The sequence below is a fragment of the Anoplopoma fimbria genome, chromosome 1 (genome assembly GCF_027596085.1).
Source record: "Anoplopoma fimbria isolate UVic2021 breed Golden Eagle Sablefish chromosome 1, Afim_UVic_2022, whole genome shotgun sequence".
NCBI lineage: Eukaryota > Metazoa > Chordata > Actinopteri > Perciformes > Anoplopomatidae > Anoplopoma > Anoplopoma fimbria.
Genome location: NC_072449.1, coordinates 15,771,051 through 15,832,400, shown reverse-complemented (window position 1 = coordinate 15,832,400; position 61,350 = coordinate 15,771,051). Strand labels below are relative to the sequence as shown.

The following is a 61,350-nucleotide window of genomic DNA, read 5'->3' as shown; positions in this document are numbered from 1 at the left end:
GCAAAACACGAACTCAGTCCTCAGCAAGAGGATTTTGTCTGTGTTTGACACCTGCACCACTGTCTATTCAAAATAAACGCAAAGAAATGTATCCTTATCCATTTGGGGATAAACCAGTTTAGAAACCAAACCATGTCTTCTCTGTACCATTGCACCCCTAGCTGTGTGTGTGTTCATGTTTGGTTTGATATCTGTTATGTGTGTTAAGGCAAACAGCCACTCCCTACACTCCTTGTGTACACTTCATTTTAACAGTTTTATGAAACAGTATACACTGTACACATCAGACAGACAGACAGACAGACAGACAGACAGACAGACAGACAGACAGACAGACAGACAGACAGACACACACACAGGGGATCTGACATTTACAATAGTAAGTACAAAGGTTATCTAGTTAACATATACAATCGCACCGATGGAAAACCTGATTTTAACACCTACTTTAAATATTTGGACTGGTCCATCTTGTGGTTTTATGTTTCTACACTAGAGTATTTCTCTCTACCAGACACACACATACACTGTGTGAGTGTTTTCAGTGATTAAGTCATAGGACACCATGTAGGCTGCCAGCTCGTGCTACTGGGCTCTGCAGGCTAGTCTGGGCTGGCAAAACCTGAACCCTAACCTGGTTAATATTTAATGCATTACACTAATTACTTTTGTATAACTCCATTTCATATTTTATCATAATCACGTTCTTCCCCCCATATTATCATGAAATTCAACTTTTTAGATAAAAAATATACTCATCATGCCGTGGTTGGTTCAGGAGTTTCTTTGTACAGAACGTTTTCATTGTTTGCCAAGTCTTTTGCAGAGAACATTACCTAAAAAAGTAGACGCTTCGTCACTTAAATGACATCTGAATGAGGTGCAAAATGATTTATTGAGAATAGTTTAAGTGCAAACTTGGACTCCCCAGCACTTATGGTCCAAGGCTGGGGCAGATCTTGGCAGTGTGCACTGCTGAAGGGCGTCTCAGCCTGCCGTCAGCATACAAACAAACATTTATTAAACCAGCTGTTTCAGGACGATTCTGTGATGGCCTTGTCCTTGTCATTGCCCAGAGACATCGCATGGTCCGTTCTAAGTTACATTGGCACCTGTATAACTGCTTGCTATCTTTTTTTTCTTGGTTTTACGGTACGACCCATCTTAATGATAATACCACTAAACCACTAAAGCTGAAATACATCAAGTAATTCCAAAAATGTAATTTTGTAATATCAGCTGCTCAGATAAACTCGAGGTGAAGGTGAGTGAAAAAGTATTTTAAGAGCTTTTTCTTAACCTTATGCAACGCAAGATTTATCACATGGGGCATGAGCATACTTTATGCTGATTTAATCAGTTTATTTCACAAAAATGGAATTATGAGAAGCAGTGCTCATAGAATTGCGCAGGATAGCTAAATATCAACCACTGTAAAAGTCTGGTATTATGCAAAACGTTAGCTACCGATAGGACACAAACTTGCCCTCTGTGTGATCATAAAAAAACTAGTATATTACTATAGAGATAACCTTGTGTGTGTGTGTGCGTGCGTGCGTGCGTGCGTGCGTGTGTGTGAGTGTGTGCGTGTTTGTCAGTAATCCCACGGCAGAGCCAGTGTTTACTTTTCCTCTGGAGACATGAGTTCTATTTCAGGGAGCGGAGCAACAAGACGGGGAAGAGACAGGTGCCAAGGAAGTCAGCCCAGAGGTCTATGAATAACAAACTGAAGGAGAACGGATGAGTGAGTGTTTGCAGTAGAAAGCAGCTCGCTAGCAGAGAACACAACAAGGAAAACAATGATTCACTTTTGACTTTTTGTAGGTTTCAGTTACTCTTTCCATCAAATCACATAAAGGAGATTTGATGAACATCTTCTTTGCTTTCTCCTGTAATCTCTCCGTGAGCACACAGTCCCATCTCTTTCTAACTTTACATCCTTTAAGCGTCCGCTCCCTCTTTCCTCTCTACATACCTCTCACTGTGTCGGAAAAAACAGAGCGCCCACCTCCCTTCTCTATGTGCAGTAAATCATTCTCTCTTTCTATCTCTCTTAAAGCACAGCTGCATGTTGGATGCCGGCGCCTCAATTTTTTCAACGCAGCAGTTGATAGAACATTTCCACTTCATTGACAGAAAACGCACACATATATTCATTACACGTTCTTATCTCTTCAATACATTTTGCCAGGACTCAAAAACTTCAATTTTCCAGCCAAAAACACATGTATAATGTATGTATAATGTATGTATAATGTATGTGCGAGCTCTACATTCTCATCCGATGGTGTCACGGTGGTCCTGCAGAGTCCATGGTTGAATTATTGTCCAAGGACACGCATGCACGCAAACACACACACTCATGCTAGTGTGGTTCCCAGAAGTTGTCTGTCAAGTGGTAATCCTACACGTCAATATACATGCTTTTGATGAAAAGGTTCAGTGTCTTTGCTTTGTGCAATGCACAGTGAAAAACATGGATCATGGAAACACACTCAGTTAAATCTGAACACTGTAACGGCCTCTCAAACTTGCCAGAAAATCCCATACTATGAAAAATGATCACATTATTTCCAGGCACAGATGAAATTCTAGCAATAGCAAATATACGTTTGCATTGCTACCACTCAAAGAGCAGGTTGTAAGTGCAGGTTTGGTATCTCGAAATTTTATGTCCACTCATTTCTTTGTCAAAAATTTTTTTGGTTGTTGAGGTATGTCACTAATCCCTCTCAGGCAACACTGAAGGCTCCACAATAATTCTTTGCAGAAACAAATCCTCACTGCATCAGTGTATGAAAAATGCATGTATTCATATATGAAATACAGTTCAGACATATAGTGAATGCATGCATAGTACACCCACCCACACGCAAACGCTGCGAGCAAGGAGATAAATCAGTCTGTGAGCAAGGCTACAGAGATCCATATTATCTGGTTACTTAGTTTCAGCACATTAATAAAACTCATCCCAGTCACCAGTCAGAGGAGAGGAGAAACAGCTGTGTCTGCAGAAGGTCAGGAGGAGGAGGAGAACTACTCCCTAATGCTCTGTGAGTATGAATATGTGTGCATGTATGTGAACGTTATCGTAATTGAGATTGTACGTGATATATTTCCATTCTGGGTAATTCTGAATATTTACTACAACAGGACACAGTCACGGCACAAAGAACACATTCAACAGCTACCTAATTATTTTGTCCAGTCTTCTTGGTTGACCTCTGTGCAGATATTCTATTCTAAGATACATTTTTTTCAACTGTTAAACCCTTCTGTCCTGACTGAATTCTATAATCACAGGAAGCTGCCTCCAGCTGGCGGTGCAGATGTTCGATGGATGGGAGATGACTTGATTTGGCTATTTCTTCTTCTGTGAGCCAAATTCTCACCCACACATTCATATATAGCAATTTGGACATTTTTTCGAGGCAAACAAGTCAGTCCTCTTCCCAACTGGACCGGCTACCACCTGCTCATCAGATTTCTGGGAACAGTTCATCAGCTGCCGTAGGCTTTGTGAGGGGAGACTGCCGTTATAGAAAAGCAGGGTTACAGGGGTTAACTGTCCAACAAGAGGCCGATTTACAGCCACGGATAGGAACCATCTATCAGCACTCTGTTGACTGTCACCAAACAGGCCAGAGCACGCTGCCTTGGGCCAAAGTCACCGCTCAAAGAAAAGTGCCTGTTAGAATACAAATTGAATAGAGGAGACACTTCCTGGTGCATCATTGTATCCTGCCAATGATGCTCAATGCTGTTATGCAGATATGAAAGACATTTTTATGTGGTTTATTATCTATGAAGACAAGCCATTTGGGAGATTTTTTTCAACAAGCCATTGGTTTAAGAAAAAAAAAAAATTGACAAAGACTGAACTTAAAGACATCAAGATATTCCTTAAAATAGGCTCCATCTGGGACCATTCATGAATATGCTTTTATAGTGTGTAAGTGGTGTACAACCACAAGCAAACGAGCAAATAAGACAAAAACAAGTAATCCAGATGATTTTTATTATCTACTTATCCAATATTTAGTGCACACGATGAACTACTATCCACTGTTTGTGGTTAAGCGAGAGAGAGAGACAAAAGCGAGAAACAGTCAGAGCCAGGAATAGATTTAACAGGAAGGCTTTTCTTGGTATTTTTCTGTGGCATTCCTAGATAGACAATAAGGCCTTAATGTGATGTTTCTACAAATTTAGCTTAAGGGACAAATCCAATGTAATCTGATGGTATAAAATATGTTACAACAGTATTTAAAACAAAGAGCCATACAGTTGCACTGGTTTACATATTACTTCATTTCAATGCGCAAAAGAAAATGTGACTACATTAAGGGTCTTTTTGTGGGTTTTGTTGAGAATTATATAATTATAAAATAATGCAGACTACATCAGCTATGGTATTTTATGTTAATAAATCTTATGCAATTACCTTGTTAGCCCTCTAACATTGACTTGTCAAGCATGCTCAGCATTGAGATTCTGGAGGATTGTCAAGGTGTAGATACTGTTAGGAAACTCCCCCTCCCACAGAGTAACACTACAGTGATCTTAAATTTCACATCAAACCCCATGACTGTAAGTGGAGCTTATTAGTGGAGCTTATTTATGGTAAATAGGGATAAGTAAAAGGTTCACTGATGACACGTAAGTCTACAATATGTGGTTGTGAGTGTAATTCAAAAAGCAGAAATAGTTGAAGTTGAAGAAAGTTGAAGAAATGTATAGAACAGGACATCAACATTCATGATAAAAAACAGATTTACTATCAAAGCAGAAATGAATACTTATTGTTCTCATTCGCTGTTTGTAGGTAAGGATATGTCACTAATAAGTATCTTTGTTGCTCTTTTAACCACGTCTTTATACTACTGACTTTCTTAGATGCAGCGTGGTGTCGTAGCATAAAGAGCGACAAAGTCTTTGTAAGGAGTGGGTCAACTAACACAGGACTTTCACCCAGAAGACTGCCGTTTGTTTCCTGTGGCTAAGCAATGTTGACTTATTTTACTTTACGCAGTTATTTCAAGTAAGTTTTGTTGCCTAAACAGGTTCTGCGCTGATTGTTCGTTTTGCTGGACATTTGTAGGAGAACGCACAAGGAATAACAAGGACATTTTTCGTAAGATTTCATACACATACCTAGTGATCCCATGAGAGCGTCTCACTAGCAAAACAGCAGGACTTACTTTGTAGAGAACAACATCAATTTCTAGGTCCTAACCTTTTTGGTTATTCCATTGTTTTTTTACATGTATAAAAAGGCGGGAAATTGTGGGAAAATGTTTCTTCCAGTAAGCTGCACAACAACAGTTGGAGACAGAAGAGGAGCAGATGACTGACTGCTTTAAATAGGCGGGGTGGGAGATGGCAGTGAGAGAGGTTAGAGATGTAGTGAGAGCGGGAGAGGGATGTTAAAAGAAAGAGTGTGTGCGTTTCCGTTTGGTACTCTCCAGCAGGGTAACGTGAGCCTGCGGTCCCAGAGGGGACGGGTCACCTGTAGAAACCCCCCACTCTTTCCTATCAAATTCCCCCAACCCCCATAATGGGGTAAGCACCTACTCCCACACATGCTGTCCCCACAACTCATCCAGTCACCTGCATTCTCATACACAGATGCTTAAAAGTACCAAATTCCTAGAAGTTAAAGTCACACATCTTCAGACACACACCCCTGCATGGAGAATATTAGCAGTTATCCACACTGACACCATTCCAAGGAGTTGGCAGTCCTATTAATACCACACTTCAAGGACTGAGGGATTGGGAATCGAGCCCTAAGATGCTATCTGGTGACTGAAACACACTTGTGTCTCTCTTTCTGTCCTCGGGGTACTGCCTTTCACTCTGCCTGCCAAGCTGAAAGGTTAGACTGGTTACATTCCCACAGTGAGACCGCGCTGGCCTTAACAGGGCTGTGGTCAACCGAACGTGTTTATGAATTAATTTATGGAGAAGGCGGCCACCATATTCCACACGGAAGAAAAATGTATACTCAGAATGAAGAGTTGCACTTTGACTTTACCCTTCAAAACCGCGTACTTCAACTGCAATTTTTGTGTGTAGCAAAAAGAGTTTATATGATACAGAACGGTAGATGTATCTCATCTTTAGACAAAATCTAAACTAGGGAATGTTTTTTTGTGATAAATTGAATATGTGATATTAAATAGTTATGTCAATGCCAAAAATAGAGGACGTTAGTAACAAAATATGAAATCATTTTTGAACAGCTGGTATTAAACCATTAAGGAGAGACGCAGTCCCTGTCCATTTCAGTACTGTTGCTGATTTTAGCATCACTGAGCATTACAGCTGTCGGCTCATGTGAGACTGCATTATTAATAATCATAAATTAATGTAGCAACATTCCAACAAGGTCCAATTTCAGGGCGTCTGTTGATATTTCAATCCCAAAACAAGATGTAAGTATTTCTTTAACTAGCAGCCCCTCAAATCTGTATCAAACAATAAAGTTGCTGTTCACTTATTGTATTTGCCCAGTCAGTCTACCTCATGTGGTACCTATAATTCTGCATGCATTTTTTGTTATTATGAAAGTAACAAAGGTGGCAGTGATGGAGAGCGTGGATTAGGGAGGTTAAGACTGTGGGGAGGTTTGATCCCGGGCCAGCCAGGGCACATGTCTTTCCAAAGGCAGGGCTCTTATAAGCATTAAACCATCAAAATGTTAGCAAGGGTGGGTTATTTGGGAAGGAAAACCACACCATTGAGTCCTTTCTGTTGGCACGGACAGATTGAAATCATCACATGAATGTTGTGTTGGAGGAAACTGTGTGGCGAAGATAATTAGAAAGCCCTGACTATTTTTTTGCTTGGCCTACAGCAGCTTTACTAGAATGCAACAGGAAAAAAGAAAGAATTTCTCACACAGACGTCATGCTGCATGTCCTGCGTTAAATATTACAATCTAGTTTAATAATCTCAAAGCGTTGGTTGTCTTTGCTCTAGATCTGTACAAATGTGTACAACTTTTTTGGAACACTGCACGTAAATTACATTTCATCATTGTATTTGGTCCAATCACTGCCGTCGCTGACATGCTCAAATAAAAATCCTAAACCCTCCTCAACCTCCCATTTCCAGCTATCCAAAACATGTGCTCAATACATGTTGATTGGATATTTACTGGGTCCAGGGCCCATCCTGCAGACACTGTTTTCCAAAACCGTCACCATCAATTAACTAGTCAGCATAAATGTTTATGTTATGCTTGCTGTAACCCGAATATTGGCAGCCTGATTTCCTCCTGCAGCTGATTGCTGGTTTGGTCGGAGAAGAGGTCGTGCTTAGAAGGATGGCCAATAAATAAAGTCCTTGTGGATCCACGTTAACCAGCACCAAAGTACTAAAATAGGTTATTAGAAACAGCCTGTTTCAGCTGTATTCATGTGTACATCTGTGACCTTAAATGTACCCCAATCGTACAAACTGATTGAAAACCTGCAGTTGCCTCTTCTTTGCTTACCAGGCAAATGCCCATTTTAATGGGAAAGCCTGTTTGACCGTTAACTCAGTGGTTTTATGGCTTAAAGGGTAACTGTGGTCATTATCCTCTCAGTGTGATGGTCATTAGTCTGTCAATTCCAACACGTTGTCTGCTCACCACTGCTATTCACACTCAACCGTGAAAGTAAACAAGAGGGGGCAGAGTGTGCTGGTGGCTCGAGCTGATAATGTGCTGATGCAGCTCCTTACCTCACCTTTATTTATCTCTCTGCTTTCCTAACTCTTCTTCTCTGTTTCTACTGTTAAATTGAATTGCGTTAATTAATTGACTTGATAAAGCGTGTAAATCCTGGATAAAGTATAACTGATAATTTAGCTTGATTTGGTTCTCCCTTTTCTCTATTTCTTGTTTCCATTGATTCACTGCTTTTTTTTGTGCGCCCACACACTCAAACACACACACACACACACACACACACCACACCACACCCCTGATAACCATCAGCTCAGGGGCACAATCTATTGTTTCAGCTCAGTGCTAATTACTTCAGGTCTTGACCCCCGTTCCACCCAAAGAGCAGCATAGGGGGGGATGGTGCATATGCGCATGTGTGTGTGAGCACAGAGAAGTGTGTGTGTGTGTGTGTGATGGGGGTTGGGGGTGGCGAGGTCATTGCTGCTGCCAATCAATTGTCACACCGGGTTCGCCTAAACATCACAGTATAATCCAGGAGGGAGAACGCAGCAGCACAATGAGAGCAGCCAACCAGACTGCTGCTGATGTTTTCATGTTTTAAGCATTGATGTGAGGTTCTAATCATTTTTCTTGTCTTGTCTGCTTCCAATTCCTTCTGTGTTTGTTCTTCGTGTTTATCTGTCTTGTGTCTTTGGCCAGAAGAAGATAGATGGGTTTTATCTATGAAAAGACACACATTTCAGGTCCAGTCGCACTTTCTCATTGTGTTAGTGTGCAAGAGTATGTCCGTGTGTTTGTGGACCACACGTGGAATTTCAAAACCAAATTATTTTGGCCAAAATTCAGTTGTTTAAAAAAAGGCTCAAAACTTCAGTAACTTATACTGATGTGCAGCTGTACTCAGGACATGCAGAAATAGCTAAATTTGAGATTACTCACTCAGTCTCTGGATGCATGTAAATTAAGATAAATATATTAAAGTAAATAAAATACAGCATCACTTTCTTTAAAGTCTGAAATTGAATCTAATTTGAATCTTCTATGAATTAATACTCTGGGCAAAATGACATTAGAATATGGTATTTGTGGTATTTGAAAAGGTCTGTGGAGCTCTGAAGTTGAGTTTGATAACACCTGACAGCCTCAGAATTGTAAATCCCTTACAAATCAAGTAGTCCTCTGGAAATATTTGCAACAAACCCAAGTCCACTTTTACAACACAGAAAAGCCAAAACAACACTCTTCACTGCTGGTTTCATGCTGTAAAAGAGAAGTCTTCTACCAGGGTGCCACGAGCAAACAAAACCTGTCCAGAATGTGCATTCATTGCAATGCAAAACAGATTTCCAATGCTTCAGCATCACTTAATGCCCTACTTTCAATTACAATGTCACGAGCATTTAGAGCTGACAGGCCCTTTAGAGAGGGAGAGTGGAACCTGTGGTGAAGTTCCAGACTGGCTTAAAAGACTATTAGGGACTTTAAATATAAAACAAAAACACACTCGCACTGAAAAATCTACTTTTCAGATGCTTATTTTCAACCAAAAAAAAAATACGGCCAATAAAAACATATGTAAGCCACATCTGCCAGTATAAATACAGGTTCTGGATATTGTCAGAATTAGTTGGGGGATGCTTGCTTGATTTTCTTTTTCAGGAGGAGAGGAGAAGAGGGAACACAGTGAGGAAAGGCCAGAAGAGGATGAAAGAAGAACAAGAAGACATGAGAAGAGAAAAGGCTGGAGGAGAGGAGAGGAGAGGAGAGGAGAGAAGGGGGAGAAGGGGATAGGGGATGACACGAGGCTCTTCTATTTTCCTCTTGGATCCCGCCCTCCTGGTCAGGGGTTGGACGGGGAAACCCAACTCCCGCGCACGGATTGGTCGGCTCTCCTCTGGACGGGCAAAACAGTCTCTCCTCACAGACACAATAAAGTTTAGAGCTGGGCGCTTGCAGGCAGTAGGCGCAAAAACCCCAGACCGCTGTATCTGTGCGCTGCGCTGCTCCACACGGAGTTATTGACGGGCAACGACGCAACAAGGACTACGGGATTTATCACAATTTGGGGGATTCTTTTTTTTTTTTTTTTTTTTTTTTTTTTTTTTTTTTTTTGGAAACTGCAGATGCGGACGTTATTTGAAAACTGAAAACACCTTTGATTTGCGCACAGATCCCACAATGATTCACTGCTGCTTTCGGGATGTTTTAGTCTACTGAATGGCTCGTACTTGGATACGATAGCCTCCATAACGCACGGACTACACGCGCTCCAGTCCGGCTGGACTACAGCCTGAACACGCGTTGCGGTCTCCTGGGCGACATATAACTTAAACTTAAGAGGGTTAGAGGAGGATATTAATAACTGTGGTGCCAACAATTCACAGAGGAGGAGCAGAGAGGAGCAGAGAGGAGCAGCCCGGTGACCATGCCCGGGATGATGGGGTCGTTCAGCGGCGCAGCACTGCTCGTCCTGTCCGGGCTGGTCGCTCCGCTCTGCCTGGTGCAGGGGTTCGGCGAGGAGGTGGAGGAAATGACCTGCGACCCGATCCGGATCAGCATGTGCCAGGGTCTCGGTTACAATGTTACCAAGATGCCCAATCTGGTCGGCAACGTGCTGCAGTCGGACGCGGAGCTGCAGCTGACCACGTTCACTCCGCTCATACAGTACGGCTGCTCCAGCCAACTCAAGGTACACTGATGGGAGGGATGCATGCTAGACTGTGTTAGACTAGAATAGACAGCACACACATTTAGGAACACTGATCCTGGACTGAAAAAAGGCATGGCTCTGTCGACATAGTCTGCTATATTTGTGTGTGTGTGTGTGTGTGTGTGTGTGTGTGTGTGGAGAGAGAGAGTAGAGAGAGGGAGGAACAGTGTGGTCCCAGAGCACATGACAGGGAGCTACCAGCAACAGTGAACTGTTCAGACTGATGGTGCCAGTGATAATGAGGAGCATAATAAAAGGTTGGACCCCAGTGAGTTAAAATAAGTGGAGGGGGTCCCGGCCCGCCTGCCTCCCTTCCTTCCCTCCTGTTGTGCCAGGCTGTCATGCTAATTTCAATGAAAATGCCCCCTTCTGTCTGTTGACATTCTGAGTTCATGCCCCACACAGCTGAGTCTTCGGTGCTATGGGCCCATACTGTACTGTCTTCTTGCTAACAATGGTGCCCTCAGTGCCTTTAGACAAATGCTGCTTGTTTGCCTGATGCACCATGCGAGGAAAAAAAATTTGATTGGTCGTCATCCTCGTCTGGAAGATTTCTTTTTTTTTTTTAAATCCTGTAATTTGCCAGACTAGACACACGGCAGAGATCAAATTGACGATGAATGGAGTCCCCTTTTTTTTAGGAATTAGGAATCTAGTCATTTGGAGTTGCGTCACACATGTACAGACACATTATCATTCCTAGACATCCGAATATGTAAACAAACATTTCCCCTGATGCTACTTTGTGTCACTACAATAAGTTGGTGGCAATTGTCCTGTCTGGAGATTTGTGTGTGATAGGGAATACTTCTTTAATTATTCTTTTACCATTTCTGTGATCTTTTGAGCGTAAAAGTGTTTGGGAATAGACGTGAAATTATATTTTTTCCATGCTTAATTGATACCGTGCTTAAGAGACACGTGTGTGTGTGTGTGTGACAGCCAGACAGAGCAAGGAGCAACTGCAGCATAAAACCAAACTGTCTTCCTCCAGCTGAAAATTGTAATGTAAGATTAGCCAACCCCAACCCCGACCCCCCTCACTCACACACTGAAGATTTGGGAAAGGGAAACCGTATCCCCTAACATTTGCTCTAATGGGAGGCTTCCTGACAAGTAACCGGAGCAGCTTTTAGCAGTGAAGTGACAACACTCAGGTTACCAACGGTCGGGGGAAACACCCAGAATGTGTTACATTACTGTCGCTGGTGTAATTTACTGTGAGAAATATCTCTTATGGTATTAATATCTACTGCTGTTATGAACTCTTTGTGAATTTGAATCATGTACAATCACACAAACACAAAACATCGACTCCCTCTCACACACGGGGGCAACTTTGTTAGTCTGTTTACTCGAACTGCAAATCGCTCAGGACAACTCCAATATGCGTGGTTCAGTTTGGGAACATAGAATCTCTATTTGTGTTGAGAAACTTAATACGTTGTTCAGATCGGCCAGTCTGCTCTATTTGCAGAGATAAAGCTGCTACAACCCAGATACTGATCGCAGAACAGTGTAACAAATTAAGTTTGAAGGAAGTTCCCTCTAACTCAGATAACTGAGTTTGACTTACAAACTTCCCTGCTGTCGGTTACACACCAAGGAGTTATTGTGTCATGGTTTAGACTCTTAATCAAAAGCAAGTATGTTTGTTTTTGCAAATCTGGAAGCACAAAAAGTAACTCACTGATTCTATATCTTTAATTGGTTCATTTACTTAGCAAATCAATTCTCACAGAATAAGAATTGCATAATGTTTCTGTGTGTATTTATTTCCCAACCTTGACACCATTCTTGGATTCAGGTTTCATTTGGGCTCTGTTCAAGGGCTGATTTCAAGCTGGGATTTCTCCATCACTGGATCTAGACCGCAAGTCCAAAACATTTTGTTCCCATTATAGCCGGTTAAAAATGTTGGTATTTCTGAAATGAAAATGGGAGCAAACCCCCCCTCCCCCCACCGAATCTAACACATTTTTAAATCAGCCTGTCCAAGATCCTGGAGCGTGTGTTTGTTTCCTTTACTTGAAGGAAGCAGAGTAAGATGAGCTTTCTGCTTCTGTGTATTCTCATATCGTGAGCCCAGCACAATTTTACACTCCGGCTTCAACCAAATCTACTGTAAAGGCATGAAATCACCTAAAATTGCAACCTTTTGTAACCCCAGAGTACTTGCTCCCTCACATCACTACCACCTCAAAGAGTCATACGTGACTTAAGACTGCTCACTATCTTTATAACTCGGACTTAGATATCTATTTCAAAACCATTGCCATGGGACAGAGAAAACTGAGCCTTGGATTAGGGGGGATTATGGAGCATTACATGGCACATGCCCTTAGTGTTGTCAAGTCCACAGATTGTTTTTAAAGATGTAGAGTTGTGTGTGTGTGTTTGTTTGTGCGTCACCTTGGAGCAGGTTGGAGTTGGCCTTGGTGTCTTGACTCAAGTTGAGGGGTTTCATATTAGAAGTGAAAATAGAAACCCACCACTAGAAGAGATGATGCAATGTGTTGAAAGCAAAGGCAGAGAGAATGCAACAGTGGTGTGTGGTTTATATGCAAATAGATGGAGGATCCACATGTGGGAATAGAAGGTGTAGCCATCTACCAGCTGTAATCCTGTTGTAATATATAGAAAGAGTGGCCCACAGGGTACTGACAGCAATGTTTCCACTTCTCAAACAATAAATTCACAACTGACATGATTTTCCTTCTGCTTCACAGTATGCTTTATCTTCACTGGAACAAAGCTTACAATGCAGTGCACTGAAATATGACATATTGGATAACTGTTGCACCCTTTACTGCACTTTCACTTTGTTTCTCTTTCTTCACTCATAGAAAACTAGCTCTTATTTGAAAATATGCACACATAACATATTTGCATTAGTCTAAACTAATTTAATGACATTTTTCTACAGTCGCTTTTTACTGTGTGCTGTGAAATGTCACTGAAGAATCCATGTTGCAGATTTTTGTAAAAAATTCAAACAAAGCTAAATGTTCAACTTGTGATCTTTTATCTCCGTTTTTCTACAGTTCTTCCTGTGCTCAGTCTATGTGCCAATGTGCACCGACAAGGTTCCCATCCCCATCGGTCCGTGTGGTAGCATGTGTCTGTCCGTCAAGAAGAAATGCCTCCCGGTGCTCCATGAGTTTGGCTTCATTTGGCCTGAGGTGAGTCACATAATCCGAAGAAACGCCCTGCACGTATTAAAAAGTACCAGGATGCGGATGATTGATGTGGGAAATCGGATGTATGAAACCAAATGCTCTCTTTAAAAAGGACAATTTTTTGTGTGTAAATGAGCACAACATGTATCACAGTCGTAATGTGAAACCAAAACGCCATTTCCCATCATGCTCCAGGTGCTCAACTGCAGCCTCTTCCCACCTCAAAACGACCACAACCACATGTGCATGGAAGGCCCCGGGGACGAGGAGCCGCCCTACCAGACCGTCCGCCATCCTCCCCACCAGGAGGACTGTCAGGCACTGGGATCTGCACCTGAGCAGTACACCTGGTTAAAACAGACTGAGAGCTGTACTCTACAGTGTGGCTATGACAGCGGACTCTACCGACGAGGGGCCAAAGTCTTCACGGACGCCTGGATGGCGGTGTGGGCTGTGCTGTGCTTCCTGTCGACCACTCTGACGGTCCTGACCTTTCTGTTGGATTCACAGCGCTTCTCCTATCCGGAAAGACCCATCATCTTCCTATCTATGTGCTGTAATCTGTACAGCGTGGCCTACCTGGTAAGTGGGAGTATGAGTATTACATTTACCTATTGAGGTAATTTGTTAGGAGAGAAGGAATAAAAAAAATAATCTAAAAAAAACAGTGACATGAAAACAATACATCACATGTTAGAGGATAGTAGTTAATAAAGGATATACTATTTTGTGAATATTTGTTATGATGAAAAAAGTTCCTTAATCATGTTGTTTTCTTTTATCCTTAAATACACAGGTTTAATCACTTACTATTTATCTAAATGATCAAAAAAAGTCAATATTTTTAGTCTGATTGTAATGAGAATGGCTGAATGAGAATTTGTTGACTTCTTTTTATGAAATAAATTTCTTTACGCTGACACTTTCCTTCCTGCAGGTACGCTTGACTCTGGGGAGGGAGCGTGTTTCCTGTGACCTAGATGCCACCGCAGTACCAATCCTAGTACAAGAAGGGTTAAAGAGCACCGGCTGTGCCATCGTCTTCCTCCTGCTCTACTTCTTCGGCATGGCTTCCTCCCTCTGGTTAGTACAACAAACACACACACACACACACACACACACACTAACACTCACACACACCTTTTATCGTATCAATCTTCCAGGTCTTTGTCCCATTGTCATCAGCTGTCGTGAATGGACTTCGGTGGAACAATTTGAACACCAGACTTGCATCCTGTTTTCTTTAAAGGCCAACTATCCTGTCTCATAACCTCTGTACTAGATGGATTCATTTCCACATACAATGGCAGCCTTTGTAAAAAAAAAAAAAAAAAAAAAAAAAAAAAAAACTTTTTGAGTGTGTGCTGCAATACAGATGCTGTCACAGCTCTTTTTCTTCCTTTTCACTTTGCCCTGGTTTTCCTGTTTGTCTTCACTCTTTCCTTTTGGAAGAGCAGCAGACGGCAAAGCCCAAGGACTACAACATGATAACAACCCTCTGTTATGTAACTAGTCATGATGATCTAATTCAATCAAGGGATTTTTTTTGTGGAAAAGTCATAAAGGGGGTTAAGTTGTTGAGCAATGCAGTAGAGTAGCCCAATTTTGCTTTAGTGTCCTGTTACAGCAAACATGATTGTTATCCACTACCAATATGAATGGCAGTTCAGAAAGACAAACTGTTTATTGTACATATGAGCAGTGTTTTTGGCTCTTCTCTCACTCTTCTCTTTCTCTCTTCGTCTTTCAGGTGGGTGATCCTGACCCTCACTTGGTTCTTGGCTGCTGGACTGAAGTGGGGCCATGAGGCTATAGAAATGCACAGCTCCTACTTCCACATAGCAGCCTGGGCCATCCCGGCCGTTAAAACCATCGTCATCCTCATAATGCGACTGGTGGATGCAGACGACTTAACTGGACTCTGCTACGTTGGCAACCAGCAGCAGGAGGCCCTTACAGGCTTTGTGGTGGCACCTCTGGCCACATACCTTCTAATAGGTAAAAATAACATCATCAATCAGTTTTGTGCGTGGGAATCGACCCATTCCTTGTAAAAAAAAAAAAGACTTAATCATTGGTTATTTTAATGCATAATGCAACTGTCATTGTGTTTTCTCTCTCTGGTGGTCCTTATATGACTGTTATTTCCCTTTTCTGAACTTCAGGCACTCTGTTCATCTGTGCTGGCCTAGTGGCTCTTTTCAAGATCCGCTCCAATCTGCAGAAGGACGGTGCCAAAACAGACAAGCTTGAGCGTTTAATGGTGAAGATCGGCGTGTTCTCCGTTCTCTACACTGTCCCAGCGTCCACCGTCATTGGCTGTTACCTCTACCAGCTCTCTCACTGGGGGGAGTTCAGGGCCAGCACGCGGGACTCATATGTGGCATCAGAGATGCTCCGAATCTTCATGTCACTGCTCGTAGGCATTACATCGGGCATGTGGATCTGGTCTGCAAAAACCCTACACACCTGGCAGCGCTGCACTGCCCGCCTGCTCAGGGATAGCAGGGCGAGCCGGGGGGGCAAGAGGGCACCGGGCGAGGGCTGGATCAAGCCGGGGAAAGGCAACGAGACGGTGGTGTGAGGAGGAGGAAGAGAGAGCGAGAGAGAGAACAGACAGGAATGGACTTCTACCTGCTTCACTTACAGAAACTCACTCTGCCAAACTAAAGACGGAGAGGACAAAAACGTGATGAGAGGGAGTAGCAGGAGATTCTCAAGGAAGCCGCTGGATGTAATGGCATCACAAAAACTCGCTGAGAGTCTGCAAGCATGCCTCACCCCCTCTAACTGCCTCTAACGGGGGTTAAGGAGGAGAGAAGTGGAGGATTGGGGTCGGACATAAGTAGCAACAGTAGCCTCTCTACCTCTGTTAGACTTTCTTTGCCCAGAGAGATAGAGAAAGCGACTAATGAAGGAGATAGAGAGATCGAAAGGGCAGAACAGAAGCATCAATATGCAGACCAGACACACCAATAAGCTGTGTAGCACCACGTCTACCTCTCTGCCTCTCTTTTCTCCAGAGCCTTGAGCAGAAGAGACTGAACCTGCTGGATACAGTAACCCTCATACCGTTGTGTCTTTTTAGGGTCATTTGAAATTTTTTAATTTACACTGGAGGGTCCTGGTGCAGATATTATACAGGTGAAGGTTGACATTTCCCAAAAGCATCTGACAACTTGAGCTCCTGTGTTTTTTTGTTTTTTTTATTTCCACACAGGAGAATTCAAATGAAATACCAGACCAAAAGTAATTCAAATCGGATGATAAAACATATTAAATATGGCCTTAAATCTGTGATGCGTTTACATTTGAACGACAATATTATACATTTTTGTAAATTATTACTTTTTGTACAATATATAAAAGAGCAGGTGATTTTATTGCTCAGAATTTTTTGGGGAAACCAGCTCTAAGCTGTAATAATGCACTATAATTGTATACAATATGTGAAGTGTCTGTATTTGTCACAAGTGCATTACCAGGGATGGCCGTGACGAGAGCCTTTAACAGTTCGGTCAGTTTTCATTATAAACGCTGCAGAAAAAATAACTAACGTGGTTAAATCCACAATATCTCTTCCAAAAAACATTGCGAGGGCAGGAGCAGACAAAGAAAAATAAGGTGAGATTATTTGTTTAGTGTGTGTTGTACATTTAGGTAAAGTCTGTGGTTGCTATAAAGTCATACCGCAATGGATCCTGGGAGAACCCCAGCTGTGCCTTTTATTGGCCCATAAATGTAGAAGCGGTAAGGCATCTGGGAAATGTAGGCCTGTGTGTTTAACTCCGCAGTCTATGAAAAGCTCAGCTAACTTCCAATCATGTGTGCAGTCTTTGTGGGAAACCCTGTACTGCATGTGTTCTTGAGTTACCATGAAATCCAGGAAATTAAATTAATTCCCTCCCCTCTCTTTCCAAACATCGGACCAGAGGCACGTTAAAGAATTAGAGGTTATTTAGACAATCACTTGCCAAAGGACACATTACGAAATAACAAAGAGCCGTCACAGGCACATATAGCAGGTAGTTCCCACAAATCTCATCCACCAGCAGATATGATCATGACCACAATACAACCAAGAATAAGCCCATAACTGCAAAATTGTGTTTTCTTTCTGTCTGATTGTACTCAACTCTTAGTTTCTTTTAAAAAACCTTTCAGTTCAATAAGGACATCACAGAAGCACAAGGAGAATGACACTTTTAATTAGTGTCTGTCTGTCGGACGCTCTCATTGGTCCACTGCCGGCCTGTTTCTCTTTAACCTCGCCTACTACATCATGGCTCGTTTCCCAGACAATCAAGTCGTCCCTGCAAAAGATTACATTTCAGAATTTCATGGATGATGGAGACAAGCTTTCTACTCGTTGTCTTTAGTGGGGCATCGATTGATAATAGGCATCTCCCAACATTTCAATCCTGCATTTCCCCTCTATTACTGCTTATAGAGTGTACTATAAGCTGTAATTACAATACTTTTTTCCTGGTCTTACTGCTGCACTTACCAAATTCTGCAACTGCTCCTGTGCACCGTATATTTGCCTGACAATCTATCTTTGCAAAGCGCTTGCGTTTCAGTGAGTCTTTGAATGTATACTATGCGGGGTGTGTGTCACGTTACACCTTCTACTTTAAGTAGGCTGTTTAAATGTATAAGGGCTTAAATGACTTGGAGCTTTGCCCCGTGTGTCAGTTGAAACCAGATAGTGCCTCAGATCGCCCGTCACAGGTATTTTTAACATAATGTTTAGAATGGGACAGAAAATAACTTTAAAGTATGGGCTGCCTTTTTCCCCAAAACCTAAATGTAACAGCACCCTTATTGCATTCAAAGATACTTTTGGTGTTTTTTGGGCAAAAACCTAGAACCCTGAAATCCAGTGTTTCTCAAACAAGCATCCATGGCCCACATATTAAATTTCCAAAGTCAAACAAACATTACATTGAGTTAAAGTGAATTAAATTAACGTCTGACCACCTCCCCTCTCAACTAATGCAGTTTCCCTCTAAAACAGTCTCAATGTTTTGGCTGTCTCCTGTGGTATGCTCACGCAGAGCTTCAGGTGACATTTCCAAGCAATCACTGAACATTTGGGCCTTAAAACTTGCTGAATGTGTGCCATGGCCTAATGAAGATTGAGAAGCACTGGTTATATACAGGCTAGTTAACGATTTTTGCCCAGATATGCATCAATGTCAGGGTCAGTTCACCTACCCTGATCTTAGCTTTTAAGGTCTAGACTGTTCGTCTGTGTAGAAAACTCAATGTCTTGATGATGTCATCAATGTATTATAAAGAAATTGCTAATTTATCATTGTAAAAAAAAAGTGACAAAAAAATGTAAAACTTGTTTGTTATTTAAAAAAGCTTTTGTATCAGAAGAATATGATGAATAAAAACTCTTTGGTTTCCAATATGTGGGATGCATTTTTGTGTTTGAACTTCAATAAGCACAATAGAAATAGGGCAGCAATTAATTATGTTTTTTATTAGTAATTAATCTACAGATTTTCTTCCCCGTAATTTTCTTTTGTTTCAAAATGACTTTTAATGTCTTGTTTTGTCCGTCCAATAATTCAAAACCAAAAGATATGACTTTAGCGTCACAATGCTAACATTTGTTTGGTATCTTTGCTTGTAAAATGATTAATATATTATCAAAATAGATGCTGATTAACTCTCTGTCAACTGACTAATCAACTAATTTCTTAAGCTTTTAATATAATTAACATCCGGTGTCATAGATTCAGAGCAGGCATCAAACATAAGAAGGTTAATGAGTAATCCTGCTTCAGTATGTCATAGACAACTGTATGCCTTCTAAAATTCAAATTCATTAATTAATACTAAGTTCATTTCTGGGTCCCGTTGCATCTGAAACTACTTTCCTCTCAGTTGTTTTCACTTAATGGGTTGAACAATGCTGCCACCTTTTGTCTGCTAAGATAAATTAAGTGTTGGTGCTTCATCAGGAGGTGACTAACTCCACACGTCTATACAGCAGCAACTTTGTTTTGATTTCTCTTGCATTTCTTTTTAACAGATACTTTGGGTCAGGATGAGAAATGCTCCATAACCGCTAAATTTGTTTTGAATGTGCAGTGGAAACACGGTGATTATACTGTGTAAACATCACTGTACCATCGATCACATCTAATCAGATATGAACTTACAACCTCCCCAACACACGCATACACACACACACACACACACACACACACACACACACACACACACACACACACACACACACACACACACACACACACACACACACACACACACACACACACACACACACACACACACACACACACACACACACACACACACACACACACACAAGCTCCCCTACAGTACACACAGAAACACACGCACACCTCCTCTCACTTCAAAATTAGCTGTAATTCGTTTTTTCCAATTACAGATAATGCATGCAAGACTGTAATTTACCAGTACAGGGGTAAAATTGCATCTGGAGAAACTGATGAATTCTGGGCATGCATGTGGGCGAGAAAGAGAAAGAGAGAGAGAGGCCAAATATCTAAGTCTGCAGCTCAGATTGCCTTCCTGTAATTTACTGTGAGGGAATTGAGTGTTTGTTTAAGGACACACTGAAAAGCATGAGGGAAAGGGAAAGTGACAGCATTTACTGCTCTATTGTTTCCAGATGTGGCTCTACTAACACACACACACGCACACGCACACACACACACACACACACACGCACACAGTACATGCAGTACATGCAGTACATGCACAAGCAAGCATGTTCACAAACTGACACATTCACACAAATACATCGGCAGAGAGAGAGGTGGAGTTAAAGGAATTCAGTGCACTGAAATTCATACCCTAAATGGTGGTTTCTGCGTACAGGAGTGTGTATGTGCATCTCTGTGTGTGTGTCTGTGTGTGTCAAGGCACATAGCTAAATGCCACAGGTCATTTTATCACAAGGCTTCTCACTCTAGGCAGCAGTATCCTCTTTTCTGTGGTTATTTACAGATTCAGTAACTTGTGACACTTACAAATCTTTAACACCCACTCACCCTAAATGCTGATTAGCAATAAAAAGAGAAATACAGCTCAATCTTAAATTCTTGCCATCAAATCACAGATTTCCCAATAAAACCTCGGGATTTCCACTCTTGCAGTGACACTCGGACACAACCAGTTCCTTCTAAAAACACAGACGCACGCACACATGCACACTCAGTAACACACACTTTGATCCACTCTGGTAACCAACAGCATATTAGTTTTCCTGTTTTTTAAGAAGCTGAAATGTGAAAGGACCCTATTGAAATTCCTTGGACTAATATTCCTGGGAATGTATTTTCAGCGTTCGGCTCCCTTGTGTGCGCGTGTGTGTGTGTGCGTTTGTGTGTGTGCATTTGTGTGTGTGTGTGTGTGTGTGTTTGTGGGAGAAAGAGATCAGAATACAAAAGTATGAGAGAAGAGTGGGTAATATGCTGAAGTATGGACGGAGAAACAGATACAATCAAGGCAAAGAAAAGAAGAGAAAGAAAAAGAAAATATGGTGAGGAAATTAGAAAGAGAAGCAAATTGAGAGAGATTGTGTGTGAGGAAGAGGGAAAGTGAAATCTGTCATCCTCCAACAGCAAACAGTGCAGCTGTTCCCTCTCAGCAATGTTGAAATCGTTTTCCCATTCTGCTCAGCGTCTACTCTGTATGAATAGTTCAGAGTAACTGCCAACCACTAGGGATTCTGGGTGACGTAGTCGTCTTGGCCCGAGAGCCAATTTGGTCCAAGAAGGATTTGTAAATCCCAGTTTTGCGGCCAAACAAGCTAAGGAGTTGAGACTGAAAACCAGAAACGCAGCCAAGAGAGGGATTGGGGAATTATTCACCATTAAGCTGAAACAGAGAGCTCTTTGTACTTGACCGGGGTGTAAAGAACTGGATTTATTTCATGGCAGGCATATGTACTGTATATCATTTTAATGTCAAGGAAAAATATGTAATCTTTTCTACCTCTACTGCACATTAAGTATTATGTTTTGATTAGAAAGAACAATATTTGCACATGATTTGACCAGTCAGGTAGTTCTCTGGTTTTACATAGACGTTTATCTGCATGCTTTTAATGTTTGTTGGACTGTGGTGTATGTGATGTATCAAAGTAGATTTCCACCATTTATATTCCTCACATAAGTCATAATATTTCTGAAACTTTCAGTCCCAACAACATTGGACTGAACCTCATAAAACCTGCACTTCACATGAAAAATGTATGTTAATATGTGACCTGTGCTCCTTTTATCATAGTTACACCACAATATAACAGTGCCCTTTGTTACCACTAGATGTCCCTCTTTGTCCAGACAACACCATTATGTTCCCATTCATCCTAGGTTTATGTCTCAGCCTCTCAGGAGTGTGATAATAAATTACATCAAAATATTCAAAAGATTAATGAAAACCAGTTACTACAGGGCTTATCAATACTCCAGTAGCACAGGGATCCGTTTTATATCGGGTTCGGAACGCATCCCTTCCTCTCGCCAGAGCCAGTGTTCATTCTGGGCTGCTAAGGAAACATGTCGGTGCAAGTTGGCGGGCTTTTTCTAAGCTAACGAAAACACATTTATTCTTAGTTTAAGATGATTATACACTGATTAAAACATAATAATGAAGATTGTATTGCTTTGCTGCCAATTAATCACCTAAATGTTACACACTGTTCCCTTAAGTACAATTTTGAGGTACTTTACAGAAGTACTTTTCTGTGATACTACTTTAAAATTCTACTTCAGATTTTTTTTAACAACCTTTCTCCCCGTACTCATCAGTTGTTGCTGCTTCTTATTAATTATATAAAATGTTCTTCTCTGCACAGAGATTTATTGAAAGAACAGCTGTTTTGAATTACCCTGGCTTATTAGACCTCGAGTCAAGTCTAAGATGCATGGAGCAATGCAGATTATTATGAACAGTAACGTCGCCATAATCTACGTACTAATATGAATGATACAACTGTAAATTGTCCTGCCCAACCAGCTACAACAGAACCAACAGAAGGGTGAGGGAAAGGTCATTCACATACATCTGTAACCTTTCATTCCAAACGGGTACATTTCCAAACAAAATGAAAATAGCTAAAGTCATACCTTTGTACAAATCTGGAAACAAACACCACTTCACAAATTACAGACCGGTCTCGTTACTGCCACAATTCTCCAAAATTCTTGAAAAACTATTCAATAATCGACTGGACAATTTCATAGATAAACACAAACTGCTCACTGATAATCAATACGGATTCAGAGCAAATAGATCTACATCAATGGCCTTATTAGAATCAGTTGAAGAAATCACAAATTCTATGGACAAAAAACAACAATCAATAGGGATATTCCTAGATCTAAAAAAAGCATTTGACACAATAAATCATGACATATTAATAAAAAAACTGGAACGTTACGGCATCAGGGTATAGTGGGCAACTGGGTGAGGAGTTATTTGAGTGACAGATATCAATTTGTGACACTTGGTGATTGTTCCTCTGCGTGTTTGGACATTGCTTGCGGTGTCCCACAGGGGTCAGTGTTGGGCCCAAAATTGTTTATTCTTTACATAAATGATATATGTAATGTATCGAATGTGTTGAAGCTTGTTCTGTTTGCTGACGATACAAATATATTTTTTTCAGGTGATGATTTATATCAATTAGTAGAGGCGATCAATTTTGAAATTAGTAAATTAAAATTATGGTTAGATAATAATAAATTATCGTTAAACTTGAGCAAAACAAAATTTATGTTATTTGGAAACGGCAGAACAAATGAACAAATAAAGATACAGATTAATGGCTTAGACATTGAACGAGTTAGTCAAATAAAATTCCTTGGGGTAACAATTGATGAGAAATTAAACTGGAAATCTCACGTAAAACATATACACTCGAAGTTGTCAAGAAGTATTGCAGTATTATATAAAGCTAAACAGGTTCTGGATCATAAGTCGTTACAAATCCTCTATTGTTCACTGGTTTCACCTTATTTAAGTTACTGTGTAGAGGTTTGGGGCAATAATTACAAAAGTACATTACATTCACTTTTTATTCTGCAGAAAAGAGCAATACGGACCATTTTCAATGTTGGGTATAGGGATCATTCAAACTCATTATTCATGCAGTCAAAAATACTCAAATTACCAGATCTGGTTGAATTTCAAACAGCACAGTTAATGTTTAAAGCAAAAAATAACAAACTACCGGCAAATATTCAAAAAATGTTCACGCAAAGAGAAGGGAGTTATTTTTTACGGGGATTGTTTAATTTTAAAATGAAAAAGGTGCGTACAACCAGAAAAAGTTTTTGTATTTCTGTCTGTGGAGTAAAATTGTGGAATGGGTTAAAAGAAGAGCTCAAACAATGTCCTAACATAAAACTATTCAAAACAAGGTCAAAGGAAATGATTCTCACAGGGTACAAGGATGAAGGTGTTTGATTCTCTTTGGGTGTTAATTGTTTAGTTATTTAGTTTGTTATTTATTCTTTATTTTTTTGTATTTATTTTCTTTCTGAATGAAAAATATTGTTTGGATACAAAAACTTATCAATAGTGAGATAATATCTATATATTTTCATGAATGTTTTTATTTTTGTTTATTTTGTTAATTTATTTGTTAATTTTTTTTTATTTTTTTTTTGACAAATGTGTAAGAAATTATAGTATATATCTGATATGACCATATAAGTTACACATTTTATTTAAAAAAAAAAAAAAAAAAAGATAAAAAGGAAAAAAAAAAAAAAAATAATAATAATAATAATAATATATATGTTTGGATACGTTACGGAATAGTATGTATATATATATATATATATATATATATATATATATATATATATATATATATATTTATTAATAAATGAAAATGTTAATAATTATTATGACTAAGGAATGTTAATTTCAATGAATTACGGAGAAGGGATGGGATTAAATAAGTGTAAACTTCTTCCCACCCCTTTTCGAACATGTTACAATTATCAAGTATTTATCATTTATGTATCGAATTATGCTTTCTATTTTGTTTAACATCAATAATTTGTGTATGATATATATTTTTTGTTTTCTTTTACATGTTCGAAATAAATTTAAATCAAATCAAATCAAAAATCAAAATCATGCACAGTTTGTACACACCCACATAGTCCTAAGAAGAGGTGTAATTAGGTAAAACACTGGGGGTGGACAATGGGTGTGCAGGGGCTTTAAGTTTTTAATACAAAAAAATATATAATAACTAATATAAAATAATATGCATTAATCTATCTCATAAGGTACATAAAGCGCACCCAGGGGTGAAATTCATAGGCTGTACTGTTGGAGGTGAAGCAGATGTGTTACAACGAATACATGTGGTACCATGTGGGAGGAAGGCTGAGTTATTCCATGTTATTTCAGCAGGACATTTGTCAACTTTAGAAATGTCAACCGGTCAATACAGCCGCTTCATCTCTCTCCGCCTCACTCACACAGATAGAGAGATTGAGAGAGGAGATTGCTGGTGGGGGGAAGGGAGGGGGAGGGCGAAAAGTGGTTATGGAGAAAAGTCAGAGAAGAAGATGGAGGGAAGAGCAGATCCATTCCATTGTTTTCCTCAATCAGAAAGCCAGTTTGGCAAGGCAAATGACTGGAAATGACTCATACAAACAATAATCTATCTCCAAGAGCCCGTCTCGGCTTGTTTCCTGATAGTTTCTTTCCTCTGAGTATGTGCTTAGAGAGAGAGAGCAGAAATAGAATGAACAGAAAAGACCTGCTGCTGGTAGGTCAGTTTGTTGATGCTCACATCTGCCCGCCATCAACCTAACCCTATACTGTCATGAATTGGTGTAAATGTATGGTGGATTTACAACAGCTTCTTACGTTATTTCATAAAAACTGTAAGATACAGTTAAATATTGATCCTTTGCATGAAAATTAACATGTAATGCTGTTAATGCCATAGCGGCAGATATCTGTAATTTATGTGTTGTGGCATCCCGCCCCTGAAGCCTCGGCCTGAACGGTCCCGTGGGACCGTGAAGGACGGGGTGTACCACCCCCACCCACCAGCCGGCGACGGAGAGCACCGGGTCCTTCCCCCAATCAGCGGGATGGGGGACACCTGGCGGCTGGGAGGAGGAAGGCCCGGAGCCACTATAAGAGAGGCAGAGACACGCATGGACGGGAGAGGCAGAGACACGCATGGACTGCAGAGGCTTGAGGCTCACGGAGACCCAAGCGTACCCTTGTCCTGTCTGATAATTGAAATAAACGCCGAAGTCGGCTTAAACCAACCATTGCCACGTGTTTTCTCTGAATCCCGGCGCATTCTTCATTCCCGGATACCACATATGGTGGAGAATGCGGGCACCTTGAGCGTTCCCACTACTACTACCCCACCATGCCGAACCCGGACGGAGCCGCGGCGTTGGCTGCCCAGCAACACCAGCGGGAGACCACCGAGAGCCTCGCCCTGCTCCGCGAAGCTGTTCTGCGACTGACTCAGCACGCCGTCCGCGCTGCGCCGACCGCCGCCCGACCAGCCGCCTCACGAAGCTGGGACCGGAAGACGACGTGGAGGCTTACCTCGAGGTCTTCGAGCGGACCGCACAGAGGGAAGGCTGGCCAGAGGAGCAGTGGGCGCACATAGTGGCGCCGTTCCTCACCGGACCCGCCCAGCAGGCGAGCCAGGACCTGCCGGCGGACGTCGCCCGCCAGTATCCGGCGCTCAAACAGGCCATACTGGCCTACTATGGCCACAACCTCGCGGCGCGCGCAACGCGCGCAGGATTGGCGGTTTGACGCGCAGGGAGCTGTGCGCACCCAGATCGCCCAGCACAGCCGGCTGGTGAAGCGGTGGCTGACAGCGGGAGAGGGCCCCAGCCCGATCGACCGGGTGATTATTGACCACACCCTGCGGCGACTCCCGCCGGACGCCCGCCGCGTGCTGGCCCACCATCATCCTGCCACCGTGGACGACCTGGTCCTTCAGCTGGAGAACTGGCAGGTGGCCCAGCTCCTGGACGCCAGACCCGCCCCAGCCCCACGGCGCGCCGAGACCCGCCAAGCCCCGAGGGGACCCCCATCGGCAACCCGGCTCCCGGCGTCACCCCACTGAGCGGAGTACCGGAGAACCGGGAGGTGCGGCGCTGCTTTGGGTGCGGCCAGCCCGGCCACATCGCTCGCTATTGCCCGAGGGGACGTGATGTGTCGATGCCGTCAGCGTGGCTCGCGGACCCGGGGCGGACCACACGTGCATGTTGGCGACCTGCTGGGCACGCAGGGCGTGTGGCAACGCCTCGGGTAGTCCGACCATCCCGGAAAACGCGGGTGATGAACCAGGACACGCAGGCCCTCTTGGACACCGGCAGTGCGGTTACCCTCCTTCGCCCCGACCTGGCGGGCGGGAAGGCAGGGGACCCGATGGAGGTGGCCTGCGTCCACGGGGACACCGACATACCCCACGTGCCACGTGGTAGTCCGCACCACACACGGTGTATTCACGATCCGGGCGGGGATTGTCCCCCACCTACCGGTCCCCGTGTTAATCGGGAGGGACTGCCCGATTTTCCACCGGTTGTGGGACCCGACGCGGGAGCTACGGAGCTGGAGAGGCCCTCCCCGCAGAGGGGCGCGGGGGTTCGGCAGGCCTACGGGGCCACCCGGCGTCCATCGTCCCCGGGAGAGCTGACGGCGGAGGACGAGGGATCTGAGGGGAACGGGCCTTCCCCACCGGGGACCCCGGCGCGCACGGCGAGAGGACCCGTCCGGAGCGAGACACCGGAACCTACCCCCGACACCCCGGAGACCCTCACAGCCTCCGAGCAACCAGACCCACCGGAAGACCCGGAGAGCTCCCCCTTACTGAGTTCTCGGACTTCTTACCAGAGGGGGAAGGCTCGTCCCGACCCGGCCAGTTCGCCACCGCTCAGCTCCAGGATGAGGCCCTCAAGCACGCCTGGAGCCACGTCCTGGTTCATGACGGGCAGGCCCGAGACTCGGTGAGTCACACACCACACCCGCACTTCAGCACCAGGGGGGGTCTGTTGTATCGAGTAGCCTCCGGGGAGGGGGGAGTGAGGGAACAGCTAGTGGTGCCCCGTTCCTACGTCAGTAAAGTGCTTTTTATGGCCCACACCCACCTCCTGGGGGCCCACCTGGGCATGGACAAGACCCGGGAGCGGGTCCTAGCCAGGTTCTATTGGCCGGGGTTAAGCGGGATGTTGAGCGCCACTGCCAGGGGTGCCCCGAGTGCCAGCGGGTAGCCCCCGGGCCACCGCTAGACACCCCCTCATTCCCATGCCCATCATTGAGACCCCCTTCGAGCGTTTGGCCTTAGACATCGTGGGCCCCCTTCCCAAGACCAGCCGGGGCCACCGCTATATCCTGGTGCTAGTTGACTACGCCACCCGGTACCCCGAGGCCCTTCCCCTGCGCGCCGCCACCGCCAAGGCAGTCGCCCGTGAACTTATGCTCCTCTTCAGCCGGGTGGGGATAGCGAAGGAGGTGCTCACCGATCAGGGGTCGTGCTTCATGTCACGGGTGATGAAGGAGGTCCTCAGGCTCCTGCAGGTGAAGCAGCTCCGGACCTCGGTGTACCACCCCCAGACGGACGGCCTGGTCGAGCGTTTCAACAAGACCCTAAAGCAGATGCTCAAGAAGGCCATGCAAGCCGACGGGAAGAACTGGGACCAACTACTACCCCACGTACTGTTCGCAGTACGGGAGGTCCCCAGGCGTCCACCGGGTTCTCCCCTTCGAGCTGCTGTACGGGCGGAGGCCCCGCGGGATCCTGGACATCGCGAAGGAGGCCTGGGAGAGCCAGCCGTCCCCCCACCGCACCACCGTGGACCACGTGGAGCAGGTGCGTGACCGCATGGCCCGGGTGTGGCCCATCGTCCGGGGGCACCTCCAGCAAGCGCAGCAGGCCCAGGCGAGGGTCTATAATCGAGGAGCCCAGCTGAGGACCTTTCAGCCAGGGGAACTGGTCCTGGTCCTGGTCCCCACGGCGGAGTGCCGGTTCCTGGCCAAGTGGCAGGGACCCTACGAGGTGGTGGAACGCGTGGGCGAGGTGAACTACCGGGTCCGCCAGCCAGGGAGGCGGAAGCCGACGCAGTTATACCACATCAATCTCCTGAAGCAGTGGAGGGGGGGGAGCAGACACCCGCCGACCCCGCTCCCTTGTCCCTGGCGGCCCGGCAGGAGATCCCGGAGGTCCCGGTGGGGAGGACCTCAGCCCGGCCCAGAGGCACGACCTGGACGAGATCATCCTCCAGCATCGGGACGTGTTCTCCGACCTGCCGGGGAGGACTGCCGCCACCCACCACGACATCCGGACGGCGCCAGGCATAAGGGTAAGGGTTCCGCCCTACAGGATCCCAGAGGCCCGGAGGGAGGCCATACGGACCGAGGTGCGCCGAATGCTGCAGCTCGGCGTGATAGAGGAGTCACGCAGCGCCTGGTGCAGCCCGGTGGTCCTGGTGCCCAAGCCAGATGGTACATTTAGGTTCTGCAACGACTTCAGGCGGCTGAACGAGGCATCGGAGTTCGACGCCTACCCCATGCCCCGGGTCGACGAACTTATCGAGCGCCTGGGCCCGGCGCGGTACCTGTCGACCCTGGACCTGACCAAGGGGTACTGGCAGGTGCCGTTGACCCGTGCGGCCCGGGAAAAGACGGCGTTCTCCACCCCGGGGGACTGTACCAGTACACCGTCCTCCCTTTCGGGGTACACGGCGCCCCAGCCACATTCCAGCGGATGATGGACCAGCTCCTGAGGCCCCACCAGGATTACGCGGCGGCATACATTGATGACATCATCATTTACAGCCCCAGCTGGGATATCCACGTCCGCCAGCTAAGGGCCGTGCTGGGAGAGCTGCGGAAGGCGGGCCTCACCGCTAACCCGGCCAAATGTCGCCTCGGGAGAGAGGAGACGACGTACCTGGGGTACCGGGTCGGGAGAGGGACAGTGCGGCCGCAGGAAGACAAGGTAGCCGCCATACGGGCCTGGCCGCAACCCAGGACTAAGAAGCAGGTAAAGGCGTTCTTGGGGCTGGTGGGCTACTATCAGCGCTTCATTCCCGGGTACGCCACGCTGGCCTGCCCCATGAACGACCTAACCCGTAAGGCCTTGCCAGACCGGGTCACCTGGTCAGAGGCGGCGGACCGGGCGTTCAAGACGCTCCGGGAGGCCCTGTGCTCAGAACCGGTACTAATCACACCTGACTTTAATCTCCCTGTGATTGTTCACACAGATGCCTCAGAGGTGGGACTTGGGGGGGTCTTGTCCCAGGTCCGGGCCGGAGAGGAGCACCCGATAACCTACGTCAGCCGGAAGCTCCTCCCCAATGAGCGCAACTACTCCACCGTGGAGAAGGAGGCCCTGGCCATTAAATGGTGCCTGGAGAAGTTGCGCTACTACCTCCTGGGGAGGGAGTTCACCTTAGTCACCGACCACGCCCCCCTGAAGTGGATGGCGGGGGCCAAGAATACAAACGCCCGGGTGACACGGTGGTTCCTGGCTCTCCAGGATTTCCGGTTCCGGGTGGACCACCGACCGGGCCGGGAGCATGCCAACGCCGACGCCCTGTCACGTCGGGATGCCTGTCTGGGTGGGTTCCCCAGAGACCAGGGGCTTGAGCAAACGGGGGGGGAGTGTGGCATCCCGCCCCTGAAGCCTCGGCCTGAACGGTCCCGTGGGACCGTGAAGGACGGGGTGTACCACCCCCACCCACCAGCCGGCGACGGAGAGCACCGGGTCCTTCCCCCCAATCAGCGGGATGGGGGACACCTGGCGGCTGGGAGGAGGAAGGCCCGGAGCCACTATAAGAGAGGCAGAGACACGCATGGACGGGAGAGGCAGAGACACGCATGGACTGCAGAGGCTTGAGGCTCACGGAGACCCAAGCGTACCCTTGTCCTGTCTGATAATTGAAATAAACGCCGAAGTCGGCTTAAACCAACCATTGCCACGTGTTTTCTCTGAATCCCGGCGCATTCTTCATTCCCGGATACCACAGTGTGTGGAAGTGGTGGAAAATTCAGTGAATCAATATCCATCAACATAGTACTATTAATAATATGCACATTTTTCTGCAATGAGGATAGCGCATTTTTATTAATCAAACTGCTCATAGCCATCTTATCATTTTTTAAGCAAAGAGACATGATCAGCTGTTCCTGAACTCGACTTTGGACAGCACAGCTTTGATAGTCATCCTTCTGAGCAAAGTCCATGTGGAGCTCAACAGAGGAGCCGAGGTAAAGTTATGCTTATAACCCAAAATTGACAGTGTCCAGTAATGTTTTTGTCTTCATAATTACTGAACTGTTAATATCCTCGATAATAATTCATTATGTCTTTTTCATTACATGAGGTTGCTAAAATTGGTGAAGCAAGCTCTGTAATGATAGCTAGCTCGAGTTAAAGTAACCAGCAGTCAGCAAATTTAACTTAAGTAAAGTTAATGAAAAAATTACAACGTGAAGATGTAATGTCGGTTATCTAACTGTGTTTATTTGTGCCCTTATAGAGCCGATTGTAGAACTGCAAACCAGAAGGAACGGGACAATTTTCAAAAGGGAGTGGAGACCTGGAAATGTCAAAGTGAGTCTCTAAGAAGATGAAGAAGTGAGGCGGTCAAATCCTCTTTTACTGTTCATTCTCTCCTGTCAATAGACACTTGAGCTTTACTACTCTTTTTTTTAAATGTTGGGCTGTTATTAATATTTTCAAATTCTGTTTCTCAGTAGTTCCTCAATTATCTGTTTGTTTTTAACTGATATCAAACAGATCCTATAAATATTTTATTTTATTCCCCATCTTGTTTTCTATAATACAAAATCCAGAACAAAAACTAAATTAATGTAACTGAATGTTCTGTTATGCTTTCTTTTTCTAACAAAAAAGGTTTTTTGTTTTTTTTGTCAGCCACCTGACTACCATTACTGCACTACTGCTCATGTAACACCAGCATGTAAACATCCTAGAAGAAGCTGAAATTCCTGGGACTCTGTTACAGTCAGGAGAAGATCAGATGTGGGCAAGTGGGAATACGAGTCTTAAGCTAGCGGCACTAAAGTTAGCTGCTAACATGCGGCCATTTAGCCAATATAATGTAGAACATGTACACCATCCTAGTTAAGCGTATTGTTACGTACAGTGTCGTGTATGTATACATGTTGTAGGCCTACATGTGTTGTGTTCTGTTTTGTGTTGTTGGTTTGTGTTGTTGTTCTGTCTCCTCCCACTGTTTTCATTCTCCTCCTTCTCAGATGTGCGCACCTGGTTCCAATCATTGATCATCACCACACCTGTTCCGGATCTCCTATCAGCCATTCCCCTTTATATAGCCCCCATTTGTGTTAGAGAAGGTGGTTGCTTTTTGGGTTGAGCTGTGGCAGAGCTCTGGTTGAGCTCTGGTTGATTTTGCTTGGTTTTGCTTTGTTAAAACCATTTACTTTAGCAGCCTACTTTTGTTTTGTCTTGTGTTAATTCTTTGTTGTGCGCACAGGGACAAACGAGGATAGGTAAGATACCCTGGGTATACATATTGTAGGTTTACCTTTTGTTAAAACCCCAGATTAGAGTGAGCACCACCCGCTGTACTTTTGGGTGCTTAGCACCTGTAAATGGGGGTGGGTTTATTTATGTTCTTTTCTTTGGTGCCACTGACAGTCCTCTTTGATCCCTGTGTTGCTTTTCTGTAAATAAATACTTTCTTTAATTCATATTGGGTCCTGGTTTTGTGTGACTACACCCTCACTTGCTCAACCTGGTGCATTATGTTACGTCCTTCTACTCCGAGCCACCAAGGGGGCGTAACATAAATTGGGGGCTCGTCCGGGATCTTTGATCCTTTTAAGCACCGGGTTTGGTGAGTGTTGCAGTGCACACGTCAAGTAGGCTGGTAGTATTGGTTAGATTGGTTGAGGTTTGGCTTGAGGCTGTTTGAGAAATCAGGAGCACTTTTGATATTGAGGGTTTTCTTAGTGATCCTTCTGTGGAGCAGATTGACCGCTGTAAAAAAAAGGATTTGTATGCCATTGCGGCACACTTTGAATTGGCAGTTTCAACTAGTCTGAGAAAAGCCGAACTGAAAGAAGCTGTGGTGCGTATGTTAGTACACAATAAAGTGCTTAGTACGGGCAGCAGTGTGACTGCTAGTGAGCCCGATATTCCAACCCCTGCCTTGTCTTCTAGCGCAGAGAAGGACAACAGGGATTCAGTTCCTTCAGATGGGGCCTCTAATTTGGAGCTTAAGCCTCCTCGTACTGTGCCCCGATTTTCTCCGTTTTCCTGTCCTAGGGTAAGCGATGATGCCCGCCATAGGCTACGCTTAGCGCGTTCAGGCGCGGTCTTACCATTAAGGCAAAGGTAGGCAACTGCCTGGGGCCCCCAACCTGCAGGGGCCCCCCAACCAGCTGCCCCCTCCCCATTTAGCATGGGCTTGGGGCCTCCAGACAGTAGCCCCCCACCATTGTGTTTGTAAATTATAATTGTGTATGTCTAAACTGAAAACAAAGAAAAAAACAAAGAAAAAACAGACAAAAAAAATAAAAATCCCCAAATCGTATTATCGCTCCCCCCTCCCCTTTCGTGTTATAATGGACTATTCCATGAGTGACCGCGAAAGACGAAAGACCGCGAAAGACGGAAGTGAAGTGAAGTGCTACGTACGATTTGTGTTGACAGTAAAAATGAAGCGACAATATCCAAGTGGGGCGATTAAAAGGAGAAAGCGGGAGGAAACGAAGCAGAAGAACGCTACACTCCCTAAATTGACAAGCTTTTTTAATGTGTCAACAACACCGGTTGACACTAATAATAACAACGTTGAGGACGAGGAACCGGTCGTTGAAGATTCAGAGGAGCTAGCCGTATGTGATGAGCTATCCGCTGTTTCCGACAGCGCAGACAATTACCAATTGGTGGACGACGAGCTGACTGATTCTGAAGACGATGTGGTGGTGAGTAGCCCCCCTTCTTCTGACCACCACGAAAGTGATGTAGATCTGCTCGAAGTAGTGGGAGATGACCCGGCGCTGTGGCCAACGTTTCTGAACGACAGAGAACGATGCGACATAGTGATGAAAGGACCTGTTCAGCTTGAGCTAGAGTTCCCCAAAAACGAAGAAGGTCGGCGATTCACAAGCTCTTTAAAAGAGAGTTTTTCCTCCATCTTGTTGACACAGCCATTGTAACTTTAAGAGAGAGATTCTCTAACATGCAGTTTTTCTATGACCTTTATGGGTTTCTTTACTCATCTGAGCTATTGAAAAGCACCGTTCAGGGAGGAAAGCTTGAAGAGTGCTGCAGAAAACTGGAGCAAGCAGTGGAGGATGTGGATGCAGAGGACCTTAAGATGGAGATCGAAGGAGCTGTTCGGTCCTTCCCCCACACATCACATCACCACTTGAAATGTTAGAGTATATATATAAGGAGAACGTCTTAGACATTTATCCTAATCTGAGCATAGCTCTAAGACACCTCCTTACTCTCCCTGTCACTGTAGCTTCAGGTGAGAGAAGCTTTTCAACACTGAAGCGACTGAAAACGTATATGCGTTCCACAATGTCTCAGCACAGGCTGTCTGCCCTCGCAACCATTGCTATAGAACATGAGGTCCGAAAAACACTGGATATGGACTCAGTGATAGGCAGGTTTGCTGAGGCCAAAGCACGAAAGGTTACATTTGTATGAGTATGATCTCGGCTGTGCCACCTGTTCATAAGAAGAAGATGAATAAAGAAGAGTATGACTAATACAGGAACAAAGGAGCAGGACAGGGACAGAAGAGATGAAGAGAAAGTAAGGGACAAAGACAAGAAAGACATGAACATAACATTCCAGGGAGAGAGAAGCATAACAGGGAAGAAGAGGCAGAGAAATAGAGGGACACAGGAGGAGAGAAAGGAGGAGAGGGACACAGGAGGAGAGAAAGGAGGAGAGCACAAAGACAGGGACAAGAAGAGAAGGTAATCATTTTACAGTACATTTCAATATAATTCCTGTAACTACTTGAGTAACCTGCTGTTATTTTGTCACAGAGACAGAAGTCCATCATTAACATCTACCAGAAAAGTCCTGCTGGATAACCAAGGTAATTGATGCCCATTTTATCAAAAAAAGTGGACAAAAGGTATTCTTATTTTCATAAACAAGATGATATACAGTATGAACTTTTGTACATACTTTATATCATATTGTATATGAAAAAAGTTAAACTCTTAATATGTTTTGTATTTATTTTCTTTGTTGTTTATTTTAAAGGTGCAGTTCCAGATATCTACACATCACTGATGTATGAAGACCGGTGAGAAGTAACTGTAAACTGAAAAAATAAATATTTTGCATTTTGACATACACTGGTGTTATATCCGAGACTTATTTCTCACATTCTACTCTTTATTTAGTGCAAGTATTGACAGGTCCCTTTGTGTTAAAAGAACGGATTTGAAGGGCCCCCTAGCTAAATTCGCCTTGGGCCCCCAAATTACTAAATCCGCCACTGAGCGCGTTTGCAGATTGAGGCGCAGGAGAAAGAGAGAGATGCTGAGTATAGTCACCGGTTGGCTATACGGAAAATGGAATTAGAAATGGAGGCGGACACCTCCAACCGCAGAATAGAGTTAGAAATAGCAGCGGATAAAGAGGTGAAGATGAAGCGCCTAGAAATAGAAGCTGCTGCTAAAGCTGTGAGTTCAGGTCAATCTCCTGGTCCTACTAGGTCCATACATACTGATCCCTCCGCGGCTGCGGGAGGTTTCGATGCGAGTAGAAATGTAGGGTTAGTACCTCAATTTCGAGAGGCGGAAGTAGACTCGTATTTTATTGCTTTTGAGCGAGTTGCTACCTCCCTGAAATGGCCAAAAGAGGTCTGGTCTATACTGCTCCAGTGTAAACTGACGGGTAAAGCCCAGGAGATTGTATCTGCTCTCTCTCTGGAAGTGCTTGCTGATGGAAGATCAAGACAGCTGTGCTTCGTGCCAGGAACGGGAGTGTTACATTGTCACCAAATCGGACACATCAAGGCTGACTGTTTTATGTTAAAACGCAAGCTGTCACAGCCACGGAACCCTGTTACGCACTAGTGCCTGAGGCATATAGACAAAGTTCCGAACTTATAAAACATCGCCTGGTAGAACTTTCTATCATGGAGTTCGCCCGGCGCCCCTGAAAGAGTCTCTGTTTAATCGATGGTGCAAGGCAAGCAACGCGACTAATTTTGATTCTCTATCAGAATTAATTCTCCTAAAATAGTTCAAGAATAATCTGCATACGATCGACATTATTGACATATCTCAATGAGCAAAAAGTTGGGAGTTTTAAGCTGCTGTTTCTTAGATGAGTTTTCTGTTAACGCACAAACAAACATTTGGGACTTTCTTAAGTGGTTTTTACTTTCTGCCCCGGCCAGAATGCCGTCTATTCCACCACGTATTTGTATACTATCCTTAATATTTTCACCAAATTGGATCATCAAGGCTGACTGTTTTATGTTAAAATTCAATGCTGTCACAGCCATATCTGATATTTTTTCCACTTGTATGTTGTTTATGCACTGTTTGTGGGTCCAGTGTCACTTGATTCCCTAGATGGAGGGTGAAACTTTTTGAACCCTGTTACGCACCATTTATGTTTTCATTTTTTAGTGCAAATGCGTTGAACCAGTGCCCAGTGCGCATACTAAGGGTTACTGGAGCAGCACAGTCTTTTATATTGTCCGACGTGTTACCTTTTTCTAATGACACTTTTAGTGGCTCTAGTGTGCTGGTGCAAGGCATCGAAATGGGTTTTGTGTCTGTACCTCTCCATCAGATATTTTTAACCTGTGACTTAGCAAATGGAGTGTTTAAAGTGGGCGTGCGCCCGTCTTTGCCAGTTAGAGGTGTTACGTTTCTGCTAGGGAATGACATCGCTGGTGGCAAAGTTATGCCAGTTTTAGAGGTTCTAGAACGACCTGAGATTTTGCAGCCAGATGTGTTGGCTCAGGACTTCCCTGAAGTGTTCCCAGTGTGTGCGGTCACCCGTGCTCAAACACGTAGTTTGGGTGAAGCAGTTGATTTGTCGGATACCTTGTTCGCGACTGAGTTGACTGGTCAGACTGCTTTACCACCTGTGTTTACTCAGTCTACTGCTGAGCCGAGTGTCCAGCTTAAGGTTCAGTGCGATACTCCCACCTCAGAGACAACTAGGTTACCTATGGTTCGTAATCGTCTTATTGCTGCTCAGAAGGAGGACGTTACTTTAGCCAAGTGTTTTACTGCGGCTCTTGCTCCAGAGAGCGCTAAAAATAAAGAAATGGCTTATTATATGGAAAATGATCTCCTGATGCGGAGGTGGAAATCTCACGCTAATTTTGATAATGAGTGTAGTAATGTGTTTCAAATCGTTGTGCCTACGCAATACCGACAGTACGTTTTATCCCTGGCTCATGACCATCTCTGGTCTGGTCATCTAGGTATTACGAAAACCTATGACCGAGTGTTGCGACATTTCTTCTGGCCAGGTTTGAAGCGAGATGTCTATGTTTTGCCGTACGTGTCATGTATGTCAGATCACGGGGAAGCCTAATCAGGTTATTAAGCCTGCCCCTCTTCACCCGGTCCCGGCTATAGGGGAACCGTTTGAACACGTATTGGTTGATTGTGTTGGCCCTCTGCCAAAAACGAAATCCGGCAACCAGTTCCTCTTAACAATCATGTGCGTAGCTACCCGGTACCCTGAAGCTATCACTATTGAAAGCATGTCTCACAGCCATTGTCCCCAGTGCAACATACATAATAAACAGGTCCCTGTCTACTGGTAAAGTAGCCCCCTCCCTCAAACTGGCAGCCATCAAACCTGTGCTTAAAAAGCACAATCTGGATCCTGAGGTCCTCTCCAACTACCGTCCCATCTCTAACCTGCCTTTCTTAGCGAAAGTCTTGGAAAAGGTTGTCACAATCCAGCTACATGACCATCTCCACTCCCACCAGCTCTATGAAACCTTCCAGTCCGGTTTCAGACCTTTCCACAGCACTGAAACTGCTCTGGTGAGGGTGGTAAATGACCTCCTAAGGGCAGCAGACTCAGGATCCCCCAGTTTGCTAATCTTGCTGGACTTAAGCGCTGCTTTCGACACGGTGGACCATAGCATCCTGTATCGGCGCCTCCAGGAGGTGGGAATCAAAGGCACTGCCCTGGACTTCTTTCATTCTTACCTCACAGGACGGCAGGAATATGTTGCCCTTGGCAAAGTCACCTCCAGCATCAGATGCGTTACCTCCGGTGTCCCCCAGGGGTCAGTCCTGGGGCCCCTGCTCTTCTTAATATACATGCTGCCCCTGGGAAAAATACTACGGAGCCATAACATCAAATTCCACTCTTATGCTGACGACACACAAATTTACCTGCAAACTAACCCTGACAAACACCTGGCACTATCCCGGGCTACCAAATGCCTGGATGACATCCAGCACTGGATGAGCAGCAACTCACTACAGCTAAATGGCAGCAAGTCAGAAGCCATTCTCATTGGCACCCCCCTTCAGACAAAAAAGGCCGGTCTCACCCACATCACCATCAATGGCCACCCCATTCCTCTTTCCTCACTGGTCACAAACCTGGGCGTCAAGCTGGACTCATCATTGTCCTTTGATGCGCACATCAAATCTGTCTGCCAAACATCATTCTACCACCTGAGAAACATCTCAAGGCTAAGACCCTCACTACCCAAACGTGATGCAGAAAAATTGGTGCACGCATTTATCAGCTCTCGGATTGACTACTGTAACTCTCTGCTCGCAGGTCTACCAGCCAAAACCATCCAGAGGTTACAATATGTCCAGAACAGTGCCGCCCGGGTTCTCACCAGGACACGGAAATCCGAACACATCACCCCAGTCCTCCACTCCCTCCACTGGCTTCCCATAAAACAACGCATCACTTTCAAAGTACTTCTGCTAGTATTCAAGGCCATAAGCCAGACCTGGGCATTGTGTGGCCACAACCAAAGGCCACATGTGGCCCTTTGGTTGATTCTGACTGGCCCGTGTGAGGTTGATTGGAAATTACAAAATAAACATATTTTCTAATTTTACCTCTTGCATGGACTAAAGCTGCAGTGCTTTTATTTTGAAGTGTTTTATTCACGTAATGACGCAAAACGTAAATCAAATACGTGCGCATGATTGAATCAAGTGTACGAGCAGTCACAACTCACGAAATGACTTTAGCCCTCAAAAATGTCCACTCATGCTAAAAAAAGAAAGGTAGACGCCTGCAGGGTTTTCAACAAAAAATGGACTGCTAATTATTTATTTACTGAAGTCGGAGGTAAAGCCGTGTGTTTAGTTTGCGGAGAGCAGATCGCCGTGTTTAAGGATTACAATTTGAGTCGCCATTACGAGACGAAGCACGCGGAGAAATACAAGCACTTGACTGACGCTGAAAAAACGGCGGCATCGGAAGCTTTGCTAGCTAAGCTACAAAAGCAGCAAGGCTTTTTTACCAAGCTTCACACAGCCAGGGATGCGGCCACCAAGACCAGCTTTGTGATATCCCACAAAATCGCTAAAAACAGTAAGCCATTCTCGGAGGGGGAGTTTGTCAAAGAGTGCTTGGTGGACTCTGCAGCACTAATATGCCCTGAAAAAAAAGAAGCATTTGAGCAAGTCCCGCTATCCAGGCGAACCGTGACAAGAAGGATCGAGGACATTGCGGCGAATCTGGAGCTTCAGCTGCAACGTGAAGTGGTACGTTTTGACTTTTTCTCCTTGGCTTTGGACGAGAGCTGCGATGTCCGTGACACAGCCCAGTTACTCGTATTCGTCCGTGGGATAAAGGACTTCAAGATTACGGAGGAGCTGGCAGCACTGCGGTCAATGAAAGGGACAACGACAGGGAGCAATCTTTTCACGGAGGTAGTTGCATGCATGGACACGCTAGGTCTGAAATGGGACAGACTGGTAGGTGTCACAACGGACGGCTGTCCAAGTCTGACCGGGAAAAATGTCGGACTTTTGAAACGTATGCAAGATAAAGTGACTGAAATCGACCCAGATCAGAAGTTGGTATTTTTGCATTGTATTATACATCAGCATGTGTTGTGCAAGTCAGTGCTAAAAATGAACCATGTTATTGATGTTGTAACTAAAATAGTTAACTTCATCAGGGCACGAGCATTGAATCACAGACAGTTTGTTTCACTTTTGGAGGAGCATGAGACTGAACATAGTGACATTGGCTACCACACAGCTGTCAGATGGCTCAGCCTGGGCAAAATGCTAAAAAGATTATGGGAGCTGAAAGCAGAGATTCGAGAGTTCTACAAGAAGAAAGGCAAGGACATCCCAGAGCTCTCAGATGAGGACTGGATGGCCGATTTTGCATTTGCTGTTGATGTGACTGCACTGATGAATGAACTGAACACCAAACTGCAAGGCAAGGGCCTTTTTGTTCATGAAATGCACAGCCTGGTGAAGGCTTTCATGAGAAAGTTGCAGTTTCTTTCAAGCCAACTGGACAGCAACAATCTCACTCACATGCAAACCCTGAAAGAAGTCACACCATCAGCTGATTACCTCCGCAGGTACTCATCCAAGCTAGGAGCACTGCATGGTGAGTTTTCAAGGCGATTTGAAGATCTCAGAATGATCGAGGATGAAATGCACATGATTTCCTCTCCCTTTACCTGCAGTGTGGCTGATGCACCCAGTGATGTTCAGCTGGAACTCATTGACCTGCAGTCTGATGCGGTACTGGCAGAGCACTTTAAGTCAGGATCACTGCTGGATTTTTACTCTTCTCTCAAGGAGGAGAACTTTCCAAACATAAGGAGACATGCTCAGAAGATGTTGGTTCTCTTTGGCTCTACCTACATATGTGAACAAACATTCTCAGTGATGAAGTTTACAAAATCCAGGTATAGATCCTCTCTCACTGATGATCATCTGGCAGCTGTGCTTCGCATCTCCACCTCAGACATTCAACCTGACTTTGATGCACTTGTGAAAGCCCAACAGAGACTAGATTTCTCTCACTGAACAAGAAAAAAGAACTGAAAAAAACCAAATGAGGTGGTTAGACTAGAAATGCTGGCATGTAAAGGCACCAATTAGCAGTGAACTGGGACACTTTCTTTGGAGGCCTTTTTCTCAAAATCACAGTTCAGTGACAATCGTTATAATATGATGTATCTTACTATTTGGAGTACAAAGACAATATTGTGGTGTCTTTAGAAAGCTAAGAACATCTTTCCAACAGTATATGGAACTCAAAATGTGTTTTGGGGTGAATGTGCCTGAAAATGATCACTAATATAATGAGTCACAAATGGTAAAAACGTTCACATTTTGTTTGTTTTGGTGTTTTATTGAATAAATGACATTTTTTGTAAGGCAACCTTGCTTTTTCATTACTTAATCATAACATGCAGTACTCTTACCAGTCTTACCAGCTTGTCAAAACAATGCTATATACTGCTTTTATAAAGAAATATAATTAATATTATGCAGAATTGAGTTCAGCCTTTTGGCCCGGCCCTCCACAATATTTTCAGTTGCTCATTTGGCCCCCTGGGAAAAATAATTGCCCGCCCCTGCCATAAGCTGTACCGGTCCAACCTACCTCCTGGACCTCCTCACCCCTCAATCCACATCCAAGACACTAAGGTCAGGAAAATCCAACATCCTTGCGGTTCCCCGGACAAAGCTGGCTACCATGGGAGATCGTGCCTTCTCTTCACTGGGGCCACGCCTGTGGAATGAGCTCCCGGAGAAGATCAGGGCCTTAGACTCCCTCACCGCTTTTAAATCAAGTCTTAAAACTCACCTGTTCCTCTCTGCCTTCCCCTAGGGTCTTGATAATTTGGATTGCTTGTGTTTGGGTGGTTGTTCGGTTTTAATAGATATTCTTAGATTTCATTATGATTAAATTAATTAATTAATTTAAATTTTTATTTTTTGTTTGTTTTTAGTGTTTTATTATTATTTGATTATTGTGATTGTTCTACCCTGTGCAGCACCTTGAGATTTCTTTGTATTTTAAAGTGTGCTATATAAATAAAATCCATTATTATTATTATTATTATTATTATCCCTCTTAGGAGAATAACATCTCAGTCAGTAGTAAGGGCCCTGATCAAGTTCTTTTCTACTTTCGGCCTCCCTAAGATCGTGCAAACCGATCAAGGTACCAACTTCCTTTCTGGAACAGGTGTTAACATCACTGTCGATATCACACAGGATCTCTAGTGCTTATCACCCGGAGTCGCAGGGGGCACTCGAAAGATGGCATCAGACGTTTAAGTCAGTGTTGCGCAAATACATTATGGAGAGCGGTAGGGAATGGGATGAAGGCGTTCCTTTGGCTCTATTTGCAGTTAGAGAAATAGTGCAAGAGTCACTAGGTTTTAGTCCAGCAGAGCTGGTATTTGGTCACACAGTGAGAGGCCCTTTAAGAGTGTTGAAGGATCAGCTAATGGGCAAGAGTTCGCCCACCCAGCAAAACGTGCTGTCCTACACAGCAAATTCCCTAGTGTTAAAAAGGCATTGTCAAAATATATGGACTCTTTCAGAGTTATTACAACAACATTGAGAGTAACTTCAACACACCTAGAGTAAGATATCACCCAGTGTAAGTGTACAATTTCAGAGTTAAATGTACAGTGTAAAATTTACAGTGTTAAGGCACATGGACTCTTTCAGAGTTATTTCAACAAAAGCAAGAGTACTAGTGACTGAAGGCAGGTGTTCCTGAGAAATAACTCTGAAGCTCTGGAAAGCCCCGCCCCCATTGCATCTTCCTAACTCAGGAACACGTCCACTTTGCTCACATTGCCGTGTTCCCATGGTCGTCATCAGTCTCGGTAAGTTACTTACTTTATTAGTTATTAAACCAATTGTTTTGGCATTGCAGTCACAGCAACATTTAACAATAATGTGTTATAGCTGCTTAACACAGACTTGAGCTGTTTGTATCTTTTCAAATACCGAATTACAAAGGGCTAACGGCCAAGGTCAAAGCTAGCATGAACATGCACATTTAAGTTAGCTTCACATTGCCGACAGAGTTGGACAATAGTCCGTTAATTAGCGCAAATTAATGTTAATGGCCTGTCGTCCAACTCTCGGCAATGTTGGTCAATTTGAAAAACTGTTAGTGTTTTATTCTTTTTACTCAAAGTTTTCAGTCTGAGTATATTACATAGGGAATACTGGTGCGGGGAGTTGGCTGAACAAGCTTACTGTAGTGTAGGCACATTCAGTGCGTTTACATGACACTCAAGAAAGTCAAATTATTGGCTTAGTCCGAGGCTTTTAGACGTTTCCCACCAAGCGTGGTTATTTGACCGGGAAAAAATGTATTTATATTTTTTGTATTTTTTTTTAGTTAAGGGCTTTTAGCCGTTTCTACTGATCAAGTTGCATCCAGATATTTTTTCACCTTCATGAATGTTCCACAACGGTGTGCATATGTAGAATCCATTAAATCTGATGGATTCTGAATTGATTTCATGCAAAAATGAATTTGCATGCAATTATTCTGAGGAATAACTGCTTGATGTTAAAGGGCTTTAAGTTAATCAATAACATATCCCCAGCTTCTATATGCTACTGTCAAAGTGCTGTGCTGTAGATGATAAAATTGTCTCATCTCTGATTTTACAGGTGCCATCATGTTGATAAAAACTAAAATAAATATGGAACAAAAATATGTCAGGATAACTGAGCCAAACTTGGAAGAATTCTTGGATGCTGGTAAGTATTAGTCATACTATATTGTAAAAACAAAAGCAAAGTGGACATTGTCATTTCATGCTATCAATATTCTAATGGTTGAAAATATTTGTCTTGCTCTCTGGCAAGCTAGCTCTTGTGTATTTTCTTTATAGGGTCACAGCAACCAATGGTGGTCAGCTTTGTTGAGTTTGTATTGAGTGTAAAATTGTATGTAAATAATAATGACGATGACATTAGGTGCCCTACACAGTGACCACGTCACTAAGGGTTTTTAGGGTTTAAAGCCTCTGTTTGTGTATTTTTCCCTAAGCTTTCATGAAGTTCTCCATCCCACCACCCACTGAAGGCGTCACAGTGTATGATGAGACGGGAACGGAGGTGGACGCAGACGTCTTTGAAGACGTTGCACAGCAGCCAAATGCTGGTGTATTTACAATCAGATTCAAACACAGTAAGTTTCTGTCATGACTTTTTTTCTTTCTGACTCTTCTTTGAGCTAGACTCGGTTAAAAATGTAGGTTGTGGGAAACTGACAAATGGGATTTTTTTTTTCTCTCACACCTCATGTGTAGCATTGGAGGGAGCAACAGGCAGTTCACTGCCTGATGCAGCACTGGAACTTTCTAACTACAACCCTGAAGATTCAGTCATCCTAGAACTTTTATCTTGCACTTCTGATGACACCATCATCCTGGAGGAGGATTCAAGTCCATCTGCAAAATGGCAGAAACAAGACCGAGATGCCAAACACGTATGTTGATGTGTATAATGTTTGATGTGGCAGATTCCTTTGGGGATTGCTCACTTTTTATTGTATTTTCTGTGTTTCACAGTTAGTTGAATCAGCCCTGGCTAAGAAACCAGGTGGAGACCGCATTGTGAAAGAATACAACAGGACAAAAGGTCTAACTGACTCTTCACGGCGACAGATCCTTGCTGCCGACATGACTGAAACTCATGGGTAAGAGAAACTTTACTGGACTCTTGTTAGTAAAATCTGATTTGGCTGTTCAATCACACCTCTCTGCTTTCATCAGTTAGTTTTGTTTTTATTTATAGACTTAGTTCGTAAACTTTAAACATTCCATCTTAGTAGACTTTTTTGTTATTGTTATTTTACCCGTTGCAGGATGGCACCGCCACGGCATGTCAGAGAGATGTATGCCAAAGGCATAGTTTCCATGTTCCCGTACCTGATGGATCCATATTCCAAAAATGGATATGCAAGTATTTTTATGCATTCAAACAAATATACAGAAACTACAATGCAATAAGCAATTAGATATTGACTGTGGTGGGTGTACACAAGTACAGTTTTCTACTTAGTAAGTATTGTTTGTCTTAATTTAAAGGAACATTTCTATGATGGTGAAAGTGGCACTGGTTATTTAGCATGGAGGCTCAAAACAATCCAGAGGAGCAATGCTACATCAGCGACCAGAACTTCTCCTCGTCAGACTGGTGGAGGGCCGAAAGCTAAGAGAGATGCATTAAGAAGTCCTGAGATGACCCTGACTGAAGAGCAATCCAAGGAGGCCATGTCATTCATGAAGTATTCTTCTGATGAGGCCACTATCAAGCAAAAGATGAAGATTACATTTGAATATCGTCGTCAGATCGTCCTCGATGAAGAGAAATCCTCAGACGTCCTGACTGAATTTCCACGGTTCCGAGACGTCAAAGGCCTGGTAAATGAGTGTTTAAGCATACAACACTACAAATAACCTGAACTGTCACTTTTATGTTTCTTAACTCTTGCTATGTCATTTATCTAATGCAGGTTGAGCAAGACTTCATCTTGCAGTTTGGAGAAGATGTGGCTGCAAAGTTTTTGGAAAGGTTGGTTCAAACTCTATATTATTATTATTTTTTATAAATGATCATTACATATGAAAAGGAAATCCAGTTTGTTGAATTGAAAATTAGTTTAAATAAGTATTTGTCCACATAGGTGGCCTACTACATTCAAACAAAAGATCATCCAGCAGAGCAAGGCTCTCCCTACAACAAGTGAACTTGAGGAACTGATTTATTGTGCAGAAGCTACCTCAAATGAAAGGGAAGGGGATGAGGCCTCTCTTGGCTCTGGTAGGTTGTTAAGACTTTTTCCTGTTATGATTCCCCGGTTTATTCTTGGTTCAGCTGTAGCTTTAAAATGTGTTTTGGTTTTCTTTCTTTCTTTTGTATCTGTGTATAGGATGGGACAGTGATCTTTCCTCAATTATCCTCCTCCTCCACCTGATTCCTCCATCAGCCCAAGGCCGAAAAAGACCTGGCAAGGTGTCAGCAACCCAGGCTGAAAAACATCTGGTTGTGTTCATGAAGGTGTGTGTATTGTTGGTTATCGGAATGTCAAGAGATGTTTTTGTTTTATTTTTTTTGAAATTGTCATTTTTTAAGTAATGACAATTAATGAAGTTTTCAAGGCCTTGAAAAGAAAAATATGGCACATCTGGTATAATTATACTTAAAATGTCTCAATCAAAAGCTTCTGTCGGACTAGTCATCAGAGCTGTGCAGCCCTTGTGTTTTTCCAACATCTGTGATGTTAAATTGATGGACATAGATAAACAACCTATAAATCATCTATTATGCCACTTAAAACTTAACATTTCAAACTCTCAAAATATATGAGATGTATTTAAAACGTAATTGTATACCTTTAATAATAATTACGGTCTTGAACCAGATTAAAGCATTTTATTCTGATCTATGTTTAACTTTACTCCCATCTTTTATCAGAGTGGAACGAGCGTCCAGGAACACGTTGATGCCATCACTGGGGGACCACTTACAAAAGCTCACTGCTACCACTAGTCACACTTCAAAAACGAGCCATAAGAATAATCAATAAAGCTGGATATTATGATCACACCAACCTCCTGTTTTTACATTCCCGTATCATAAAGTTCAATGACCTGGTTGAATATCAAGTTGCACAAATCATGTTCAAAGCTAGAAATAAACTGCTACCAGGTAACATTCAAAAACTTTTTTTTGACAGAGAGGGGGGTTACAATTTGAGGGAACAGTTAAACTTTAAGACACTGGCTGTACGCATGACTTTAAAATGTCATTGCATCTCAATTGGGGGTGTGAAACTGTGGAATGGGATGAACAAGGAGCTAAAGCAATGTCCAAACATGATCCAGTTTAAAAAAAGGTTCAAAGCAAGGATTTTCAAAAGGTACAGGGATGAGGGACAGAAGTAAGAAGGAAAATATAAAAAAATAAATAATAATATTAATATATATATGAAATAATATATCAAATATAGTATAAAGAGAGATTATGAGGAATACAGGAAGTATATATTAATTAAATAAATATTAATTATTGAACTGTGGAAAAGGGGTAGGATTAAATAAGTGTTACACTTCTTCCTACTCCTTTTCAGACATATCAATTGAATGTATGTAATTTTTTTTCTTTAGTGAAATAATTGGCACATCGCTTTTGTTTATTGTAGTGTCATGTTTTTTATTTTGTTTGGTGTTATTTGCGATGTTTGATTTGTATTTTGATATGTCTGAAATAAATAAATGAAAAAAAAATGAAATCAAATCACCAGCTCCACTCAGCCCTATCTTCTTGCCATTGGGATGAATAGGGCCACCATCCATGAGTTCTTCATCGTGATTGACAAGCAGGCCATACCATGCAGGTCAACCAGTTCTCTTGGAGCTTTCGACGAACTCTTTAAGACACACTTTGTGTTTGGTATCATGTACAATCAGATGCTCCAAAACATGTACACCTTTGTACAGACCACTGTGTTCAACATAGACGTAGGCAAAGTCCGGGAGAGCCCTCGTGTCGCAGAGATTCGCGCTAGACTGCTACAGTAGTTTGTGTATAAATTAACTCAGAATGGGGATGATTTGTTTTGTTTGCCGGACACATTTTGTGAGTGTCATCATGCTGATCAGGCATATAAGATTGATTCATGGTTTATGTTCAGGAAAGTCACTGCGCTTAAAATGCGCTCAAGTAAGATGTTGTCATGTTTTTGGAACCTTTTCTGGTTTCAGAAAACACTTAAACTCAAAACATGCTAAGGAAATTGAGCCTGAAGTTGAAATGGATGATATTGTTTACAGTGATGATGTTGCAATTAATGCTCCGTCACAACATTTTGAAGTATCAGCTAGTGGCTCTCAAGTCGTGCCAGTATCCAACGTGAGTATTCATGATATGTGTGCCTCTGCTATTGCACATCTTCAGGTTTCTGGTGTAGGCCAGTCTACTTTAAATACTTTAGTGTCAAATATGGAAGAGGTAGTACTCGAAGTGCAGAGTCAAGCCAAAGATGCAGCTTTGAAATGCTTAGCTTCTCAGGATACTGGTTCTAAAGAAAAAGTAGAACAACTGTTTGAAAAACTTGAAAATCCTTTTACCTCACTGAATACAGAATCAAAACGAAACGTATTTTTTGAGAAAAAATGGAAAACTGTTCAACCTGTTGAAAAAGTACTTGGTGTCAGATTTGAAAATAGAAGAAACCAATCTACTGGAACATATGATCAAGTCGTTGTAACAGACAAATTTGCCTATGTTCCAATTCTGCAAACATTGCAGTCTATTCTGGAAAATCCAAACCTCAGGGATATGTTGACATCTAGCCATACTCCCAAGGATAATGTATATTTTGATGTAAAAGATGGGTTGTATATGAAGAGACATCCTCTTTTTTCAAATGAAAGTTGTGCATTGCAAATTCAATTATTTTATGATGACTTTGAGACCGCTAACCCATTGGGATCTAAAAAAGGTATACATAAATTGGGGGCTATATATTTTACACTGAGAAATTTTCCCCCAAAGGTAAATTCTTCTTTGGTGAATATACATTTGTGTGCACTTTTTCATGCCCAGGACATTAAAACATACGGGTTTGACACCATACTTCAGCCCATCGTCAGTGACCTAAAAGTGCTTGAAACTGATGGGATTAAAGTTCCCACTTTAAAAAGTCCTGTACATGGCAGCATTGTGCAAGTCACCGGGGATAATCTTGGTATTCATGGCTTGTTTGGGTTAGTAGAATCATTCAGTGCAAGGAATTGCTGTCGCTTTTGTGTCTTAGAAAAAGTCATTTTCAAACTGTGTTTTGCGAAGATGAAGAAAGTGTGATATTCCGAACAAAAGACATGCATGAAGAACATTGCTATACTGCACAAACAAATCCACAGCTACCTCATGTTTATGGTGTCAAGCGTTCATGTTTATTGAACTCTCTGCAATATTTCCACACAGTCGAAAATTATTCTGTAGATATCATGCATGACGTTTTAGAAGGAGTAGGACAGTACGAGCTTAAACTTGTATTGGAGTATGTTCAGGTGAACTTTATAACTGCAAGAGAGATGGCACGTAGAATAGAGTCTTTTAACTATGGCTACTCTGAAAGGAGAAATCGTCCCCCTGCAGTGAAGTTATTTGATGGAAGCAACGATTTGGGTCTTAATGCCATACAGTCCTGGTGTTTGTTGCGTAACATGCCATTGATATTTGGCGATCTAGTGCAGAGAGATGATGAGTGCTGGCATCTTTTAATGTTGCTTCTGCAGATTATGGATATTGCATTTTCTCCTGTTGTTACATATGGTATGACCATCTTCCTGAAACACATTATTGTTGAGCATCATCGGCTTTTTAAGCATGTATTTCCTTCTAAAAACCTCCTACCTAAGCATCATTTCATGACGCACTATCCTCGATGTATAAGGGAAATTGGACCAATTTTGCACACTTGGTGTATTAGTACAGGTCCTGGGGAAGATTTGTATGCGCTTCATTTAGCGGAGACTATCTCAACTGTTATAGACTAATATTACCCCACTGAACAACATGTGATGTGTGCCAAAATCTCTATCCGGGACGAAAGTCCTGAAAATGACCACTATAGGTGACACTATTATCACAATACAGGTGAATGGGACTTTTTTTTTTCTTTATAGATATCCTCATCAATTTCTACCAGATTAATCTTCAACTTAATAGAAATACTTTTTGTATTACACTTTGTCTTAAAAAATATTATTACAATATGCAAATGAGGCGATCTCATTATATATGCGTACATAAACCCCTGAAGCTAGAGATTTTCTGAGGTGATCACAATGTTCACAATGACCATGATTATGAGGTCAAAGAACAGTGTAAGCATTTTGATTTGATATAAATAAAATGGCAAAAAAAGTTACAACTATTACGTATTACATACAACTAGCAACATACAGGAATTGCCAGTTATTAATTAACCTAAACTTTAAAAGCTTACATTTCCTAGCTGTTCTTAATATTGCTGTCATCACGTCATCACCTCCAACTTTTTTTTCAACAAAAGTTTACTTGGTAGCCATAGTAACCTCATAGCAGGTCATTGTGAGACAGAGCAGTCATGGCTGTCAACTTATAATGTTCAATATTGATGACTTGTGAGATCAAGAAAAGTAAGTTCTTCTTTTTGAAACAAACTATTGTCGATGGACACCATTATTCCTGCAAGACTGCTATCAACTGAAGGAGAAGTTCCCACTCCTCTATGACTCATACATACATGGTGGATTTGTTGTGAACACCACCAAGAAAGGTAGTGGAGTGCCATTTGACCAGGCACTAGAGCAGTGTTACAACCGGCCTGCCAAAGTGAGTGGAGGGATAATTGGGGTCACCAGGAAGAAGGAAGCAGTAGCTCTTTGGGGAATCATCAAGCATAAAAAGGACCAGTATGTTGATCTCCTTGAGATGAGGGATGATGTTGGAGGAGAACTCTCGCTTCATCATGACTTCAACCCGAGCACTACAACTAAAGTAGTTAAGATGGTGCAAGACATAGAGGAATATCTCCTCAATGTATGCAGTCCTTTAAGAGACCAGGGCATGCTTAAGAATGTTCTCACTGGAGAAATTGTGACCAAGGTAAATGTCGACAAGTTGTTGTGCTGCATCACAGAGGGCAGTGCTACTTGTGCTAAATTTACCGATGATCGACTCAGAAATAAGTCGATATCGATACACTCGACTATTAGTAAAGTCAAGTTTACTTTGCCAAAGACCACCTTGAACTTGGCTTCCAAAGCAGACATCAAAGATGAGACAATCAAAGCTCTCATGTTTATTGAGTACGGGTGTCACCGGGGATTCACAGTTGAGGAGCTACTCCAGCATGAGATCACCAACTCTGCATTCTTCTTGGTTGACAAAGACGGTTACTTGAGGAAGAGTGCCAAATCACAACTTGGGACTGAGCTGTTGAAGTTGTGTCCACAAATAGATATAAAAGGTCCAGTTACCCCCCCGCAAACACACGCCATCATTATCGACTTCATGGCATTGGTGAGAAAGGTCTCCTTAAAGAAACTTGATCCACCCATCAAGACATTCCACGACTTTGCTAATGCTTTGACATTTATGGTCACCAAAGCTGGAGGCGACTGTGATGAGATCCATGTAGTTTTCGACACTTACCGAGAGGACAGCATCAAACATGGAGAGAGGGAGAGAAGAGGAAAATCAAAAAACATGGTTGTCCTTGATGTGGTATCACCAAACCAAAATGTTCCAGTGGTATTAGAGAACTTTTGGTCATCTTCCATTAGCAAAACTGCTTTTCAGGCATTCTATGTTGAGTGGCTGACCACCAATTACAAAGGCACCAAACCACTATACCTTGGTATATCACCACAGGCATGGATTGTGTCAGCAGCGAGTGCTACTCCATTCCCTCGGCTCAACTGCACACACGAGGAAGCTGATGACAGGATGATGTTCCATGTGCAGGACATTTTAAGTCACCGCACAGGATCTACATCACTGACACTGTCATCGGGTGACACAGATGTCTTTGTGTGCCTATTATACCACATAACAGTCAATTGGAGAAGTCTTGGCCTCCAAGAGCTCTGGCTTATCCGTAACTCAGGAGTGAAAAGATCAATATTACCACTTCATGATATCTGCAAAGCACTGGGAGACGAGCTCACACAGTGCCTCCCAGCACTACATGCGCTGACTGGGTGTGATACAACTAGCAAAATTTCAACTAAACTTGCAGCTCTGAACACTGTCCGCAAACCAGACAACTCTTCTCTGATTCTCAATTTCAACTGTCCACAGCTAACAGAGAGTGCAATACAAATGGCTGAAAGATTCTTGGTCAAATGTCTCAAACCATCAACAGACATGGAGACATTTGACGACCTGCGCATTGCTGCGTTCGATAGTAATGTCCTCAAGATGGACTTTGAGAGAACTGCTTGCACCTCAACTAATGCAGGAAAACATATACAAAGAGCCTATTATCAACAGCAGCTTTGGGTCCAAGCACCATTTACAGACGCCACCTCAATCTTAAATGCAGATGCTTATGGTTTTATAAGAAAGGGCAGTTTATTAGTCCCTGAGATTGTAATCTCAAAACCTGAAGGGTTGCCAGATCCCTGCTCATGTGCCAAATGTGCACACAAGAATGGATGTCCCTGTCGGGTAGCTGGTATCCGTTGCTGCAAGTACTGCAAATGCAAGGGAGGCAATAGTTGTAAAAATCCTATCACTGAATGAGCTCTCATCATCATCGCCTTACCTGGATTCCATCAGTACCTGGACTTGACGTGTTACCTTGCAACACAGGGAATTAACCTGCTGCTTTGTAGTTTTCACTTTAAGTTAACGTTCTTATGATATTAGCAAGGTTGGATATAAAATGTCTGTATATCAATAAAATGCTTGTTTTCTTTCTTTGAAAAAAAGTCCTGTGTTTGTATACAATTGTATTTATAACCCCACCCCCACCCCCACCCCAAACACACACACAGCATCCACCCTGGAGACACAATTAGAACTATCAACCCAGAATTCTTACACTGTAAACATTGTGATCACCTAAGAAAATCTGTAGCTTCAAGAGTTTATATGTACGCATATTTAATGAGAGATTGCCTAATTTGCATATTTTATTTATTTTTGAGACAAAGTGTAATACAAAAAGTATTTCTATTAAGTTGAAGATTAATCTGGTAGAAATTGATTAGGATATCTATAAAGGAAAAAAAAAAGTCCCATTCACCTGTATTGTGATAAAAGTGTCACCTATAGTGGTCATTTTCAGGACTTTCGTCCCGGATAGAGATTTTGGCACACATCACACATTGTTCAGTGGGGTAATATTAGTCTATAACATTTGAGATATTCTCCGCTAAATGAAGCGCATACAAATCTTCCCCAGGACCTAGACTATATGCGTTACGAGGCAAAACATAACTTTTTCAAGACCCAGCTTAAGAGTTTCAAAAATATCACTAAGACGTTGGCCAAAAAACATCAAAGATACATGGCCTTGAATTTGGAATCTATCAACCAGTGTAGATTGACTATTTCCAGGAAAAATGTTGCAGCTAAACAAATTGAAGGAAGGCCCTGAAATTGCTGCAAAACTTAACACTGCACTATCTACTAATGTTATGACAGTGAAATGGGTAAAACGCAATGGCACTGAATATCGACCTGGTCTATTGGTGTGCGTTGAGGTAGCTGATGAGATGCCAGTATTTTGTCAGATCCGGACTGTTATTGTGAAGGATGAGCAAGTAACACTAACTGGCTCAGGTGTAGAAACGGTTTGTTTCGATGAGCATTACCACGCATTTAAAATTGTTTTAAAGCCATTCCAGGCAGTTAAGGTGGTTGATGTTGAAGAGTTGGTCTACTTCAAACCATTGGATGTTAAGATGGTGTATGGATCAACAGATTCCTCTCTTTATATTGTTCCATATTGCCATCTAATGCAGCCTTGACCAGTGTTTTTATTTTTTGAAGGTAGAATCAGTACCCAGAATAGACCTCTGAAGAATAAGTCCCGCCTCCGAGGCTCCTGGTTCCATTGATCAAATATGGGAAATAACATGGGTTTTTTGAATGATCGTACAACAAACTCTGTAGGTGGCGAAGAAGTAAAAGCTGCTCACGTTTTGAACTACATACTATTTCCATCTAGATTCCACTTGGGATTTGGATTGTCGGTGCCGTTAAACTAGTAAACTATTATAAATGCTACTTTAACGGCACCGACAATCCAAAACCCAAGTGGAATCTAGATGGAAAAAGTGTGTAGTTCAAAACGTGAGCAGCTTTTACTTCTTTGCCACCTACAGAGTTTGTTATGTACGATCATTCAAAAACCTCATGTTATTTCCCATAGACATTTGACCAATGGAACCAGGAGCCTCAGAGGCGGGACTTATTCTTCAGAGGTCTATAAACATTAATATTTGACATCCTGGTGTGTTTTATTTGTTTTTCACCTGAGTCTCTGTAAAACTTTATTTCTTTAATAAATTTGTATTAAGACATGGATATATTGTTGTGTTTTGCTTTTCTCCTGCAGACACTTATTTTTATTTATTTTAAGTGTAAGCTGGACATGGTAGGGTAGAAAAATAAGTGTTGCATAATAACACTAGCCGGGAGTAAATACACAAGTATATATGTTTTAACACTAGTAGGAGTCAGTTAAAAATCAACACTGTAGGGACAAATCTCTCAGAGTTAAGTAGGTCTAGCACTCATTAAGAGTAAATTAATAGGAGTTAATTCAGATTAACACTTAAAAAAAAAACTAGTGTGAAATCTTAATAACACTATCAGTGTTATTTTCGTCATAGTGTAAAACTTCAGTAACACTTGTCAGTGTTATATAGTCCCAAATATTAACTCTTATCAGAGTTGGATTAACTCTCAAAATGTAACTCTATGGTAAGTGTAATTTTAACACTTTGTAGATAGGGAACGTATGTTATCTGGAATAGTGTTAAAATTGACTCTTTAAGTGTTGGATTAACACTGCCAATTTTACTGTGATACGTGAGTCGCTTTCGAGAACGACTGCACGAGGCTTGCAGTATCGCTAGGGAGAGTCTCTCTGTGGCACAACAGGGTATGAAGCGGCAGTTTGATAAAAAAGCACTTCCACGTTCTCTACAACCAGGTGACCTGGTTTTAGTGTTACTGCCCATTCCAGGTACTTCAATGAGTGCTCGTTTTTCAGGACCTTACACCATTGACAGGAGGTTGAGTGCTACCGATTATGTTGTCAGGACCCCTGATAGAAGACGGAAAACCAGAGTGTGTCATATTAATATGCTGAAAAATTACTATCCTAGAGGCAACGTCCAGCCTGAGACACGCAGTGCGCCCCTTGTAGCCACTGTTGCGGCTGCGGTGTCAGTAGCTGTGAGTTCTACTACTTCTCTCACAGTGAGTGATGAGGATGGCCTGAGTTTACGCACAGCCCAGCAACAGACCCCTCGGTTGTCCAATTCAGAAATGTTGGTGAAACTTCCATCCTTAATGCCTCATTTAAGCAGGGAGCAGGAAGCTGACCTACTCTGCCTTGTCTCTGAGTTCTCCTGTCTGTTTGGAGATGTGCCTACCCGCACTACGGTGCTACAACACGACATAGATGTGGGTGAGTCCAGGCCTATTAAGCAGCATCCCTACAGAGTAAATGCATCTAAAAGATCTCTGATGAAAGAAGAAGTTGATTATTTACTGGAACATGATTTAGCACAGCCCAGCTCCAGTCCATGGAGTTCTCCGTGCTTATTGGTTCCAAAGCCTGACGCAACCCATAGATTCTACACAGATTATCGTAAGGTCAATCATGTCACTGTGCCTGACTCGTTTCCTATGCCCCGTGTAGATGATTGCGTGGATACAATAGGATCAGCTCGCTATGTCACGAAATTAGATTTATTGAAAGGATACTGGCAAGTTCCCCTTTCACCTCGTGCTTCTAAGTGCTTTTGTGACTCCTGACAATTTTCTACAATATTCCGTGATGGCTTTCGGCATGAGAAACGCTCCGGCCACTTTCCAAAGGTTAGTCAATATTGTGTTTAGTGGTGTGCCTAACTGCACTGCGTATTTGGATGACGTAGTAATACACTCGTCAGAGTGGCCTGCCCATATGGACTCGCTAAGGACCGTGTTTCAGCGACTGGCTGATGCGTCCCTGACCCTGAACCTGGCAAAATGTGAATTTGGGAAGGCGACTGTGACCTACTTGGGTAAACAGGTGGGCGGAGGCCAAGTGCGTCCCTTGGAAGCCAAGGTCGCAGCCATCGCATCTTTCCCAGTGCCCACTACTCGGCGGGAGTTACGCCGATTCCTCGGAATGACTGGTTACTACCGAGGGTTCTGTAGGAACTTCTCTTCCGTTGCAGCCCGAATGACTGACTTGATCAGTCCATTGGTGAAGTTTGTGTGGTCGGATAGGTGTCAAATCGCCTTTGAAAGCTGTAAAGCACTCTTGTGTAATGCCCCAGTACTTAGTGCTCCTGATTTCAGTAAACCTTTTTCCGTTGAAGTCGATGCGAGCTGTATTGGTGCTGGTGCGGTTCTGACTCAGATGGATTCTGAGGGTTTGGTTCATCCTGTAGGCTACTTCTCAAAAAAGTTTAATAGTAGCCAAATGCGCTATTCCACAATAGAACAGGAGACGTTGGCTTTGCTGCTCGCGCTCCAATTTTTCGAGGTCTATGTTGGATCTAGTGCGGAGCCTGTAGTTATCTACACGGACCACAATCCGCTGGTGTTTCTGCACCGTATGCACAACCACAACCAGCGACTAATGCGTTGGTCTCTGATGATTCAGAGTTATAACCTGGTAATCCACCACAAAAAGGGCACAGAGAATGTATTTGCGGACGCTCTTTCTCGTGTTTAATTCTTGTTGGTAAGTGGTTACTGGCGGTGTTTATTATTATTGTTGGTGTTATGGGGATGGTTTGAGGTATCGTCAGCCATGGGCTGACTCTTTATGGGGGGGAGTGTTACGTACAGTGTCGTGTATGTATACATGTTGTAGGCCTACATGTGTTGTGTCAGGGGCGTTGCTAGACCTAGAGTTTTACTGGGGCACAGGCCCCCAACTGCCAATACTTTTTTTTTTTTTACGTGTGCACAATATGAAATAGATGGATACAGAAGGGTATGTGCAAGCTTCAAAATCATTGTCACTGTCATACTGTACAGTAGGCTATATTAAAGCACTGGTAAAGGTAAAGATTCAAAGATAGATTCATGAGTACCGTACAATGATATTTATTTTAACACATACACATCTCAAAGATTTACAAATAACAAATAAACAAAAAGTCTCTTTATGACCTTCCTCTTTATCAGGAGAAGTCTGCACATCTATATTTATTTAGAAGCTGTGTGGAAACAGCATAATTTTGCCAGAACGACATGGACTAAAAAGGCAAGAAAAAAGGTTGAGAACTAATAAAATTTCGGACTTAAGGTGAGGTGGCTCGTTGCCACCAATCAACCTGGGAAATGTAATAGAACCATCAAACCATCAAATTAAACTAAATAAGGCTATACATTACTGCATAGAGCCTTTTTAAATGATTATTTTTTCCCTATTAGGCTGTATCGCCGCGCTTTCATGGTGGCAAAGCGGTCAATAACTTGGCTTTGACTCACTTTACATAGTTGCTCCCTTTCAATGGATAAAAGAGAAAGTTTTGCGTCTAGCCCCCAACATGTCCTCATCCGATCCTTGCCTGTCTCTCTCCTCTTCCTCCCCCTGCCTGGCCCTGGACCCCCCAGCCTGTGCTCTTTCTCCCCTCTCTCCTCCTGCTCTTCCTTCTTCTTCTTCTTCTCCTCCTCCTCCTCCTCCTCCTCCTCTCCTTCTATTCCTTCTCCTCCTCCTTCTCCTCCAGCACTCTGCCCCTCAATCAGTGTAGCAGCCACTAGCCAGAAACATCCAAACACATAGGCCTAAGTATACTCACTGCATGCATTTCATAGGCTTTCCTAATTAACAACAGGGAAGCTTACCCTTTTCAGTATAGACAAAACTGAATAGGCAAAAATAAACCATTGATCAAATCACAGCACATCATACTAGCAATTGTTGGCTATTACCAGCATAAATATTAATGTTGACGTTAATGTGGGCAATTATCATACCTCCCTCGTCCTCATCTCTCCTCACTGCTCCTCTCCCTCTGCCCGTAAAGAATTTCCTGATGTCCATCTGAATCGTTTTTCAGAAGGCGAATGTTTAGTTTTACAGGACAGCTTCACAAAACAAATGCCTATACTTTTACAGGACTCTCAAGTTTTGAAGACAGACAATTTTTCATTCATTATTCATTTCCGCGTGTGTGCGTGCACGCATGGTGTGTGTGTGTGTGTGTCTGTGTGCTATAAAACTTCAGGCTACAGACGCTCAGTATTGAAAAACTGGTGCTAATTATGTGGGCAAAATTAACAGCAATCAAGTTGTCATTGTTTGTGTCAAACAAGTTGTGAATTTGTTGTTACGTTAAAACAGGAGATGACTTACTCTGTGCTGTTTCCAGCTCCCGCGGTTTAAACGAAACATTCAGAGTTACGTGGACGAATCCGGAAATAACTGTTTTTTTTCATTGGTTGTTGCATTAAATCTTACCCAGATACAGTAGTGCTATTTTCTGATTGGCTTTTATGTAGCCCCTTTCGTTTTTTGATTGGCTGGTAAGTGGCAGGCTCGACTGAAGACTCCCGAGGCAGCAGGAGATGCACTTGATGAATCTTGCCGATTCCATAGCGAGAGCGGCGCTTCTGCAGATTAATTTAATAATGAATCTGATCAATGGAATTTTACTGGGGCACTGGAGACTTTTACTGGGGCACGTGCCCCAGTAAAAAGGGGCTGACGACGCCTCTGTGTTGTGTTCTGTTTTGTGTTGTTGGTTTGTGTTGTTGTTCTGTCTCCTCCCACTGTTTTCATTCTCCTCCTTCTCAGATGTGCGCACCTGGTTCCAATCATTGATCATCACCACACCTGTTCCGGATCTCCTATCAGCCATTCCCCTTTATATAGCCCCCATTTGTGTTAGAGAAGGTGGTTGCTTTTTGGGTTGAGCTGCGGCAGAGCTCTGGTTGAGCTCTGGTTGATTTTGCTTGGTTTTGCTGGTTCATTGATGAATCTTTAGTTAAAACACCTTTGTTAAAACCATTTACTTTAGCAGCCTACTTTTGTTTTGTCTTGTGTTAATTCTTTGTTGTGCGCACAGGGACAAACGAGGATAGGTAAGATACCCTGGGTATACATATTGCATGCACGTAGGTTTACCTTTTGTTAAAACCCCAGATTAGAGTGAGCACCACCCGCTGTACTTTTGGGTGCTTAGCACCTGTAAATGGGGGTGGGTTTATTTATGTTCTTTTCTTTGGTGCCACTGACAGTCCTCTTTGATCCCTGTGTTGCTTTTCTGTAAATAAATACTTTCTTTAATTCATATTGCGTCCTGGTTTTGTGTGACTACACCCTCACTTGCTCAACCTGGTGCATTATGTTACGTCCTTCTACTCCGAGCCACCAAGGGGGCGTAACACGTATTAACATGCAAATATTTTACAATTAACTGATCACCAAAGTTATAAGAATTCATCCTGAGGGCAACATGAATGTCAACATGCACCATATTTCATGGCAATTCATCCGATAGCTGTCATTTCATTAAAAAAACACAATGTCATGTAAATATTACATTCATATGTATAAACTCGAATTTCCCCATGGGGATCAATAAAGGAATATAATAATAAATGCACACATACAAATATCGAGCACAGTATATTTTGTTCATGCTCTCACATCACACTATCACTGTGCACATTGCGGTAAATGTTATGAGTTCTCTTTGAAGGTCAAATACTCCGGTCAGGGCGTTCTAGTGCCTGGCCGTACGATGGAAAAGGAACAGAGACACATAAAGAAGGATGAGCTCATGCTGCAGAGAAACCAGATCAAAGAAACCCAGTTTCACTAACTGATAAGGCCCTCAGAAAGTCTAAACCAAGAGCCGCCTTCCTTTATTAGGGACCTATCATATTCAACTCATAAAAGTCTATATAACATGATGCGCACTCTGTTTAAGCGCCTTTTAGTTGCTGAACTTCTCAGTACTGCTAGGCCCGTGCACGTATAACTGCTGGGCGATATACCCTGTTATCCTTCAATAAATGTCACATTTGTTTTAAGATGAATCCGGTGTAGAAGCCTGTCTTGTTTCCACTCAACAACAACTGTCAACCTGCTGGTGGCGCTACAGGACAAGTCACAGGATCACCAAAGTCAAAGTGGTGAAAATGAATGTCTGAACTAAATGTTGTACTTAAGAGTTATTATAGATATAAGTAGAAGATTTACTCTTAGATGTAATAGTAGAGCTTAAACACTTTAAAGCCAAAATCTTTGATTACCTTATTTAAACTGTTAACAGTTGGATTTGTGTGCAAACATATATGTTTGAATAGCTTGTGTGTCTGTATGTCGTGCTGGCACATTATTTGCCATCTCGTGTTTGACAGTGTTTGTGGGTGTGTAAGTGTGTAAGTTGTGTGTGTGTGTGTGTGTGTGTGTGTGTGTGTGTGTGTGTGTGTGTGTGTGTGTGTGTGTGTGTGTGTGTGTGTGTGTGTGTGTGCCCTCATGGGTCAGGGACTTTGTACTGTCGGTTTTAAACTTTGGACGCTTGAATAGCAATGTGACAATTAGCTAAATCCTTGGATCCAGGACTCACTGTGCCCTGCTTATTAGAACTGGTCCAACACACTGCAGCTGCAACCCTGTCATACCAAAATTAAGTGGCAGACACACACACAGACATATAAACACACTGTGACAAATCAAAAGTCATCAGATAAGAAATAGAAATGCAGGCCAAATAAGAGGAAAGAGGCAGAAAGCAGGAGAGGAAGGGAGGCCTGGAGGGTCAATGATAGTATCTCTTTTTCTTTGATGTTTTATCAGCCACGTGACTAATAAATAACTGGTTTCCAAGAGTTTGTGCTCCATGAAAAATAACCAGTGCATCACAAATTATTGATAACCTGCAAAAAACTAACTTCATCTAACTAGTTGTACTCCCAATTCAAGTTATAGGCTACATGAGCAGTGGAATGAGGAACAAACCAACAATACAAACACTTTCTGATGTGATAAATTGTTATAAAACTGCATCATCATCACCTAATTGCAGTCCTAGTATAATCATTGATGAAAGGTTGAATTGGACAGTTTACATCCAATTAGTCTGGAACACGTACCAAGCAGAGTTGTAAAGGGATCGATAAGGAATCCAAAAATAAAATCCTCTCGATGCCCATCCATAATTACTAACCCCATGTGACATAGTCAATCCCAACACATGAAGACCAAGTGATAGGTCTGGGATTGGGGACATTTGATAGACTTATTTTTAACCTGTGGCACATATCTAAGAGGATAAGTATGTCACAAAAACTGCCTCGGGAAAAAGCAGAGAAAGTATTAGTGGCAGCTACAAAACTAGATTAAATCAAGAAAAAACGTAATAAAATAAATAAATAAAGTGTAGCCACTTCTATACAACCACACACACATGCACATTATTATAACTGAGTGCATTTGAGAGTGTGTGCACATGTGTTTTCTTAAGTATTCATTCAGCTTTGGCCTGAAAGAAGCACTAATACTTTAATGTATTTACAGTACAGCACAGATAACGGGAAATTGTTTGCTCACAGGTTATTTCTAACAATGATGATTATGTTTTATCAAATTTGTGTTATAAAGGCTATCATGCACAGATTTTTCTGCAAATATCACAGCTGCCAACATTGTTCAAAGCAGGCCAGAAAAGATAACAAAAATATGCTACATTAAGCCAGAAACCAGCTGGGCCACTGTGTCCAGGTGATGGCTAATCTCTTCTTTTACTGTCAGTGGCAGTATTGCTGTTGTTCTAATTTAGCAGGAAATGGAAAAATAATAGATTTATTTTGATCATAACACAAAGGAAGGAGACTACCATGTTTATATTTAGTTGCAGACCTACAGCTGTAAAAAAAAAAAGAGGACCTCAGAGGGGTTGTGCACAAACTGGACCCTAATTATGTTACCCCCCCCAAAAGGCAAGTGCACAGACAGTATCTGTATGTAGGATAAAGTAGACAAAACATTCAATGTGCCAACTGGATAATCAATCATTTCC

The 61,350-nt window shown here is 42.9% G+C and overlaps 1 protein-coding gene across 1 annotated transcript; it reads left to right on the top strand.

Moving 5' to 3' along the window:
- Window positions 1–9,803: 9,803 nt before the first annotated feature.
- fzd4 (frizzled class receptor 4) lies at window positions 9,804–18,964 on the top strand. The gene is made up of 6 exons (XM_054613647.1): window positions 9,804–10,367; window positions 13,433–13,570; window positions 13,763–14,149; window positions 14,505–14,650; window positions 15,318–15,565; window positions 15,733–18,964. Exons 1-6 carry the CDS (start codon window positions 10,104–10,106, stop codon window positions 16,149–16,151), a joined length of 1,602 nt encoding a protein of 533 aa, XP_054469622.1. The 5' UTR covers window positions 9,804–10,103; the 3' UTR covers window positions 16,152–18,964.
- Window positions 18,965–61,350: the final 42,386 nt, after the last annotated feature.

Excerpts from the sequence above, each read along its gene's own strand:
- fzd4 (XM_054613647.1), top strand. The coding sequence starts at position 10,104 with ATGCCCGGGATGATGGGGTCGTTCAGCGGCGCAGCACTGCTCGTCCTG. Across the intron at positions 13,571-13,762 it reads TTGGCTTCATTTGGCCTGAG|GTGCTCAACTGCAGCCTCTT; the intron begins GTGAGTCACATA and ends ATCATGCTCCAG. Across the intron at positions 14,651-15,317 it reads GGCATGGCTTCCTCCCTCTG|GTGGGTGATCCTGACCCTCA; the intron begins GTTAGTACAACA and ends TTCGTCTTTCAG.